A 72,089-nucleotide genomic window follows, 5' to 3' on the forward strand; every position below is an offset into this window, starting at 1 on the left:
CCAAAATACACGTAATCTGTCAGCCGTTCCCCTAACATACACATAATCTGGCAGCTGTTCCCCAAAATACATAACAGCGGTTCCACAAAAATGCAGATAATCTGACAGCAGTTCCCCCAAAATAGGTACCCCCAGCATAGGTAGCCAGGTCTATAGGTGTCCCCAGTATAAGTAGCCATGAGTATAGTAGTCCCCAGTATATGTAGCCAGAGGTATAGTTGCCTAGTATATGTAGCCAGGGGTATATGTGCCCAGTATATGTAGGCAGGGGTATATGTGCCCAGTATATGTAGCCAGGGGTATATATGCCCAGTATATGTAGCCAGGGGTATATGTGCCCAGTATATGTAGCCAGGGGTATATATGCCCAGTATATGTAGGCAGGGGTATATATGCTCAGTATATGTAGGCAGGGGTATATATGCCCAGTATATGTAGGCAGGGGTATATATGCCCAGTATGTGTAGTCAGGGGTATATATGCCCAGTATATGTAGGCAGGGGTATATGTCCCCAGTATATGTAGGCAGGGGTATATATGCCTAGTATATGTAGGCAGGGGTATATATGCCCAGTATATGTAGCCAGGGGTATATATGCCCAGTATATGTAGTCAGGGGTATATATGCCCAGTATATGTAGGCAGGGGTATATGTCCCCAGTATATGTAGGCAGGGGTATATGTCCCCAGTATATGTAGGCAGGGGTATATATGCCCAGTATATGTAGGCAAAGGTATATATGCCCAGTATATGTAGCCAGGGGTATATATGCCCAGTATATGTAGTCAGGGGTAGTGTTGGGCGAACACCTGGATGTTCAGGTTTGCAAACGTTCGCCGAACCTGGCCGCGATGTTCGGGTGTTCGCGCCGAACTCCGAACATAATGGAAGTCAATGGGGACCCGAACTTTCGTGCTTTGTAAAGCCTCCTTACATGCTACATACCCCAAATTTACAGGGTATGTGCACCTTGGGAGTGGGTACAAGAGGAAAAAAAATTAGCAAAAAGAGCTTATAGTTTTTGAGAAAATCGATTTTAAAGTTTCAAAGGGAAAACTGTCTTTAAAATGCGGGAAATGTCTGTTTTCTTTGCACAGGTAGCATGCTTTTTGCCGCCATGCAATCATAAATGTAATAAAGATAAGAGGTTCCATAAACGCCGGAAACGCTAACCCAGCAGCAGCACACGTAATGGAACAGGAGGAGGCGCAGGAGGAGAAGGCCACGCTTTCAGACACAACAACCCAGACCTTGCATGAGGACAAGTAGCGTGCGGATAGCATGCATTTGGCCGCCATGCAGTCATAAATGTAATAAAGATAAGAGGTTCCATAAACAGGGACCGGAAACGCTAACCCAGCAGCAGCACACGTGATGGAACAGGAGGAGGCGCAGGAGGAGAAGGCCACGCTTTGAGACACAACAACCCAGGCCTTGCATGAGGACAAAAAGCGTGCGGATAGCATGGTTTTTGCCGCCATGCAGTCATAAATGTAATAAAGATAAGAGGTTCCATAAACAGGGACCGGCAACGCTAACCCAGCAGCAGCACATGTGATGGAACAGGAGGAGGCGCAGGAGGAGAAGGCCACGCTTTCAGACACAACAACCCAGGCCTTGCATGAGGACAAGAAGCGTGCGGATAGCATGCTTTTTGCCGCCATGCAGTCATAAATGTAATAAAGATAAGAGGTTCCATAAACAGGGCCCGGAAACGCTAACCCAGCAGCAGCACACGAGATGGAACAGTAGGAGGCGCAGGAGGAGAAGGCCACGCTTTCAGACACAACAACCCAGGCCTTGCATGAGGACAAGAAGCGTGCGGATAGCATGCATTTTGCCGCCATGCAGTCATAAATGTAATAAAGATAAGAGGTTCCATAAACAGGGACCGGCAATGCTAACCCAGCAGCAGCACACGTGATGGAACAGGAAGAGGTGCAGGAGGAGAAGGCCACGCTTTCAGACACAACAACCCAGGCCTTGCATGAGGACAAGAAGCATGCGGATAGCATGCATTTTGCCGCCATGCAGTCATAAATGTAATAAAGATAAGAGGTTCCATAAACAGGGACCGGAAACGCTAACCCAGCAGCAGCACACGTGATGGAACAGGAGGAGGCGCAGGAGGAGAAGGCCACGCTTTCAGACACAACAACCCAGGCCTTGCATGAGGACAAGAAGCGTGCGGATAGCATGCATTTTGCCGCCATGCAGTCATAAATGTAATAAAGATAAGAGGTTCCATAAACAGGGACCGGAAACGCTAACCCAGCAGCAGCACACGTGATGGAACAGGAGGAGGCGCAGGAGGAGAAGGCCACGCTTTCAGACACAACAACCCAGGCCTTGCATGAGGACAAGAAGCGTGCGGATAGCATGCATTTTGCCGCCATGCAGTCATAAATGTAATAAAGATAAGAGGTTCCATAAACAGGGACCGGCAACGCTAACCCAGCAGCAGCACACGTGATGGAACAGGAGGAGGCGCAGGAGGAGAAGGCCACGTTTTCAGACACAACAACCCAGGCCTTGCATGAGGACAAAAAGCGTGCGGATAACATGCTTTTTGCCGCCATGCAGTCATAAATGTAATAAAGATAAGAGGTTCCATAAACAGGGACCGGCAACGCTAATCCATCACAGATGGTTATTGTTCATGTTACTTGGTTGGGGTCCAGGAGTGTTGCATAGTCGTTTCCAATCCAGGATTGATTCATTTTAATTTGAGTCAGACGGTCTGCATTTTCTGTGGAGAGGTGGATACGCCGATCTGTGATGATGCCTCCGGCAGCACTGAAACAGCGTTCCGACATAACGCTGGCTGCCGGGCAAGCCAGCACCTCTATTGCGTACATTGCCAGTTCGTGCCAGGTGTCTAGCTTCGATACCCAATAGTTGAAGGGTGCAGATGGATTGCTCAACACAGCTACGCCATCTGACATGTAGTCCTTGACCATCTTCTCCAGGCGATCGGTGTTGGAGGTGGATCTGCACGCTTGCTGTTCTGTGGGCTGCTGCATGGGTGTCAGAAAATTTTCCCACTCCAAGGACACTGCCGATACCATTCCCTTTTGGGCACTAGCTGCGGCTTGTGTTTGCTGCCCTCCTGGTCGTCCTGGGTTTGCGGAAGTCAGTCTGTCGGCGTACAACTGGCTAGAGGAGGGGGAGGATGTCAATCTCCTCTCTAAAGTCTCCACAAGGGCTTGCTGGTATTCTTCCATTTTGACCTGTCTGACTCTTTCTTCAAGCAGTTTTGGAACATTGTGTTTGTACCGTGGATCCAGAAGGGTATAAACCCAGTAATTGGTGTTGTCCAGAATGCGCACAATGCGTGGGTCGTGTTCAATGCAGTCTAGCATGAATTGAGCCATGTGTGCCAGAGTCCTGCCAGAATCCTCATCATCCTCTTGTGAGCGTTGTGATAGTTGTTATGATGCATCATAGTCGTCACCTTCTTCCTGGTCTGCTTCTGCTGACCATTCGCGCTGAATTGTGGAAGTCCAACGTGCACCGCTCTGGCCCTCGTCAGTGGTGGCATGAAATTCCTGCTCCAACTCCAGCTGTTCCTCCTCCTCTTCTTCGTCATAGCTGCTGGGGCCAGCGTTTCCTGAGGCGGATGGCCTGATGTTGGTACCATCACACTGATCGTTTTCTCCTTCCGATTCCCCCAGTTGCATCATGACAGCTGTTTCCTTGATTTTCAACATTGACTTCTTCAGTAAACACAGCAGTGGTATGGTAATGCTGACTGAAGAGTTGTCACTGCTCACAAGCAACGTGGATTGCTCAAAATTTTGGAGGACTTGGCAGAGGTCCAACATGTTGGCCCAATCGGATCCACAGAAGCTTGGCAGCTGTCCGGATGCGCCTCGGTACTGCGCCGTCATGTACTGGACCACTGCACTCTTCTGCTCACAAAAGCGTGCTAGCATGTGCAGCGTAGAATTCCAGCGCGTAGGGACATCACACAGCAAGCGATGGAGGGGGAGATTGAAGCGCTCCTGCATCTTGGCGAGTGCCCCCGAAGCAGTATTGGAATTTCTACAATGTTTGGCCACTCGTCGCACCTTCAACAGAAGATCGGCCACGCCTGGGTATGTCCTCAGGAACCGCTGAATTACTAGGTTCATCACGTGCGCCAGGCAAGGGATGTGTGTCAGCTTAGCCAACCTTAAAGCGCGAATGAGATTACTCCCATTATCACACACAACCATGCCCGGTTTCAGGTCCAGCGGTGCCAGCCACAAATCCGTCTGTTCCTTTACTCCCCTCCAAATTTCCTCCCCTGTGTGCTGCTTATCCCCAAGGCAGATCAGCTTCAGCAACGCTTGCTGACGCATGCCAACAGCTGTGCTGCACTGCTTCCACGATCCTACTGCTGCTGGGTTAGCGTTTCCGAATGAGGTACAGCTTTGAGATGCGTTGGAGGAGAAGGAGTCTCGGTACTGCGCCGTCATGTACTGGACCACTGCACTCTTCTGCTCGCAAAAGCGGGCTAGCATGTGCAGCGTAGAATTCCAGCGCGTAGGGACATCACACAGCAAGTGATGGAGGGGGAGATTGAAGCGCTCCTGCATCTTGGCGAGTGCCCCCGAAGCAGTACTGGAATTTCTACAATGTTTGGCCACTCGTCTCACCTTCAACAGAAGATCGGCCACGCCTGGGTATGTCCTCAGGAACCGCTGAATTACTCGGTTCATCACGTGTGCCAGGCAAGGGATGTGTGTCAGCTTAGCCAACCTTAAAGCGCGAATGAGATTACTCCCATTATCACACACAACCATGCCCGGTTTCAGGTCCAGCGGTGCCAGCCACAAATCCGTCTGTTCCTTTACTCCCCTCAAATTTCCTCCCCTGTGTGCTGCTTATCCCCAAGGCAGATCAGCTTCAGCAACGCTTGCTGACGCATGCCAACAGCTGTGCTGCACTGCTTCCACGATCCTACTGCTGCTGGGTTAGCGTTTCCGGATGAGGTACAGCTTTGAGATGCGTTGGAGGAGAAGGAGTCAGAGAGGTAGGTGCTGCTGTTGTTATCCAGTGGGAGGGACGGCGGTGCAGCTGTTTGCGGCGTGGGCAACACCCGCGCCGTAGCAGGTGAGGAATCGCTGCCAGGCTCCACAAGGTTCACCCAGTGCGCGGTAAGGGAGATGTATCGACCCTGGCCGAACGCACTCGTCCAGGTGTCAGTGGTGAGGTGAACCTTGCAGGCAATGGCATTCTTCAAGCTTCGGGTTATTTTGCTGACCACGTGCTCATGCAACTCAGGCACTGCAGAGCGCGCAAAGTGGTAGCGGCTGGGAACCACGTAACGTGGGATGGCCACTGACATCATGCCCTTGAAGCTGTTTGTCTCCACCACTCGATATGGCAGCATTTCGCAGGCCAGAAGCTTGGCTATGCTGGCTGTTACTGCCACAGACCGGGGGTCATTTGCTGGCAATTTCCTCTTGCGCTCAAACATCTCCGACACAGACAACTGAACCGTAGCGCTGCACACGGAAGGGCTGTTGGTTGTTGTGTTTGATGAAGACTGGGAGACCTCAAGAGCACTACTCCGGAAAGTGACAGTGTCAGCGTCGTCTGATGTTTGTGAATGTTGTGAACCACGCAATGGCTGGGCTACTGCTGCTGCTGAGGCGGGTCTGGTGGTGAGTCTGGTGAACCCAAGGGAGGCAGTGTTGCTGGTACCCTGTCCTGCCGCGTTTGCCCACAGAGTGGGATGTTTGGATAGCATGTGGCGGCTCATGCTGGTGGTGGAGAGGTTGTTAATACTTTTCCCCCTGCTCAGGCGGGTCTTGCACACCTTGCAAATCGCCATGGTAACATCCTCAGTGCAGTCTTCAAAGAAAGCCCAGACTTTGGAGCACCTGCCTTGCTGGCGATTTCTGTTTGCTCCTCTTTTGCCTCTCACTTGAACTTCCACGCTTGTGGTGCCTGAAATTGCGCGCCGCCTACCTTGTGGCACAAGGCGAACTCGTGCAGCAGTGGGTTCTTCAACAGACTCATCTGTGCTGCTGCTACGACGGCGATGTTCTCGTTCACAAACAAAATCTGGGTCTCTGTCCACATTGTCCATACCCTCCTCTTCCATCTCCTGAAACTCGTCATATGTCATTGTGGGGGGCCGCCGCCGTGGAATAAAGCTCCCCAGAACAACCTCTGCGCAGCTCACTCCAACGTCGTCTTCCAGATCTTGTCGGCCGACCTCCTGCAATTGCAACCCCTCCTGCCCAACTTGCTCTGGGATTTGGGTTTCCGAGTCCTCCTCGGACTCGCCTTGTATTTCAGTGCGCGGTGCATTTCCCACAGTTAATGGTTGTGAATCCGGGCACAACATTTCTGGCTGTTCCTCCATTGACCTTTGAAAGGTGGAAGTTTGTTGGGCTGGGAATAGCTCCTGCGAATACCCCATTGTGTCCTGAGGTAATTCATCGGACTGGTTATCTAGCAGTTATGTGCGTGGTGTCGCTGCCGGTTGTGTCAGCTTTGTGCCCACTGGCTCCTTGTAACTGGCTGAGGACTCGGACCTCGTGCGTGATGTGCTGGTGCTGCTTAACCCACTGCTGAACGCTTGAGAGGTCACCCAAGTAATTATCTGGTCCTGTTCTTTTGGATTTGTGAGGGTTGTTGTCCTGGACAACATGGGCGGTATTGAGTGGGTTTTCTTGGGTGATCCCCTGTGGCCTGTACGGGAACCACCTCTTCCCTTGCCCCTCCCTCTTTCACCGGATTTCTTCCTCATTTCACTTATCCTTAAAGTACACGCTGACTGGCAGCAGTACAGTGGCAGTACAGAAATGCTATACAGTGGCGGGTGAGCGGTGTACCACTATTCCCAGCAGCGACACAGAGCACAATGCTATACAGTGGCGGGTGAGCGGTGTACCACTATTCCCAGCAGCGACACAGAGCACAATGCTATACAGTGGCGGGTGAGCGGTGTACCACTATTCCCAGCAGCGACACAGAGCACAATGCTATACAGTGGCGGGTGAGCGGTGTACTACTATTCCCAGCAGACACAGAGTGGCAGTAAACAGAATGCTATATAGTGTGGCTGAGCGAGGTACACAGAGTGGCAGTAAACAGAATGCTATATAGTGTGGCTGAGCGAGCAGTGTACTACTATTCCCAGCAGACACAGAACAGTAAACAGAATGCTATATAGTGTGGCTGAGCGAGGTACACAGAGTGGCAGTAAACAGAATGCTATATAGTGTGGCTGAGCGAGCGGTGTACTACTATTCCCAGCAGACACAGAACAGTAAACAGAATGCTATATAGTGTGGCTGAGCGAGGTACACAGAGTGGCAGTAAACAGAATGCTGAGCGAGCAGTGTACTACTATTCCCAGCAGCGACACAATGACTGGGGGGACCCTGGCTAGCGTGGCTGGAGCGCGAACTACCCTGCCTGCCTACCCAAAGCTAAACCCACAGACAAATGGCGGAAATATGACGTGGTTCGGGTATTTATTTACCCGAACCACGTGACAGTTCGGCCAATCAGAGCGCGTTCGGGTCCGAACCACGTCACCCGTTCAGCCAATCACAGCGCTAGCCGAACGTTCGGGGAACGTTCGGCCATGCGCTCTTAGTTCGGCCATGTGGCCGAACGGTTTGGCCGAACACCATCAGGTGTTCGGCCGAACTCAAACATCACCCGAACAGGGTGATGTTCTGCAGAACCCGAACAGTGGCGAACACTGTTCGCCCAACACTAGTAAGGAGTAATGAATTATAAAATGTGATCAAAATATATGATAAAATGGATAAAAAGTAATCACTTTTTTGTTTGAACTACAATTACTTTTATTTCTATTTTCAAGTGAACTTTGATAAGGACCTTAAAAAAATCATATTCTTATACCTTTTATTTATGTATTAGACATGAAAGAATAGGATAGGATAGGCTTTAAAGAGAGCACTTGTATCTCAGACTGGGGCAATGGTTCATCTTGTAGTAGGAGTACGACCCTGAGCACACAGCCAAGATATCAATGTGGAGTGGCTTTGAGGCAACTCTATGTATGTCCTTGAGTGACCCAGCTAGAGCGTAGGCTTCAATACGATTGAATAGCTCTGGAGAGATCTTAAAAAAATGGCTGTGCACCAGAGCCGGATCACCCACAAGGCAATCCAAGGCACTTGCATAGGGACTGAAGAGGATCTAGAATCTAGATGGACGACAGCACCTATCCAATTATCCCCCCCCCCCCAAAAAAAAATAGGTGATCATCAGTGGTTATCAAAAATCCAATGTTAAGCCTAGGGTCCCATTTTTTTTTAATAATTGCACAAATATCATCACAATGCCTACACAGGAGCATGAAAAAATACATTTTTAAGCCATTTTGGAATAAGCCCATAAAAAATGTGGGAAAAGTGGTGCACTGTGAATACCTTACAGATATATACTTAAACTGTACATACTGTACAACTCTATAGTATTTATAGCCCATGGAATTTTTGGGGGGCTAAATACATACAGCATATAAAACCCAAGATAGACATACATAAATGAATAGTTTGGGGACTTACATCTTAATTCTTCCCCCACCCGCTTCACCAGATCCAGGTCCCTCCTTTTTAGGTCGCTCCAAAGGACCTGGACCTGTTTGGGGGTCATGACCCGCCGATATTCCCTTCGCAGGATCTCCTGCACCTTCTGGACTGTGGCTTTCTTGGCCGCAGGGTTGGATAGGTCATAACGACCTCTCTAGAATTCCTGAAAAATAAATATTACAGTATTAATGACCACTGTATTATTCATGAATTAATTAAGAATCTTCTTACTTAAAGCATACTGTAAAAGATTATAATATTATTCATAATAACAGTGTTCAAAAATTGTGGCAACCAACCAACTATGACTGCGGACAGATACTAGGGATCAACGATGGCTACAAGAGGATATAAGTGCCACCTATAACTGCTGACAGATATTGCTAGCCATAATAACTACATCATTTCATTTCATGTGTGATTTGACTGACAGAGAAGATCCTGTGACAGCAGGCCTCAAATATATAATTGAATGGAAATGTGACGGGTGAGCGGGACCACAAGGATCTGACTGAATTACCACCCCACTAGAATTATCTGGGGAAAAGCTGCACCATTTTGTCTGTGGAAACGTACGTTGACGCATTATATGCATTTTCCGGTGAAAAGCGGCCGCATTACATGTCTTCCTGACTGAAGGGGTTTGCCTGCTGTCCCTGTCCCTTGTTTGTGGGTGGGGGGGGGGGGGGGGCACATTAACAGTACTATCTCTATGTATAAAATACAAGTGTCCCTGCATCCTGTCCCTGTGTCAGAGATTTTGTGCTACTTTGCATGTCCTGCACCGACACAGCCGTTGGGAGTGGGACAGGACGCAGGACGGGGAAGGAGGCAGGGTGGCCGAGAGGGTGCACGCAGGCTCAGACAGCGAGAGCTCGGGAATTTTCCGGGTTGTCCTCCGGGGCCCTGGGGACCCTAGAGCTGAAAAGGAGGGGGGCACAACTCAGGAAGGCCCCCCCTTCCGCGCTCCTCCATCCAGAATTGCAGCCAGCCAGCAGCAGCAGCAGGGAACGGCTTGCCGCAGAGAGAGCGCTAGCTCTGTGTGCCGCTGGTCCGGTCTTCTGCACTGCACTGTCCAATCACGCTCTCACAGTACTTCCTGTGAGAGCGTGATTGGACAGTGCAGTGCAAGAGACCAGACCAGCAGTGACATGCAGAGCTATCTGACTCTAACGGTAAGTGATTCCCGCTTGCTGCCGCTGCTGGCTGGCTGCAATTTTGAAGGGGGAAGCGTGGTGGAAGGGGTGCCCCAAGTGAGGGAGGGGGGCTTCCCCCCCTCCCCGCTGCTTTGTGCCACTTTCCCCGCTTTCTGCATAGAGTTGGGCCGAACCTCCGATTTTAGGTTCGCGAACCGGGTTCGCGAACTTTCGCGAAACGTTCGGTTCGTGTTAAAGTTCGCGAACCGCAATAGACTTCAATGGGGATGCGAACTTTGAAAAAAAAAAAATTATGCTGGCCACAAAAGTGATGGAAAAGATGTTTCAAGAGGTCTAACACCTGGAGGGGGGCATGGCAGAGTGGGATACACGCCAAAAGTCTCCGGGAAAACTCTGGATTTGACGCAAAGCAGCGTTTTAAGGGCAGAAATCACATTGAATGCTAAATGACAGGCCTAAAGTGCTTTAAAACATCTTGCATGTGTATACATCAATCAAGTAGTGTAATTAAGGTACTGCTTCACACTGACACACCAAACTCACCGTGTAACGCACCGCAAACAGCTGTTTGTGTAGTGACGGCCGTGCTGGACTGGTGCGCACCATGGCGAGAGTGCAGGTTTTGGTGGCTTTACAGCCCATATGGTCGCCTGGCTGATGTAGCTGAATGACAGAACAGTGACTGTCCAGCTGATCAAATTTGGTCTGACCACAATGAAGCAACGACCTTATTATCTTTTGTGTGCCCCCCGAGACACTCATCTAGGCGCCGGTCATTGCTTCATTGTGATACGCAAGCCCCTTCACCACGGCAAGGTAATGATCACGAAGGGGAATGGGCGCATGTACATGCCTTTTCTTTTGTTGTTGCAGCTGCCCGCAGTGCAGCCAGAAAAATGAGGCAGTCATGTACACGCACCAGAAAAATTATTACAGTGGCTGCTGCTAGCAGCGGCCTAAAAAATTCAGCAATCCGCCTGGAGTCCCGGACCCTGTTGCTGGTGGCGAAGAAGGTAGTCAAGCGGCCTGCAGGCAGACATGCTGTGTGGAGGGACTGGGAGCGACTTAGTCTTCTTGGGGCAGGCCAGGCAGCCAGTCACACGGCGTGCAGGCAGAGATGCTGTGTGTGCGGGGACTGACTTAGTCTTGGGGCGGGCAGCAGCCCTCCGGGATCCATGCCTCATTCATTTTGATAAAGGTGAGGTACTTAACACTTTTGTGACTTAGGCGACTTCTCTTCTCAGTGACAATGCCTCCAGCTGCGCTGAAGGTCCTTTCTGACAGGACGCTTGCGGCAGGGCAGGAGAGAAGTTGGATGGCAAATTGGGACAGCTCTGGCCACAGGTCAAGCCTGCGCACCCAGTAGTTCACGGGTTCCTCATCGCTGTTCACAGCAGTGTCTACATCCACACTTAAGGCCAGGTAGTCGGCTACCTGCCGTTCCAGGCGTTGGTGGAGGGTGGATCCAGAAGGGCTACGGCGAGGCGTTGGACTAAAGAACGTCCGCATGTCCGACATCACCATGAGATCGCTGGAGCGTCCTGTCTTTGACTGCGTGAACACGGGAGGAGGATTAGTGGCAGTGGTACCTTGCTGGCGTTGTGCTGTCACATCACCCTTGAAGGCATTGTAAAGCATAGTTGACAGCTGGTTCTGCATGTGCTGCATCCTTTCCACCTTCAGGTGAGTTGGTAACAGGTCCGCCACTTTGTGCCTGTACCGAGGGTCTAGTAATGTGGCCACCCAGTACAGCTCATTCCCTTGAGGTTTTTTAAACGGGGGTCCCTCAACAGGCAGGACAGCATAAAAGACGACATCTGCACAAAGTCGGATCCAGTACCCTCCATCTCCTCTAGCTCTTCCTCAGTGACGTCACGTAAGTCAACCTCCTCCCCCCAGCCACGAACAATACCACGGGAAGGTTGAGCAGCACAAGCCCCCTGCGACGCCTGCTGCGGTTGTTCTCCTGCCGCCGTCCCCTCCTCCTCCTCCTCCCCCAAAGAAACACCTTGCTCATCATCCTCTGAGTCTGACTCGTCTTCTGCACACGACTTCTCTTCTTCCTCCTCCTCCCCCCTCTGTGCTGCCGCAGGTGTTGAGGAAACAGCTGGGTCTGATGAAAATTGGTCCCATGCCTGTTCCTGCCGTAACAGTTCCTGGTCACGCTCATTCGCAGCTTCATCCGCCACTCTACGCACAGCACGCTCCAAGAAGTAAGCGTAGGGAATTAAGTCGCTGATGGTGCCCTCACTGCGGCTCACCAGGTTGGTCACCTCCTCAAACGGCCGCATGAGCCTGCATGCATTTTTCATCAGTGTCCAGTTGTCGGGCCAGAACATCCCCATCTTCCCAGACTGTTTCATTCTACTGTAGTTGTAGAGGTAGTGGGTGACGGCTTTCTTCTGTTCTAGCAGGCGGGAGAACATGAGCAGGGTCGAATTCCAGCGAGTCGGGCTATCGCAAATCAGGCGTCTCACCGGCATGTTGTTTTTCCGCTGAATTTCCGCAAAGCGTGCCATGGCTGTGTAAGACCGCCTCAAATGCCCACAGAACTTCCTGGCCTGCTTCAGGACAGCCGCTAAGCCAGGGTACTTTGCCACAAATCTTTGAACAACTAGATTCATGACATGTGCCATGCAGGGTATGTGTGTCAGCTTCCCCATATGCAAAGCGGCAAGCAGATTGCTGCCGTTGTCGCACACCACGTTTCCTATCTCCAGGTGGTGCGGGGTCAGCCACTCATCCACCTGTTTCTTAAGAGCAGTCAGGAGAGCTGCTCCAGTGTGACTCTCCGCTTTGAGACAAGACATGTCTAAGATGGCATGACACCGTCGTACCTGGCATGCAGCATAGGCCCTGCGGAGCTGGGGCTGTGTAGCTGGAGAGGAGAACTGCCACTCAGCCAAGGAGGAGGAGGACAGCGAAGAGCATGTAGCAGGAGGAGAGGAGGTGGCAGGAGGCCTGCCTTCAAGCCGTGGAGGTGTCACAATTTGGTCCGCTGCGCCCTGCTTGCCATCGTTCACCACCAGGTTGACCCAATGGGCTGTGTACGTAATGTAGCGGCCCTGCCCGTGCTTGGCAGACCAGGCATCCGTGGTCAGGTGGACCCTTGACCCAACGCTCTTCGCAAGAGATGACACCACTTGCCTCTCAACTTCACGATGCAGTTGGGGTATGGCCTTTCTCGAAAAATAAGTGCGGCCTGGCATCTTCCACTGCGGTGTTCCGATGGCCACAAATTTCAAAAGGCCTCAGAGTCCACCAGCCGGTATGGTAACAGCTGGCGAGCTAACAGTTCCGCCACGCCAGCTGTCAGACGCCGGGCAAGGGGGTGACTGGCCGAAGTTGGCTTCTTCCGCTCAAACATTTCCTTCACGGACACCTGACTGCTGCTGTGGGCAGAGGAGCAGGAACCGCTCAAGGGCAGAGGCGGAGTGGAGGAGGGTGCCTGTGAAGGTGGAAGGGAGAAAGCGGCAGAAGCAGATGATGCACCTGAAGGAGGAAGAGGAGAAGGAGGGTGACTTTTCTTTTGTGTGCTGCTGCTGCTTTTGCTCAGGTGGCCATCCCATTGCTGTTTGTACCTTTTCTCCAGGTGCCTTCGTAAGGCACTTGTCCCTACGTGAGTGTTGGCCTTTCCACGGCTCAATTTTTGTTGGCAGAGCAAACAGATGGCTTTGCTCCGATCTGAAGCACACACATTAAAAAATTTCCACACCGCTGAGCCACCCTGGGATGTGGGCACTATGGGGACCTCAGCAGCTGATGCTGAAGGGCAAGTTGGCTGGCTGTACATAGGTGGCGATACATGGTGCCGGACACTGCCACCAGCTGTTTCTGACGAAGAGCTGCCCCAGCTTCTTTCAGCAACTTCTCTCCTCCTACTACTCTCTGACTCCCCCTCTGAACTGTCCCCCTCTTCATCTCCTCTATTGGGAACATACAGAGGATCCCTATCATCGTCATCATCGTAATCATCCTGCCCAGCTTCGCTTGCCTCAGACAAATCCAAACATGCACCATCAGTAGGTCCTTCATCCTCCTTACACGTTACATCCATAGTGTTGCCGCGTAACTCAGACATATGAGCTGGTGAAAATTCATCTGGCTGTAACAACAATGGCTGTGCATCAGTGATTTCAACACTAAATAATTCTTGCGAAATGTCAAATGCAGCGGAAGTGGTGCTAGTAGTAGCGCTGGTGGCTGAGCAAGATGAGGTGTTCACACGCTAAATACTCAACCACGTCCTGACAATCTTGGGAGGTGATGGGACGTGCCTTCTTCCGAGCACTGTACTGTGGGCCAGGTCCACACGAAATTACATTTACACGACCTCGCGCAGACCTGCCGGGTGGCCTTCCTCTGGCTCTGGCACTACCTCTTCCTCTACCTGTTTTGTCCATATCGGGTATGCACGGAGTGGTATATCACACTGCGTGCACTCACGTAGGTGGGTTCACTGAACAGAACAGGTATACAGTGGCGGGTTCACTGAACAGAACAGGTATGCAGTGGCGGGTTCACTGAACAGAACAGGTATTCAGTGGCAGGTTCACTGAACACAACAGGTATGCAGTGGCGGGTTCACAGAACAGGTATGCAGTGGCGGGTTCACTGAACAGAACCGGTATACAGTAGCGGCTCCACTGAACAGAACCGGTATACAGTGGCGGGTTCACTGAACAGAACAGGTATACAGTGGCGGGTTCACTGAACACAACAGGTATGCAGTGGCGGGTTCACTGAACAGGTATACAGTAGCGGGTCCACTGAACAGAACAGGTATGCAGTGGCAGGTTCACTGAACACAACAGGTATGCAGTGGTGGGTTCACAGAACAGGTATGCAGTGGTGGGTTCACAGAACAGGTATGCAGTGGCAGGTTCACTGAACACAACAGGTATGCAGTGGCGGGTTCACTGAACAGGTATACAGTGGCGGGTCCACTGAACAGAACAGGTATGCAGTGGCAGGTTCACTGAACACAACAGGTATGCAGTGGTGGGTTCACAGAACAGGTATGCAGTGGTGGGTTCACAGAACAGGTATGCAGTGGTGGGTTCACAGAGCAGGTATGCAGTGGCAGGTTCACTGAACAGGTATGCAGTGGTGGGTTCACTGAACAGGTATGCAGTGGTGGGTTCACAGTACAGGTATGCAGTGGTGGGTTCACTGAACAGGTATGCAGTGGTGGGTTCACAGTACAGGTATGCAGTGGTGGGTTCACAGAACAGGTATGCAGCCAGGAACAAGCTAAGCCTAACTAATCTTTCCCTATGAGAGACAGTCTGCTGCAGCAGCTCGCCCTACTCTCACTAATGCAGGCACACGAGTGACCGTAATGGCCGCCGCTGCCTGCCTTATATAAGGGGGGTGGGGCTCCAGGGGCTAGTGTAGCCTAATTGGCTACACTGAGCCTGCTGACACTGTGATGTAGAGGGTCAAAGTTGACCCTCCATGTGCATTATGGGGCGAACCGAACTTCCGCAAAGGTTCGCCTGCGGGACGCGAACGCGAACCACGGAAGTTCGCATGGAACCGTTCGCAGGCGAACCATTCGGCCCAACTCTATTTCTGCACTGTACCCCCCTACCTTTCAGAACAGGGGCCCCCAGGGATTGCATATTGTGTGTAAATCGGCCGACAATCTGATTACATTTTGTGTGGAAATTGGCCGACAATCTGATTGCATTTTGTGTGTAAATCCGCCGACATTCTAATTACATTTCATGTGGAAATTGGCCGACAATCTGATTGCATTTTGTGTGTAAATCGGCCGACAATCTGATTACATTTTGTGTGGAAATCGGCCGACAATCTGATTGCATTTTGTGTGGAAATCGGCCGACAATCTGATTGCATTTTGTGTGGAAATCGGCCGACAATCTGATTACATTTTGTGTGGAAATCGGCCGACAATCTGATTGCATTTTGTGTGGAAATCGGCCGACAATCTGATTACATTTTGTGAGGAAATCGTCCGACAATCTGATTGCATTTTGTGTGAAAATCGGCCGACAATCTGATTACATTTTGTGCGGAAATCGGCCGACAATCTGATTACATTTGTGTGGAAATCGACCGACAATCTGATTGCATTTTGTGTGGAAATCGGCCGACAATCTGATTACATTACAATCTGATTACATTTTGTGTGGAAATCGGCCGACAATCTGATTACATTTTGTGTGGAAATCGGCCGACAATCTGATTGCATTTTGTGTGAAAATCGGCCGACAATCTGATTACATTTTGTGTGGAAATCGGCCGACAATCTGATTACATTTTGTGTGGAAATTGACCGACAATCTGATTGCATTTTGTGTGGAAATCGGCCGACAATCTGATTACATTTTGTGTGGAAATCGGCCGACAATCTGATTACATTTTGTGTGGAAATTGGCCGACAATCTGATTGCATTTTGTGGGGGCTTAGGTCAGCTAGTTACAACAACAATATAATTGCATCATATCACTAACACTTTGCAAAAAACAGTGTGAATGTGTCTCACTCTCTACTATTAACAGTACTGGTACAAGCAAAGTTGCAAAGTTACAGAGATAAACTAAAAACAATTATGTACAACACCTATGATATCCTTTTAGATGGGACAAATAAAAATTAAAGAAATGCAGTCAGAAAAAGTACCCCCAAAAATATGCATTTTGTTTAACCACTTGCCGACCGCGCACTCATACCGCGCGTCGGCAAAGTGGCAGCTGCAGTCGCCGGCTGCAGGCTAATTAATCAGGAAGCAGCCGCTCGCGTGAGTGGCTGCTTCCTGTCAATTCACGACGGGGGGCTCCGTGAATAGCCTGCGGGCCGCCGATCGCAGCTCGCAGGCTAAATGTAAACACAAGCGGAAATAATCCGCTTTGTTTACATTCGTACAACGCTGCTAACAGTAGCAGCGTTGTACCAGATCAGCGATCCCCGGCCAATCAGCGGCCGGGGATCGCTGTCACATGACAGGCAGGAGCCTGTTAGAGGCTGCACAGGACAGATCCGTTCCTGTGCAGCCTCTGATCTCCGGGTAAGGGAGGGAGGAGAGGGAGGGGGGGAATTTCGCCGCGGAGGGGGCTTTGAGGTGCCCCCCCCGCAACACCCAGGCAGGCAGGAGCGATCAGACCCCCCCAGCACATCATCCCCCTAGTGGGGAAAAAAGGGGGCGATCTGGTCGCTCTGCCTGCACCCTGATCTGTGCTGGGGGCTGCACAGCCCACCCAGCACAGATCAGCTAAAACAGCGCTGGTCCTTAAGGGGGGGTAAAGGGTGGGTCCTCAAGTGGTTAAATAGAAGAAAATTGCTTACCTCAATGACCATATTTTTCATCCCTGGGGGCATCTTTGGAGGCATTTTTTTCTTTATTTGTGCAGGCAGTCAGACTCTGCAGTGCTGTCCACGCGTAGTCTCGTACACTCTGCACGCGTTAGCCGGGTTTGGACAACTTCCTGTTGTTGTGTACGCACCAGCCAATCAGAAACGTGTTACTAAAGTTCGCGTGGTTTTACGTGTGCGGACGGAAAATTCGCATACACATGCGCATTGGCCCACTTTGGGAAGATAGGATGATTAGAAATTAGTTCCGCATGAATGCTAAACCATACGCCTAGATATTTAGTCACGCGTGCGCAATACGGCTTTGGTCGAGGCGTACATTTTTCCGCATGTGAACATGACAGTATGCATACGGCTACGGTAACTACGCAACATTGCGTAGTTTAATGCATACTGTCGTATGCACTTTCGTAACGTAGAGCATGCAACGTATGCGAAGTTGTACTACGCGTACTTGCGAACAACTACGCGTATTTCTAGCGTAGCGAAGTTTGCTGACTACGACCATCCCTACTGGGCATGGTAGCTTCTTGGATTGGTGGTTGCGTATTGTGTGGCATAACGGTTGGTCTCAGCCACAATTAAGTCGTAGAGACCAGCAGTGATCAGAAAAAAAAAATTCTGTCACTGCGGTGGGGCGGGCTAGGGTTTGGCCGGGTGATCAGAAGCCTGCAGGGGGCAGATTAGGGCCTGATCTGATGAATAGGAGTGCTAGGGAGTGACAGGAGGTGATTGATGGGTGTCACAGGGGGTGATTAGAGGGGAGAATAGATGCAATCAATGCCCTGGAGAGGTGATCAGAAGAGGGTTTGAGGGGGATCTGAGGGTTTGGCCGAGTGATCAGGAGCCCTAGATGTGGTAGGGGTGACAGGTGGTGACAGGAGGTGATTGATGGGTGTCTCAGGGTGTGATTAGAGGGGGGAATACATGCAAGCAATGCATTGGGGAGGTGATCGGGTGGGGGGGTCTGAGGGTGTGGGCGGGTAATTGGGTACCTGCATGGGGCAGATTAGGGTCTGATCTGATGGGTATCAGTGACAGGGGGTGATTGATGGGTAATCAGTGGGTGATTAGAGGGGAGAACAGTGTTAGAATGTAAGGCCTCAGTTATTTGGACTGAGTTTAGTTGAAAGGCTTGATTCGCAGAGTCTTCCTTTAAGCAGAGTTTCTCACTGAAGAGATGATGCAGGCAGTTACCAGGAACATGTTTCTTGTGGAAGGCCACAGGTCTAAACTGCCCTGACTGTTAGACGACAGAAAGGTAAACAAAGCAGATATTTACAAAACATTGCATTCTTTGTAACTAGGGTATAAAACAATGGAATATTAATTAATAAGGTGGGTCACATGCCCATGCCTGCCAATTGTAGGCTTGGGGGTATGGCTCAGATGTCACATTTAACTCTTTCCTGGTCAGTATTTAAACAGCCGCCGGCCTACGGAGAGGCACTCTTTGCTTCCTGTGACGGCTGGCTTCAACCTTTTACTTTTATTTATTTATGCCTTATCTTATCTAACTGTATGCTGTATATACGTAGTATAGATGTAACTTAGTATAGCTAGACAGAAGACCAAGACTTGTTATCCTTCACCAGGAAGGTAGCCAAGGGCTGTAACACAAAGGACGTACTACAGAACAATCTGCTTCGCTAAGATGTAACAAAATGTACTGTCTTATCTGTTGACTGAATAAACTCCTAAACTTTGAGGACGCCTAAGAAGTTCTATCTCCTATGCTGTTGCTGTGATGAGAGTCGTGTTTGCAGCTCTTATTAATGAGTTTCTGGTGCCGGAAAAAAGGTGTAGTGTTGTTGCCAATAGCAACCAACTTTTAGTTTCTAACAATTGGTGCAGTGAAACCCAGTGCTGTAAATAATGCACTGGGGAGGTGATCGGGGGGGGGGAGGTGATAGGGGGGGGGGGAGGGTGTTGTCTGAGAGCAATCAGAGGGTGTGGGCGGGTGTTTGGGTGCCCTCAAGGGGCAGATTAGGGTCTGATCTGATGGGTAGCAGTGACAGGTGGTGACAGGGGATGACAGGGTGATTGATGGGTGATCAGGGTGTGATTAGAGGGGAGAATAGATGCAAGCAATGCACTGGCGAGGTGATCAGGGGGGGTCTGATGGCGATCTGAGGGTGTGGGTGGGTGATTGGGTGCCCGCAAGGGGCAGATGAGGGTCTAATCTGATGGGTATGATGGGTAGCAGTGACAGGTGGTGACAGGGGGTGATTGACGGGTGATCAGTGGGTGATTAGAGATGGAGAACAGATGTAAATAATGCACTGGGGAGGTGATCAGGGGGGGGGTGTCTGAGGGCGATCTGAGGGTGTGGGCGGTTATGTGGGTGCCCGCAAGGGGCAGATAAGGGTCTGATCTTATAGGTAGCAGTGACAGGTGGTAACAGGGGGTGATTGATAGGTGATCAGGGTGTCATTAGAGGGGAGAATAGATGCAAGCAATGCGCTGGCGAGGTGATAGGGGACGGGGGGGGGGGGGTCTGAGGGCAATCCGAGGGTGACCAGGTGCCTGCAAGGGGCAGGTTAGGGTCTGATCTGATTGGTGGCAGTGACAGGGGGTGATTGATGGGCGATTGACAGGTGATTGTCAGGGGATCAGTGGGTGATTACAGGGGAGAATAGATGTATACAGTACACAGGGGGGGGGGGGGGTCTGGGGAGGATCTCAGGGTGTGTGTGTGTGTGGGGGGGTGATCAGGAGCCCCCAGGGGGCAGTTTAGGACCTAATCTAAATTATAGCATTGCCAGATAGTGACAGGGGGTGATTGATGGGTGATTAGGGGGGTGATTGTGTGCAAACAGTGGTCTGAGGGGGTGATCGGGGGGTTTGAGGGGTGCTGTGATCAGGGGGCAGGGGGGGTGCAGGATCAGTGTGTGTGTGTTACTACATACACAGCTGCCTCCTGCCCTGGTGGTCCTTCGATCACTGGGACCACCAGGGCAGGAGGCAGCCTTCATAATACGCTTTGTATACATTAGAAACCGTATTATACGCTTTGTATGTAGCAGATCGGGGGTTAACAACCCGCCGGTGCTGTTAATTGGCCAGCGGGTTGACGTCACGGGTGGGCGGAGCCTAATGCCAGCAGATGCGCGCACATCTATGCGTGCGATCCCCAGCTATTCAGTCCCCCAGGTGCCGCCGCCGATTGGCGTTAGGGGGTTCTGGGGGTGCCACTTTGCTGACACCCATAGGTAGTGGGCGGTCGGCAAGTGGTTAAAGGACCTCTGTCGCAAAAATCTTTAAAATTTTAAATATATGTAAACATGAACAAATAAAAAGCATGTTTCTTCCAGAGTAAAATGAGCCATAAATTATTTTTCTCCTATGTTGCTGTCACTTACAGTAAGTAGTATAAATCTGACAGAACCGACAGGTTTTGAACTAGCCCATCTCCTCATGGGGGATTCTCAGGGTTTTCTTTATTTTAAAAAGCACTCAATGAATGGCAATTGCTCCGTCCATCTGTCAAAAAAAGTGTACGGTGAGCAGGGAGGCTGGCCAGCATCTTTGTATAAATCTTTTTCAGGGAGCGTCATTATAAAGAATAAAGGCCATGCCGAGAATCCCCTATGGAGAGTTGGACTAGCCCAAAACCTGTTGATAATGTCAGATTTCTACTACTTACTGTAAGTGACAGCAACATGGGAGAAAAGTAATGTATGGCTCTTTTTACTTTGGAAGAAACGTGTAAGGATCTGCACATGCAGATTTTTATCAAGACAATGCAAGAGCAACAAATCACATATATGAAAATACTGAGGTCTGCAGGGGTTGGATTTGAAGGTGAAAACATGTTTTATTTACAAAGGTGCAGCAATTCAAATATACATCCACCATACACATACAATCGTACAATCCAAGAAACAATGAATCACAATTCCAGAACCTCTCTAACTAACGAAGACGTGTATCCAGGAGCACCCACACTAACGCTCAGTGGTAAATAAGTGTGTGCCTGGATCCTCACCCTTGTACCACAGGGTCAATGCAATCAAGTAGTCCACAAAGGATTGGCACCACACAATGTGTGTATCAAGTAGCTCTTAAACTTTTATTGCATCTTTAAAAGTTGACAGGCAGCGACAGCCCGCTGTTTCGGCCTGAGAGGCCTTTATCAAGTTGCCAAGAAATGTCAAATACATACAAACAACACATATCACCACTAATATATTGCTAACCCCGCCCATAAGGCGGATCACCTGAGTATGTGCAGGTGGGGAGATCAAACCATCTGCGGACCTGATGGGAGACAGTATGAGTACAAGTATAACCACCCATTGGGAGTGCACAGAGTTTAAATTTAAATTCAAATCTCACCTATCAGGGATCGGATACCTGGCAGAAACCACCAGCTCAAACCACCCAAAGCGGCCTGTATATGCGCATCACGGACAGCGCGCCGCCGCTATGCAATCAGCGGCGGCGCCCGCTGTGAGCTTTGCCGGTCATGTGACTAGACACATGGCCGGCTAGCAACCAATCACTTGCGCCCAAGCCTTAGCCAATGGGGGACAGCCGGCCTCGGACCAGTAGAGGCAGGGGGCGTGTCAGTAATGCGGAGATCCAGCCAGCGCAACTCAGTGGTAGCTGGATTGTCTCCTAGTAACCAAAAATTGTAAACACAACACTCACCCAGCCAGCCTCACCGAGTCAAAGGTATTCTGCACAGGATACGAACCTTTAATGCAAGATCTCCCCATCTGCACCTAAAATACAAAAATAAAAACATATCAACAAAAGATAAGTATCCCAATACACACATAGATCAATATTAACAAGCGGTTACCTCACAAATTATAACATAATAGCTTAAATAAATTTCAAATACAAAAGCTTAGGTCACATTCCCTATTGAGTCCTGCTGGACCCATGGCCCCCAGTCTCTTAATCCAGCCAGCCTCCTTCCTTAGTAATTCCTTCTGGCGGTTACCCCCTCGCCACTCATGGGGGACCCCGTCAATGGCCATGACCCTTAATTGTGAAACATTATGTTTACAACTTGTAAAGTGTGCAGAAACCGACTGCTCAGTATTTTTACCCCTAATAGCAGTTTTATGAGATGAGATACGGTCCTTAAGGCGCTGAGTTGTCATCCCTATGTAAATAAACCCACAGGGACACTTTAAAAGATAAACAACATATCGAGAGTCGCATGTATATCGTCTCCTGATCTCATATTTGTTCCCTGTGGTGGGATGACAAAAATCTTTGCCGCGGATCACACTATTGCACATGTGGCATGTAAGACACGGATACATGCCTCTATTGACTGGGAGATCACCAGACACATCTTTCTTTTTTGCACGCAATTTGTCACGCAGGGTTGGTGCCCTACGGAACGACATAAGGGGCGGATATCTGAACTCTGGTACCCTGGGGAAGCCATCCCTCAGAATGTACCAATGTCGACGTATAATACGACTCACACTGTCACTACAGGTATTATAAGTAGAAATAAATGGCAGTCTAGGTGCAATATTTCTCCTTGGAGTACGACGCTGTCTACATTCCTGAACATCAGTATACCCCCGTGCTTTAAATTTGTTACTCAACTCACGTTTACGCAAAGTAGATGTGTCTGGATCACTAAAAATTCTATCAATCCTTGCAAACTGGCTCTGTGGTATACTCCTTTTTGTATTTAGTGGATGAAAGCTCTGAAAATGTAATACAGAATTACGATCCGTGGGTTTAACATATAGATCAGTAACAAATCTTTCCCCTTCACGGATCACCTTAACATCAAGAAAAGGAACACTATATGAATCTACATGAGCAGTAAGGCGTATGAAAGGGCATTGCTCATGGACACCAGAGATAAAAGCATCTAGGCTCTCACGCGGCCCCCTCCACATGCAAAACACATCGTCTATAAAACGCCACCAGCATAAAGAATGCCGGCGAAATATGGGATTTAAGTACACAAAAGTTTCCTCGAATAGACCCATATATAGATTTGCGTAGGAGGGGGCCACGTTCGAGCCCATAGCTGTGCCCTGTCGCTGTCCATAGAATCTGTTCCTAAAAGAGAAATAATTAAATTTCAAGACGATTTCCAAAAGTCTCACTAAAAACCTCCGCTGATCAACCGAACAGTCAGTCTGCATCATTAGATACCAATCCACGGCCTCTATACCTCCATCATGAGGGATGGAGGTATAGAGGCTCTCCACATCCAAAGTAACCAGGAGGACATCATCACCAACAGGTGGCATAGACCTAAGTCTACACAGAAAAGCATCAGTATCTTTGATATATGAATCTAAGGATTGTACTATAGGTTGTAACATTCTATCAAGGAAGGTTGCTATTGGAACAAAGACAGAACCCACTCCTGCCACAATTGGACGCCCAGGTGGGCGTACCAAAGTTTTGTGAATTTTTGGCAATATATACAAATGCGGAGTCGTGGGACTGTCCTGTTGCAAAAACTTAAACAAACCTTCATCAATCAAACCTTTGACCAATGCATTCTGTAATACACTCAAGATTAATCGTTGTATCTCAGGTAAAGGATCACCATCTAAGGGAGCATACACATTAGTATCAGATAATTGACGAGCTATCTCCTGATCATAGTCACATTTGTCGACTATCACCACCGCCCCACCCTTATCAGCTGGGCAGATTACTATATCAGAGTTGTCCTGTAAGGACTTTAAAGCTTCATTCTCTGCTCGAGTAAGATTGTGTGCTACTCTAAACTGTCCTTCCCTGAAATCCTCTTCCATTTTCTTAATGTCCTCCGAGATTTTCGATGTTTAGGTATCAATAAGGGCATGGCTAGAAGGTAAAAAGTTACTTTTATTGCGTAAGCCAGAGTCTCTGAGGTAGAAACAATCTTCATTATCAGATCTCCCATTGTCAGTAATAGTACTAGCTGGTATGTTACTGAAAAAAACTTTTAGTTTAATAGATCTGAAGAACCGAAATAAGTCCTGTTCAAGACTAAAAAAGTCTGGTGAATATGTAGGACTAAATGATAACCCATAGTTCAATACCCTCTCCTCAATATTAGTTAATGAGTATGAAGATATATTTACCACCAGTGATGGATGTATTAAGTCCGTTTCCTCGGTCTCAAATTCATCGTGTTGCGTGGAGGTTTTCGGTAGGCACCTGCGCCTGAACCTCCAGCCCCCTCTCCACTTCCGCCTCCTTGGGGGTGCTGGTTTGGGGAACCATCTCTTGAGGTTGGAGCGACATCAGATGAAGATGAGCCAGCTCCAGAAGCACTGCCTCCTCGGGGTCTCCCACGGGGTCCCTTCTTAGGTCTGCGTGGTACTTTACCCTGTGGTTGTGGCTGTGTTACAGGTTTTTGCCAAGAATAGACATATCCGGTAGTATAGTCCGCTTTATCACGGTTAAATTTAATTCTTTTCCTCTCCTCCAGGGTTTTCACGAAATCATCCATCTTCTTATCCAGATTCTCCATATAGGTCTTAAACTCTGCGGCAGATAATAGATCTCTCATCTGTTCCACCAACGGATTCATTTTCGCATCAAGTGTTGGAAGCTCTTCCTGAATGCGAACTATGGTATGTAGCATCGCATCAAACGATGCTTTGTTCCATATTTTCTCCCATACCGTACAAAAGGCAGTATCATTAGGGAACAATAGAGGTGCCACATGTGCTCTTTTACCTCTTGGAATCCGTCGAGCTCTACAGTATTCCGCAAGTGTTTTTGCATGCAGGTCTAGATTGATTCTAGTGCGTCTCAAATTCTCCAGCTCCATTTGGATAGGTCTCACATCAGGCTTGAGTAGAAACTGAGTGCCACTCACCACCTTGGACAAAATAGAAGCTGCTTGTTCTTTAGAGTAATAGAAGGTATCAACCGCTTGTTCCTCATCATCAGCCATGTTGCTCACTGGTTCTGGTACCAAATGAATGAAGACGTGTATCCAGGAGCACCCACACTAACGCTCAGTGGTAAATAAGTGTGTGCCTGGATCCTCACCCTTGTACCACAGGGTCAATGCAATCAAGTAGTCCACAAAGGATCGGCACCACACAATGTGTGTATCAAGTAGCTCTTAAACTTTTATTGCATCTTTAAAATTTGACAGGCAGCGAGAGAGGCCTGAGAGAGGCCTTTATCAAGTTGCCAAGAAATGTCAAATACGGGAACAGTAAATTCGGGCGCCTGAGGCTAGTGGACAAATCGGGCGCCGCCATTCACTACTATAATAAATATCGTTTAATGGGCGCCCGATAGGAAAAAAGGGCGCCGGAGAAAACTAACGTTTTAAAAGCGGCGCCCGGAGACTTAATGTTTTATTACTGTTTCTTATGATTACACATTATTTAATGATTTATACATTTTTAAATATTATTTTTAAACGAAAAACAGTACAATATTTTTTTCCAAACATTATTTTTAAACGAAAAACAGTACTTTTTTTTTTTTTTTTACATTATTTTTAAACGAAAAAACCAACAGGGGGGTCTTAGGTTTAGGCACCAACAGGGGGGTCTTAGGTTTAGGCACCAACAGGGGGTCTTAGGTTTAGGCACCAAAAGGGGGGTCTTAGGTTTAGGCACCAACAGGGGGTCTTAGGTTTAGGCACCAACAGGGGGGTCTTAGGTTTAGGCACCAACAGGGGGGTCTTAGGTTTAGGCACTAACAGGGGGGTCTTAGGTTTAGGCACCAACAGGGGGGTCTTAGGTTTAGGCACTAACAGGGGGGTCTAGGGGTTAGGGGTAGGTACAGGGAGGGTTACTTAGGCACCAACAGGGGGGGTCTTAGGTTTAGGCATCAACAGGGGGGTCTAGGGGTTAGGGGTAGGTACAGGGAGGGTTACTTAGTAATTTTTTTTTTAAATGTTATTATACGTTTCACTATTTAACCACATAACGACCGCCCCCAGCCGATGGGCGGCGGCAAAGTCTGGGCCCAAACGACCGCAATACGCCCATCGGCGGGGGCGGCTGCGGGAGTGGCTATGCGGCGATCGCGTCATTCGTGACGCGATCAGCCGCCGGGGACTGGCTCCGCCCCCCGTTCGCCGTAACCCGCCGGCCGTTCGGAAGCGCCGGCGGGTTACTGGCATCCGGATCGCCGCTGCAACAGTGTATAATAGGCTTTGTAATGTATACAAAGCCTATTATACTGGCTGCCTCCTGCCCTGGTGGTCCCAGTGTCCGAGGGACCACCAGGGCAGGCTGCAGCCACCCTAGTCTGCACCCAAGCACACTGATTTCCCCCCCCCCTGCCCCCTGATCGCCCACAGCACCCCTCAGACCCCCCCCTGCCCACCCCCCAGACCACTGTTTGCACCCAGTCACCCTCCTAATCACCCATCAATCACTCCCTGTCACTATCTGTCAACGCTATTTTTTTTTTAAGTCCCTAATCTGCCCCCTACTCCCTCCTGATCACCCCCCACCCCTCAGATTCTCCCCAGACCCCCCCCAGACCCCCCCCCCCCCGTGTACTGTATGCATCTATCCCCCCTGATCACCTGTCAATCACCTGTCAATCACCTGTCAATCACCTGTCAATCACCCGTCAATCACCCCCTGTCACTGCCACCCATCAATCAGCCCCTGATCTGCCCCTTGCGGGCAATCTGATCACCCCCCCACACCAATAGATCGCCCGCAGATCCGACATCAGATCACCTCCCAAATCCATTGTTTACATCTATTCTCTCCTCTAAACACCCACTAATTACCCATCAATCACCCCCTATCACCACCTGTCACTGTTACCCATCAGATTAGACCCTAATCTGCCCCTTGCGGGCACCCAATCACCTGCCCACACGCTCAGATTGCCCTCAGACCCCCCCCTTATCAATTCGCCCGTGCAATATTTACATCTGTTCTCCCCTGTAATAACCCACTGATTACCTGTCAATCACCCATCAATCACCCCCTGTCACTGCCACCCATCAATCACCCCCTGTCACTGCCACCCATCAATCAGCCCCTAACCTGCCCCTTGCGGGCAATCTGATCACCCACCCACACCAATAGATCGCCCGCAGATCCGACATCAGATCACCTCCCAAATCCATTGTTTACATCTATTCTCTCCTCTAAACACCCACTAATTACCCATCAATCACCCCCTATCACCACCTGTCACTGTTACCCATCAGATTAGACCCTAATCTGCCCCTTGCGGGCACCCAATCACCTGCCCACACGCTCAGATTGCCCTCAGACCCCCCCCTTATCAATTCGCCCGTGCAATATTTACATCTGTTCTCCCCTGTAATAACCCACTGATTACCTGTCAATCACCCATCAATCACCCCCTGTCACTGCCACCCATCAATCACCCCCTGTCACTGCCACCCATCAATCAGCCCCTAACCTGCCCCTTGCGGGCAATCTGATCACCCACCCACACCAATAGATCGCCCGCAGATCCGACATCAGATCACCTCCCAAATCCATTGTTTACATCTATTCTCTCCTCTAAACACCCACTAATTACCCATCAATCACCCCCTATCACCACCTGTCACTGTTACCCATCAGATTAGACCCTAATCTGCCCCTTGCGGGCACCCAATCACCCGCCCACACCTCAGAACGCCCTCAGACCCCAGCCCTGATCACCTCGCCAGTGCATTGCTTGCATCTATTTCCCCCCTCTAATCACACCTTGAGACACCCATCAATCACCTCCTGTCACCCCCTAGCACACCTACCCATCAGATCAGGCCCTAATTTGCCCCGTGTGGGCTCCTGATCACTCGGCCAAACCCTCAGATCCCCCTCAGACCCCCTTCCGATCACCTCCCCAGTGCATTGATTGCATCTATTTTCCCCTCTAACCGCCCCCTGAGACACCCATCAATCACCTCCTGTCACCCCCCTAGCACTCCTATCCATCAGATCAGGCCCAATACATCCTGTCATCTAAGAGGCCACCCTGCTTATGACCGATTCCACAAAATTTGCCCCCTCATAGACCACCTGTCATCAAAATTTGCAGATGCTTATACCCCTGAACAGTCATTTTGAGAAATTTGGTTTCCAGACTACTCACAGTTTTGGGCCCGTAAAATGCCAGGGCAGTATAGGAACCCCACAAGTGACCCCATTTTAGAAAGAAGACACCCCAAGGTATTCTGTTAGGTGTATGATGAGTTCATAGAATATTTTATTTTTTGTCAAAAGTTAGCGGAAATTGGATTGTTATTGTTTTTTTTCACAAAGTGTCATTTTTCACTAACTTGTGAGAAAAAATAAAATCTTCTATGAACTCACCATACCCCTAACGGAATACCTTGGGGTGTCTTCTTTCTAAAATGGGGTCACTTGTGGGGTTCCTATACTGCCCTGGCATTTTAGGGGCCCTAAACCGTGAGGAGTAGTCTAGAAAACAAATGCCTCAAAATGACCTGTGAATAGGACGTTGGGCCCCTTAGCGCACCTAGGCTGCAAAAAAGTGTCACACATGTGGTATCGCCATACTCAGGAGAAGTAGTATAATGTGTTTTGTGGTGTATTTTTACACATACCCATGCTGGGTGGGAGAAATCTCTCTGTAAATGGACAATTGTGTGTAAAAAAAAATCAAAAATGTGTCATTTACAGAGATATTTCTCCCACCCAGCATGGTTATATGTAAAAATACACCACAAAACACATTATACTACTTCTTCTGAGTACGGCGATACCACATGTGTGACACTTTTTTGCAGCCTAACTGTGCTAAGGGGCCCAAAGTCCAATGAGTACCTTTAGGATTTCACAGGTCATTTTGAGACATTTGGGTTCAAGACTACTCCTCACGGTTTAGGGCCCCTAAAATGCCAGGGCAGTATAGGAACCCCACAAGTGACCCCATTTTAGAAAGAAGACACCCCAAGGTATTCTTTTAGGTGTATGATGAGTTCATAGAAGATTTTATTTTTTGTCACAAGTTAGCGGAAATTGATATGTATTGTTTTTTTTTTCACAAAGTGTCATTTTCCGCTAACTTGTGACAAAAAAAAAATCTTCTATGAACTCACCATACTCCTAACAGAATACCTTGGGGTGTCTTCTTTCTAAAATGGGGTCACTTGTGGGGTTCCTATACTGCCCTGGCATTTTAGGGGCCCTAAACCGTGAGGAGTAGTCTAGAATCCAAATGCCTCAAAATGACCTGTGAATAGGACGTTAGGCCCCTTAGCGCACCTAGGTTGCAAAAAAGTGTCACACATGTGGTATCGCCGTACTCAGAAGAAGTAGTATAATGTGTTTTGGGGTGTATTTTTATACATACCCATGCTGGGTGGGAGAAATCTCTCTGTAAATGGACAATTGTGTGTAAAAAAAATCAAATAATTGTCATTTACAGAGATATTTCTCCCACCCAGCATGGGTATGTGTAAAAATACACCCCAAAACACATTATACTACTTCTCCTGAGTACGGCGGTACCACATGTGTGGCACTTTTTTGCACCCTAAGTGCGCTAAGGGGCCCAAAGTCCAATGAGTACCTTTAGGATTTCACAGGTCATTTTGCCACATTTGGTTTCAAGACTACTCCTCACGGTTTAGGGCCCCTAAAATGCCAGGGCAGTATAGGAACCCCACAAATGACTCCATTTTAGAAAGAAGACACCCCAAGGTATTCCGTTAGGAGAATGGCGAGTTCATAGAAGATTTTATTTTTTGTCACAAGTTAGCGGAAAATGACACTTTGTGAAAAAAAACAATTACAATCAATTTCCGCTAACTTGTGACAAAAAAAAAAAATCTTCTATGAACTCACCATACATCTAACGGAATACCTTGGGGTGTCTTCTTTCTAAAATGGGGTAATTTGTGGGGTTCCTATACTGTCCTGGCATTTTAGGGGCCCTAAACCGTGAGGAGTAGTCTTGAAACGAAATTTCTCAAAATGACCTGTGAAATCCTAAAGGTACTCATTGGACTTTGGGCCCCTTAGCGCAGTTAGGGTGCAAAAAAGTGCCACACATGTGGTATCGCCGTACTCAGGAGAAGTAGTATAATGTGTTTTGGGGTGTATTTTTCCACATACCCATGCTGAGTGGGAGAAATATCTCTATAAATAGACAATTGTGTGTAAAAAAAATAAAAAAATTGTCATTTACGGAGATATTTCTCCCACCCAGCATGTGTATGTGTAAAAATACACCCCAAAACACATTATACTACTTTTCCTGAGTACGGCAATACCACATGTGTGGCACTTTTTTGCGGCCTAACTGCGCTAAGGGGCCCAAAGTCCAATGAGCATCTTTAGGCTTTACAGGGGTGCTTACAATTAGGCACCCCCCAAATGCCAGGACAGTAAACACACCCCACAAATGACCCCATTCTGGAAAGTAGACACTTCAAGGTATTCAGAGAGGAGCATAGTGAGTCCGTGGCAGATTTCATTTTTTTTTGTCGCAAGTTAGAAGAAATGGAAACTTTTTTTTTTTTTTTTTTTTTGTCACAAACTGTCATTTTCCGCTAACTTGTGACAAAAAATAAAATCTTCTATGAACTCACCATGCCTCTCACTGAATACTTTGGGATGTCTTCTTTCCAAAATGGGGTCATTTGGGGGGTATTTGTACTATCCTGGAATTTTAGCCCCTCATGAAACATGACAGGTGCGCAGAAAAGTCAGAGATGCTTGAAAATGGGAAAATTCACTTTTGGCACCATAGTTTGTAAACGCTATAACTTTTACCCAATCCAATAAATATACACTGAATGTTTTTTTTTTTATCAAAGACATGTAGCAGAATAACTTTCGCGCTCAAATGTATAGGAAATTTTACTTTATTTGAAAAATGTCAGCACAGAAAGTTAAAAAAGTCATTTTTTTGACAAAATTCATGTCTTTTTTGATGAATATAATAAAAAGTAAAACTCGCAGCAGCAATCAAATAGCATCAAAAGAAAGCTGTATTAGTGACAAGAAAAGGAGGTAAAATTCATTTAGGTGGTAGGTTGTATGACCGAGCAATAAACCGTGAAAGCTGCAGTGGTCTGAATGGAGAAAAAGGCTCTGGTCCTTAAGGGGCGAAAAGACTGTGGTCCCGAAGTGGTTAAACGAAAGATTAACGTTTTTACAATTGCCGATTTAATGCACATTATTTAATGATTTATAACTTTAAAAAACATTAATTTTAAACGAAATACAGTACAATACATTTTTAAACGTTATCCATGCTTATCGTTAAAAACCCGGCGCCCTTTTTTCCCAGCGCCCTTTTTTAACGTACGCGTCAAATACATACAAACAACACATATCACCACTAATATATTGCTAACCTCGCCCATAAGGCGGATCACCTGAGTATGTGCAGGTGGGGAGATCAAACCATCTGCGGACCTGATGGGAGACAGTATGAGTCTCTAACTAACTACCTAACTATACAAGTATATACAACAAATATGCAATAACATAGATCACACAATATTTACAATGACATACACAGGAACACAGATCTCACAATGGGCCTGATGCAATTGTCAGACTCGCCAGCGTTAAACGCTCGTGAGTTCGACAATCAGGCGACAATAAAGTCACCTGATCCAATTGCATTTAGCTCTAGGCAGGGTGGTAAAAAACTCTCTTGGGCGATATTATCGCCCAGCAAGTTCCTTACACCCTATCCTATTGGACTTTGCATGCCTCCGGGAAGCGATGCTTCCCTGGCATACATGAGTGTTAGCTTAGAGCTGCAGAAAGCAGGTCTAATCATGCTAACGCATGTCATCGCCGCTGCATCTGGGGGTCTCCTTTAATAAGGAGACCCCCAGAGCTCCCCCCTCCGGCCGCCACTAGTCTGTACAACCCCCCCACATAGCTGCAAAGATAATTGTAAGCAATTTTCCTCCTGCCGCTTTACACCCGCCGGCCGCCGCATCTTGCCGCAATTCCTTGCTGTGTAATTACAGTGTATGAGTTACTGTAATTACACTCGCTAATAACAGAGTTCCGGCAAAGCATCTTTGAATCAGCTGCCGGGGCTCCCCATTGGTTCACAGTCTGGACCAATGAAAATGGCTCAGCCTGTGAACCAATGGGGAGCCCCGGCGGCTGATTCAAGGATGCTTTGCCGGAACTCTGTTATTAGCGAGTGTAATTACAGTAACTCATACACTGTAATTACACAGCGGGGACTTGCGGCGAGATGTGGCGGCTGGCGGGTGTAAATCGGCGAGAGGGAAATTGCTTACAAGTATCTTTGCAGCTACGTGGGGGGTTGTACAGCCTAGCGGCGGTCGGCGGGGAGCACTGGGGGTCCAGATGCAGCGGCGGAAGATGGCGGCGGATGTTCGGTGGGTTGTGTGCATGTGTGGGGAGCGAGGCCGTGGTGCTGATGGATAGCACCACAGGGTAAACCTCGCTCCCCATCGCCCAGTAATAGGGAGCATCGCTCAGGCTTTTGCCTGAGTAATGCTCCCTAACGATCAGCCATCGAAGAAGTGAAACTGGCAATAGGATTTGCCAGTAATCCTCGTGCGATGGCTAGGTGATAAGTAGCTAGAATCTGCAAGCTACTTATCACCTGCAATAGCATCAGGCCCAATATATACAGGAGTGGATACCAAATCGGCATACAAGAGAATAGTCAGACAGGCAGTAATCAAACCAGGTAATCAGAAATATCAGGAATACAGACAGTAGGCAAGAGAATAGTCGGACTAGCAAGGGTCAATATCAGGAATTCAGAGTACAGGAACAAGGTTCAGGGAACACAGGAGTAATGGTTAGAGCAGAGCCAGATTAAGACCAAATGGGGCCCTAAGCAAAGTAGTAGATTTGGGCCCCCCTCCCTCAACCCATTGCTGAAAGACGGCGAGGGACCAGGAAAACTACAGGGGGCTGAAGAACCTCCAGGTAAGTTAAACTGGCAGCTATTATTTCACTTTACTGTAGGTTTATGGACAGCCACAGTGCAGAACCTCAGTAAGAAACCACCTGAATACAGCCTTCAGTACACAGCATAGTGGAAGTAGCAGTTCCCTTGTGTAGCATAATTTATACATAGATATACAGTATATTACAGTATACTATATATATAAACCTATATTATATATAATCAAACCTTTGACCAATGCATTCTGTAATACACTCAAGATTAATCGTTGTATCTCAGGTAAAGGATCACCATCTAAGGGAGCATACACATTAGTATCAGATAATTGACGAGCTATCTCCTGATCATAGTCACATTTGTCGACTATCACCACCGCCCCACCCTTATCAGCTGGGCAGATTACTATATCAGAGTTGTCCTGTAAGGACTTTAAAGCTTCATTCTCTGCTCGAGTAAGATTGTGTGCTACTCTAAACTGTCCTTCCCTGAAATCCTCTTCCATTTTCTTAATGTCCTCCGAGATTTTCGATGTTTAGGTATCAATAAGGGCATGGCTAGAAGGTAAAAAGTTACTTTTATTGCGTAAGCCAGAGTCTCTGAGGTAGAAACAATCTTCATTATCAGATCTCCCATTGTCAGTAATAGTACTAGCTGGTATGTTACTGAAAAAAACTTTTAGTTTAATAGATCTGAAGAACCGAAATAAGTCCTGTTCAAGACTAAAAAAGTCTGGTGAATATGTAGGACTAAATGATAACCCATAGTTCAATACCCTCTCCTCAATATTAGTTAATGAGTATGAAGATATATTTACCACCAGTGATGGATGTATTAAGTCCGTTTCCTCGGTCTCAAATTCATCGTGTTGCGTGGAGGTTTTCGGTAGGCACCTGCGCCTGAACCTCCAGCCCCCTCTCCACTTCCGCCTCCTTGGGGGTGCTGGTTTGGGGAACCATCTCTTGAGGTTGGAGCGACATCAGATGAAGATGAGCCAGCTCCAGAAGCACTGCCTCCTCGGGGTCTCCCACGGGGTCCCTTCTTAGGTCTGCGTGGTACTTTACCCTGTGGTTGTGGCTGTGTTACAGGTTTTTGCCAAGAATAGACATATCCGGTAGTATAGTCCGCTTTATCACGGTTAAATTTAATTCTTTTCCTCTCCTCCAGGGTTTTCACGAAATCATCCATCTTCTTATCCAGATTCTCCATATAGGTCTTAAACTCTGCGGCAGATAATAGATCTCTCATCTGTTCCACCAACGGATTCATTTTCGCATCAAGTGTTGGCAGCTCTTCCTGAATGCGAACTATGGTATGTAGCATCGCATCAAACGATGCTTTGTTCCATATTTTCTCCCATACCGTACAAAAGGCAGTATCATTAGGGAACAATAGAGGTGCCACATGTGCTCTTTTACCTCTTGGAATCCGTCGAGCTCTACAGTATTCCGCAAGTGTTTTTGCATGCAGGTCTAGATTGATTCTAGTGCGTCTCAAATTCTCCAGCTCCATTTGGATAGGTCTCACATCAGGCTTGAGTAGAAACTGAGTGCCACTCACCACCTTGGACAAAATAGAAGCTGCTTGTTCTTTAGAGTAATAGAAGGTATCAACCGCTTGTTCCTCATCATCAGCCATGTTGCTCACTGGTTCTGGTACCAAATGAATGAAGACGTGTATCCAGGAGCACCCACACTAACGCTCAGTGGTAAATAAGTGTGTGCCTGGATCCTCACCCTTGTACCACAGGGTCAATGCAATCAAGTAGTCCACAAAGGATCGGCACCACACAATGTGTGTATCAAGTAGCTCTTAAACTTTTATTGCATCTTTAAAATTTGACAGGCAGCGAGAGAGGCCTGAGAGAGGCCTTTATCAAGTTGCCAAGAAATGTCAAATACGGGAACAGTAAATTCGGGCGCCTGAGGCTAGTGGACAAATCGGGCGCCGCCATTCACTACTATAATAAATATCGTTTAATGGGCGCCCGATAGGAAAAAAGGGCGCCGGAGAAAACTAACGTTTTAAAAGCGGCGCCCGGAGACTTAATGTTTTATTACTGTTTCTCATGATTACACATTATTTAATGATTTATACATTTTTAAATATTATTTTTAAACGAAAAACAGTACAATATTTTTTTCCAAACATTATTTTTAAACGAAAAACAGTACTTTTTTTTTTTTTTTTTACATTATTTTTAAACGAAAAAACCAACAGGGGGGTCTTAGGTTTAGGCACCAACAGGGGGGTCTTAGGTTTAGGCACCAACAGGGGGTCTTAGGTTTAGGCACCAAAAGGGGGGTCTTAGGTTTAGGCACCAACAGGGGGTCTTAGGTTTAGGCACCAACAGGGGGGTCTTAGGTTTAGGCACCAACAGGGGGGTCTTAGGTTTAGGCACTAACAGGGGGGTCTTAGGTTTAGGCACCAACAGGGGGGTCTTAGGTTTAGGCACTAACAGGGGGGTCTAGGGGTTAGGGGTAGGTACAGGGAGGGTTACTTAGGCACCAACAGGGGGGGTCTTAGGTTTAGGCATCAACAGGGGGGTCTAGGGGTTAGGGGTAGGTACAGGGAGGGTTACTTAGTAATTTTTTTTTAAAATGTTATTATACGTTTCACTATTTAAACGAAAGATTAACGTTTTTACAATTGCCGATTTAATGCACATTATTTAATGATTTATAACTTTAAAAAACATTAATTTTAAACGAAATACAGTACAATACATTTTTAAACGTTATCCATGCTTATCGTTAAAAACCCGGCGCCCTTTTTTCCCAGCGCCCTTTTTTAACGTACGCGTCAAATACATACAAACAACACATATCACCACTAATATATTGCTAACCTCGCCCATAAGGCGGATCACCTGAGTATGTGCAGGTGGGGAGATCAAACCATCTGCGGACCTGATGGGAGACAGTATGAGTCTCTAACTAACTACCTAACTATACAAGTATATACAACAAATATGCAATAACATAGATCACACAATATTTACAATGACATACACAGGAACACAGATCTCACAATGGGCCTGATGCAATTGTCAGACTCGCCAGCGTTAAACGCTCGTGAGTTCGACAATCAGGCGACAATAAAGTCACCTGATCCAATTGCATTTAGCTCTAGGCAGGGTGGTAAAAAACTCTCTTGGGCGATATTATCGCCCAGCAAGTTCCTTACACCCTATCCTATTGGACTTTGCATGCCTCCGGGAAGCGATGCTTCCCTGGCATACATGAGTGTTAGCTTAGAGCTGCAGAAAGCAGGTCTAATCATGCTAACGCATGTCATCGCCGCTGCATCTGGGGGTCTCCTTTAATAAGGAGACCCCCAGAGCTCCCCCCTCCGGCCGCCACTAGTCTGTACAACCCCCCCACATAGCTGCAAAGATAATTGTAAGCAATTTTCCTCCTGCCGCTTTACACCCGCCGGCCGCCGCATCTTGCCGCAATTCCTTGCTGTGTAATTACAGTGTATGAGTTACTGTAATTACACTCGCTAATAACAGAGTTCCGGCAAAGCATCTTTGAATCAGCTGCCGGGGCTCCCCATTGGTTCACAGTCTGGACCAATGAAAATGGCTCAGCCTGTGAACCAATGGGGAGCCCCGGCGGCTGATTCAAGGATGCTTTGCCGGAACTCTGTTATTAGCGAGTGTAATTACAGTAACTCATACACTGTAATTACACAGCGGGGACTTGCGGCGAGATGTGGCGGCTGGCGGGTGTAAATCGGCGAGAGGGAAATTGCTTACAAGTATCTTTGCAGCTACGTGGGGGGTTGTACAGCCTAGCGGCGGTCGGCGGGGAGCACTGGGGGTCCAGATGCAGCGGCGGAAGATGGCGGCGGATGTTCGGTGGGTTGTGTGCATGTGTGGGGAGCGAGGCCGTGGTGCTGATGGATAGCACCACAGGGTAAACCTCGCTCCCCATCGCCCAGTAATAGGGAGCATCGCTCAGGCTTTTGCCTGAGTAATGCTCCCTAACGATCAGCCATCGAAGAAGTGAAACTGGCAATAGGATTTGCCAGTAATCCTCGTGCGATGGCTAGGTGATAAGTAGCTAGAATCTGCAAGCTACTTATCACCTGCAATAGCATCAGGCCCAATATATACAGGAGTGGATACCAAATCGGCATACAAGAGAATAGTCAGACAGGCAGTAATCAAACCAGGTAATCAGAAATATCAGGAATACAGACAGTAGGCAAGAGAATAGTCGGACTAGCAAGGGTCAATATCAGGAATTCAGAGTACAGGAACAAGGTTCAGGGAACACAGGAGTAATGGTTAGAGCAGAGCCAGATTAAGACCAAATGGGGCCCTAAGCAAAGTAGTAGATTTGGGCCCCCCTCCCTCAACCCATTGCTGAAAGACGGCGAGGGACCAGGAAAACTACAGGGGGCTGAAGAACCTCCAGGTAAGTTAAACTGGCAGCTATTATTTCACTTTACTGTAGGTTTATGGACAGCCACAGTGCAGAACCTCAGTAAGAAACCACCTGAATACAGCCTTCAGTACACAGCATAGTGGAAGTAGCAGTTCCCTTGTGTAGCATAATTTATACATAGATATACAGTATATTACAGTATACTATATATATAATATGACAGTCATAATTATGATGAAAATTATAAAATGTGGTGATTAACCTGTCCTGAAGAGAGGCTTCGATAGACTAGAGACCTATTTCAGGACAGGTTTATGACCACATTTTATTATTTTTATCATAATTATGACTGACTGACCTACTGTATGTATAGTATACTAGTCACAAAGCCTGCGCCCGTTATATAACGGGCTCTAGAGAAAAGTGCCCACCTCTGTGATGCACGCCCAATGACACCCATGGTCCTGCACATGCACTAGTCGAGGGTCACAGCTCTACATGCCGTACACCAGAGGCCACCTGCAGCATATTAGAACAACGCACCTGACCTCCCTTCTGCTAATGTTTTCACCAGCCCCGGGCACCAAGCCAGCCTACTCATGAGAGTCATGATAGCCGCGTGCCTGACAAGCAGGGGGCAGGACATAGAAGGGACGCAGGGGAGATGATGTCAGCAGCCAGCCACAAGTACTGAGCTGACTGCAGCTTTCGGAGCGGTGTTCTGGCCGGGATCGGGAGAGCGGTGCTGGCTCGTCATCATGGCAATGCCAGCCACTGCCACGTAAATGGACACAGCGGCAGTACACTGTAGGATAAAATTCACCCCGGCCCGCCGATCATGACGTGCCTGTGCAGGGCCAGATTACTGTCGGGAGGTTCATTATATGGTGTGTGTTGCTTGGCATAGCATCATTACTTACCTACGGGTCCATACAACATGCGTCATTTTCTCCACCTGACCAGCAGGTTCTGCCAGCTTTTTTATGTCACAATACATGCTGGCAGATGTAAACCCTGGATGCGAGTATAGCTCTGTACTTGCATCCATGGACTACATATCCCGGCATGCATTGCGGCACACATGTACATCACCCCGCCAAGAATTACAAAGCTAGTAGAAGCTGCCAGTTGGATGGAGAAGATGGCGCATGTCTTATGGGCCTGCGTAAAAAGTGTTAGGTAAGATCTACATTAGGACTAGTGTTCCCTGAAAATATAGAATGTAGACTTGGTAAATAGTTGTTAAATTCCATTAGCAGCAAGAAACTAATAAAAAAGGTGCTTAGTTCTGTCTATCAGTGAAAAGACTAAACTGTGGACAGCACAGTAGCGTAGTGGTTAGCACTCTCGCCTATTGCTGGGAATACACAGTTCGTTTCTGCCGCAGATAGATGGTTTGATAATTTTCGACATGTCCGATCTCCCGTTCGATTGTTTTGCTGCTCGATTTCTCATAGAAGTGAATGGGAAAAGATAAGATAAACAAGCGGAAGAAAAGAGAATCGAGTGGCAAAATCGATCGAGCAGAAAAAAAATTCATTGTGTATTCCCAGCATTACACCGCTGGATCCCTGGTTTGCATCCCAGTCAGGGCACTATCTGCACAGAGTTTGTATGTTCTCCCCGTGTCTCTGTGGGTTTCCTCCGGGCACTCCGGTTTCCTCCAACATCCCAAAAACATACAGATAAGGTAATTGGCTTCCCCATAAAAATTGGCCCTAAACTACAATATATACACGACTACCAGATTCATAGATATATACATAAGTATGGTAGGGATTAGATTGTGAGCTTCTTTGAGGGACAGTTATGTGACAAGACAATGTACTCTGTAAAGTGCTGCAGAAGATGTCGGCACTATATAAATACTAAATGATAATAATCGCTGACGGATTATGCAAAACTGAAAAAGGCCTATTAGAAAAAATAAGTAAACAGACATGTGGCCATATAGGAAAATAAAGAGCTGGCCTGCAGCTCATAAAACCAGCAGAGAAAGGGTGAAAACTAACAGTGAGATCAGAGAGGGAGAGAGGGGGAGGTGAATAGGCAGAGGGGTAAACAGAAGATCAAAGGAAGTCAGGAGGGAGAGGAATGTGAGAGCCATCAGCTTACCATGCTGGATGCAGACAGGACACAGTGACAGCCTCCCTCCTCGGCTGGCTCTGCATTCACTTTTGCATTTACAGAGTCCTTCCTCAGCGCAAGCTGCTCTGAGCTCCCTCTTGTTACAGGGCAGGCTCCCTCATACTCAGCGTCAGTGACGTCTTGCAGCACATGGGACACGCTGGGGGCTGTCAACAACTCAAGCAGCACATGGGTGGCCTTTACCCTCCATAGCCGAACTAGCGAGTGATCTGAGGGTCAGCTCAGCAGGCAGGTAAATCAATTTTGCAGCTTGGCCATGATCTCTGCAGCTGCTGCTTATCCACAGCCCTGGCCCTGGCTATATGATCGGCTTCACTGCCGATGCGCTCCCTCTGATGCTGTGAGGGGGGGGGGCAGATGTATCCCCTTGCTGACCTCCCTAGGCCTCTCGGAAGGGGGTGTGCCGACGAAATAACGTTGCACTTGGCAGAGGTGGGTCACACAAGGCACATGCTGACTGACTGTGAGGACTGGAGAGCTAAGCGTCTCTTTACCATAGCAACAGAAGACGCTCAGCCCCAGCTCACAGCTCAGTTCCGGAAACCAGTGCCGCTGCGGGAGGCAGACTCCGGCTAGAGACAGGTGAAAGAGCCGGATGAGAGAGTGTGACTACACACTGATGGGGCCCTTAGCAGCAGCGGCAGCAGCACTGAAGCAGGCTTGTAGATGGGGCCCTTTCCAACTTGAATGGGGCCCCAAGCTGGTGCTTGACGTGCCTGGTTGATGATCCGGCCCTGGGTTAGAGTCACAACACTGCAGGAAAACCAGAATGATCTAGCAATGTGCTGCTAGGAAGTCCACCCTTAAATATGCAACACATTGATCAGATGATCGTCCATAATCTCCTCATAGCTCCATCTGCTGGTGAGCAGGGGAGTTGCACAACTCCTCGCAAAACAAGAGCCATCTGCTAGTGGACAGAAGAAGTCTGCACCAAAGTTCACCAGTGCTGCCACCAGCAGGATAACAAAGGCATAGCGCCTGACAAAATGTACTTCTTATTTGTATATGTTTACATATACAGTATTTGAAATTTTTAAGAATTTCGTGAGAGAGGTCCTTCATTAAACATTGCACTGGAACCAGGGCCGTTTCTAGCCTCTTTGTCACTCTAGGCAACAAGTTCCGCGTCACCCCCCAAAAAACGAAAAAAAAAAAAAACACACCAACACACTAAAATATATGAACCATGTGGCATATAAGGTGTAAACTTACCCCTTTTTAGATCTTTTCTAAACATGGTCTTACCCCCTTTTTTGGCTTCTCCATGATATATGGGGTTTGTGGTCAGCATGACTTACTTTGAATGGCTAAGATGTGTATCAACCACGCAGGGACAGTTGCTACTTTCACAACAGGACAGGATTGATGTTTTTTTTAAGGTCTGTGCTGCACCTAGGCTATCCTTGAAAATGTATGCAAACTGTATTATTGTATTCCATGGTTATACCATCTGATGCTTTGTTTGTCTATGTTGTTTGGTTTTCTATGCTATGTTGGTAAAAAAAAAAACAGTTAAAAATTGTTTAAAAAAAGATATTTTTGAAGTCCATAAAGTTCTATATTTGTTGTGTTTTTCAGTGTTTGTGAACTGCTTTCCCATTCTTTCCCTCTTGGGTCTCTTTCCTCAAGTTAATACATTCTGTGAGTATTTCCTGGAGCAAATAGATGTCCTGATGTTTGGTGGCTCAGGTAAGTACATTATCTGAGCACAAAAAAAATAACTTCTGAATAATACCTTTGCAGCTTCAGTCATACAATTATTTTAAAAATAAAGTTCACATACATTGACCACTTCAACACAAAGGAGTTTTTGCCCCATGGACCAGAGCAATTTTCACATATCAGTGCTTCTCCCATTCATTCGGCAGTAACGCTAGCACCCCTTATTACACTGAAATTATATATATATATATATATATATATATATATATATATATATATATATATATATATATATATATTGTAAGTACTTTATTTTCTATGCGTTTTAAATGGAAATATAAGGAAAGAAAATTAAAAATACACTTTCTCCATTTTCATCCATTATAGAATAAAGTTAACAGTACTATTGTAGATAAAACCCACACATTTCATTTGCCTGTTTGTCCTATTCAGGAAATGCCATAAATGTCCCCATTCTGAAAACTAGAGACTCAGAGGTACTCAAATATACATATTTTGTAACATTTGGACCTATGCAGTTTTGCTGAAATTAAGTTTGAATTCTTTTTTTTTTTTTTTTTACAGTTTTTTTCACTTTGTTACTAAAAATAAAATCACATGACATAGGCCTCAGCTTCTATTCTCTTGCTTTCACTGTTAGAATAATACTCTGTATACATAATCAGATAGCTTTTTAGGCACACTGCAGACTGTTAACCACAAGTAGCACCGATGGCTTTTCGAGGCCATTTTTTGCACTAAAAGTAAGAGAGTAATTCTTTCCTAGCAAAGCCCCTGGATCATCTGAAAATTTAAGAAAAGCCATAAATAGCGCCATTCTGTAAACTAGAGATGCAAACTTACTCAGATGTACATATTTTGAAACATTTGCACTTTTGCGGTTTTGTTGAAATTGGACCATAACTTGAAAAATGTTATTTTTTTCAGTTTTCTTCACTTTGTTAAAAAAAAATAAAAATCACATGACATAGGCCACAGCCATAAAACACCCCAAATTCCAGGACAACCAAAATAACATGTGACATGATGTGTATGTACATTTCCAACCACAAAATAACTAGGCTGTGCTCCTTCTTTTCTTTCTCTGCCTAAAAAAGTTAAACATCAGGTATGCAAGTGACAGTTTCTGTCCAGGTCGAGGACCAGGTCGGACAGGGTCAAACTAGAACATAACCCTCACTGATAAGTAAGTATAGCCATAAAACACTTTCCTGTTAAATGGCTTCTGAGAGCAACAAAGAGATAAAAAGGATCAATAATTCATAGATTTGAGCTCTGACATACTTCAATGAAAAAGTGTCATTGAGTAGAGACAGTGAAACAGTAAAAACTTAAAAACTAGACTTAGATATAAAATAAAACTGTGGGATACCTTGGATGTCCTTTAAAATGATAACCATTTACATAATCACATAGCTTTTTGAGCACACAGCAGACTGTTACCCGCAAGTAAAGATGTCGGGAACATAGAATTTTCCGTTCGTGAACCGCGAATGTGAACTTCCGCAAATGTTAGCGAACATGCAAACTGCCATAGACTTCAATGGGCAGGCAAATTTTAAAACCTACAAAGACTGTTTCTGGCCATAAAAGTGATGGAAAGGTTGTTTAAAGGGGACTAACACCTGGACTGTGGCATGCCAGAGGGGGATCCATGTCAAAAGTCCCACCAAAAATTACGGAGTTGATGCAAAACTGGGTTTTAATACCTAAAGGGCAGAAATCACATTATGCACAGCTCTGGGTGTCAGTGGGCTGTGGAGTGTCACACACAGAGAAATGCAATAGTACTCAGAATGCAGTGAAATAATAATGCACTAGAGTGCCTCTGTGCGTGCAACTTAAAGCGGAATATAACCCTGCATTTCAACTTTGCTCTAAAACATTATTTACAGCATATTATATGCAAAAAGCATTTTTTTTTTACTAGACCAGCATTGGAAGGGTGAAACACAGAGGTTTTAACCACTTTACCCCCGGCGGTACGAATTTCTCCGTCCCTTTTTTCCCTCCTAAAAAACCAGGGACGGAGAAATCCGTACCTTCCGCGCTCCCGCCGCTGTCTGCGCTACCGCCGCTCGTGCGCGCGCACCTGCCGCTCGTGCACGTCGCTGCCCGCTTGCCCGGAGATCAATGAACGGGAAAATCCATTCCCGTTCGTTGATCTAAGCCCCCGCAATGATCTGCTGCTTCTTTCAGAAACAGCGCGATCATTGTGAGTCTCCCAGCCTCCTACTGCTTCCTGTAAGCGTCCTTCCGGTCGCTTACAGGTCGCATGTAAACATACTCACTGTGGCCATCTTGTGTCCAAATAGTAAACTGCACCCTAATGCATTTTACACATACAAATAAATTGTTTTACATAATAAATTAACTCATTACCTCCCACACTCCCCAATTTTTTTTTTTTTTTTGTAATTTAAAAAAAAAAAAAAATATACAATAAAAAAAAAAACATAAATAGTTACCTTAGGGACTGAACTTTTTAAATATTTATGTCAAGAGGGTATAACACTGTTACTTTATAAACTACGGGCTTGTAATTAGGGATGGATGCAAAACTGAAAAAAATGCACCTTTATTTCCAAATAAAATATTGGGGCCAAACATTGTGATAGGGACATAATTTAAACGGTTTTATAATCGGGAATAATGGGCAAATAAATTTCATGGGTTTTAATTACAGTAGCATGCATTATTTAAAAACTATAATGGCCGAAAACTGAAAATAATAATTTTTTCCCACATTTTTTCCTATTTTCCCCATTAAAACACATTTAGAATAAAATAATTCTTGGCATAATGTCCCACCTAAAGAAAGCCTAATTGGTGGTGGAAAAAACAAGATATAGTTCATTTCATTGCGATAAGTAATAATAAAGTTATAGACGAATGAATGGACGGAGTGCTGAAAGGTGAAAATTGCTCTGGTGGTCAGGGGGTAAAACCCCTCAGTGGTGAAGTGGTTAAGTTCCGTGCAGACGTTCAGATTAGGGATGCTCGGATGTGCCTCATCCACGAATTCGGAAATCCGCGTGGTTGCAAAAAAAAATCCGCATTCGGCCCCGCCGCATGCGGATTTTCGTTCGCGTCCACGCAACCGCGCGGATTTTCTGCCGTGAATGGCGTAATCACGCGTGGATTCCCGCCCGGAGGCGGATTTTCTTTTAACGTTAATAACAAAGCCCCCATACATGCTACAATCCCCCAAATTGCATGGATTATCGAGGTGATAAGGGGCAACATAACTTCAACATAAAAAATTCCCAAACATTTTTTTTTCTAGAGAAAATGGATTTTAAAGTGAAATCAACACTTTAAATGGGGCTATTAATTGGTAATAAGTGGTTTTAAAAAGGGATATACGCGTTAAGCAGTCAAAGAGGTGAAGGCGAGTTCCAATGGCACTTGGCGGCGAAGGTACCGCTGGAGGAGGATGAGTGGCTGACGCCAAAAAGGTCCCTGAGAGGTTTTTGTAATTTTTTTTGGTTTTTTTTTGCAGCAATTAGCAATGACATCGCAGCAGAGTTGTCAGTGGACACGGGCAGTGTGAACACAGAGTGCAGTGGTGGTAGCGACTGAGTCAGGAGAAGGACTATGCGAGCGGTCAGTTCAGCAGCACAGAAGGACCACGGCAACATACTGGTAGTAGTAGTAGCAGCACAGCGTCATAGTGCTGGCCAAAAAATTAAATGCACCCGGTGACCCGGGCAGTGTGAACGCAGACAGAGTACATTGGTAGTACCGTGGTAGCGACTGAGTCAGGAGGAGGAGGACAAAGCGGGCGTTCAGTTCAGCAGCAGCAGCAGCAGCACAGAAGGACCATGGCAACATACTGGTGCTAGTAGTAGCGGCACAGCGTCATAGTGCTGGCCAAAAAATTAAATGCACCCGGTGACCCGGGCAGTGTGAACGCAGAGTGCAGCAGCGGGAAGCGACTGAGTCAGGAGGAGGAGGACAATGCGGGCGGTCAGTTCAGCAGCAGCAGCACAGAAGGACCATGCCAAAATACTGGTGGTAGTAGTAGCAGTAGCAGCACAGCGTCATAGTGCTGGCCAGAAAATTAAATGCACCCGGTGACCCAGGCAGTGATAACGCAGACAGAGTACATTGGTAGTACCGTGGTAGCGACTGAGTCAGGAGGAGGAGGAGGACAAAGCGGGCGTTCAGTTCAGCAGCAGCAGCAGCAGCACAGAAGGACCATGGCAACATACTGGTGCTAGTAGTAGCAGCACAGCGTCATAGTGCTGGCCAAAAAATTAAATGCACCCAGTGACCCGGGCAGTGTGAACGCAGAGTGTAGTAGCGACTGAGTCAGGAGGACAAAGCGGGCGGTCAGTTCAGCAGCTCAGAAGGAGGACCATGGCAACTTACTGGTAGTAGTACCATAACACCAAAAAATTAACCTAGGTAGGCACTAGGCAGGTAGTAACTGTCTTTATAAAGGCAGGCATAGTTAACAACAGCACATGCAGCAGCCACTTCATGTCCCCCTGTGTCCGACAATAGGGGCCAGGAACTCACCTTCCACCCAAGCCTGGTTGATTTTCAGGAAGGTGAGTTTGTCCACAGAGGCGTGGGAGAGCCGAGAGCGCTTCTCTGTGACCACGCCACCGGCCGCACTAAAGCATCTCTCTGAGAGGACACTGGAAGGAGGGCAGGATAGGAGTTCCAGGGCGTACTGGGAAAGCTCGCTCCAGATGTCCAGTCTCTTGACCCAGTACTCCAAGGGGTCCACGGGGCTGTCGGTGTCATTGAGCCCGCTGGATGACCCCATATAGTCAGACACCATGGTGGTCAGTCGTTGCTTGTGCTGGTTGGTGGTGGATGCTGTGGCGGGCACCTCTGTTCTGGGCTGCTGCACTGCATACAGGCCCTTGCTTACGCTCTTCAGGTCTCCGGGGCGCCAGTTGCTGCTGCTGCTGCTGGTGGTTGTTGTTGTGCTGCTAGTGGCAATGGCAGGCACCTCTTGCTGGCTTGGCAGAGCAGTTACAGTGGGGGTGGAAGGCTGGGGGAATGCTTCCAGTAGTCTGCGCACAAGGGCCTCCTTCAACTCCCTTGTGTGTTGCTCGGTGGTGGATGGCATCATTAAGTCTCCCAGCTTCCCCTTCAGACGGGGATCAAGCATCAAGGTAATCCAGATGTCCTCCCTTGAACGCATCTGGATCACCCGGGGGTCCCTGCGAAGGCAGCGCAACATGTGCACAGCCATGGGAAACAAGTGGGCCCTGCCAGCAAGATCTTCCTCGTCCTCGCCACTGTCCCATAACGCATGCCTGTCCTCTTCCTGTGCCATGTCGTTGTCCTCCTCAAACCGCCATCCACGTACAATGCCTGCTGCACTCTGCTCCTCCTCCTCCTCCTCATTCAGGTTAGGGACCTCCAACTCTTCCACTACCTGCTGTGAGCCCTCCTCTGAGCTGGACTGTGCTGCCATCTGCTCCTGTTCTTCCAACTGCCTCAGGGCTTCATCCCCACGCTCAATTAAATTGTCCATTGCCTGCTCCAGTAGACAAACCAAGGGCACCCACTGGCACACAGAGGCCCGCTCCTCACTGACCATCTTGGTTGCCTCCAGGAAGGGACTCAGCACAAGGCATACTTGCTGCATCAGTGTCCACTGAGTGGCAGTAATCATGGGGACTTGCTGGTTGCTGGGGACACTTGGGTCTAGCATGTAGGCCCTAAGAGCCAGCCTGTGCTGACACAGCCGCTCCAACATGGCCAGAGTCGAATTCCAGCGAACTGGCATGTCGATGATCATCCGGTGTTGTGGCCTTCCATACTGCTGCTGTAAGGTGGACAAGAGTGCAGAGGCAGTGGCTGACAGGCGGAAAAAGCGTACCACCGCCCAGGCATCCTGCAGCAGCTCGCTCATCCCCTGGTAGGTGCGCAAGAAGCGCTGCACCACAAGATTGAGCACGTGGGCCAAGCAGGGGATGTGCTGGAGGTTTCCCTGCTGCACTGCTGCCACCAGGTTGGCCCAGTTATCGGCTGCCACATACCCCACTTCCAGGCCTCTGGGGGTCAGCCACCTCCGCTCCTGCTTCCTGAGGGCGGCCAGGACGTTGGTGGCCGTAAGCCTCTCCTTCCCCAGGGTCACCAATTTTAAAAGGGCTTGGCAGTGCCGAGGCTTGGCGCTGCTGCTGCCGAGGCGGGCTTGCTTTCCGGGTGCAGAGGGAGTGTCGTGACAGGACCCTTCTGCATCCCCCCTGATCCCGCGTGGTGGCACCACTAGCTGGGCTGATGCGCTCTTGTCCTCCCTCCCTTCCATCAGTGTCACCCAGTGGGCCGTAAAGGACAGGTAGTGACCTGTCCCAAATCTGCTACTCCACGAGTCCATGGTCACGTGGACCCGCTTGCCCACAGAGTAGTCCAGGGAACGGGCCACGTTTTCCACTGCAAACTTGTGGAGTGCTGGGATCGCGCTCCTGCTGAAATAGTGGCGACTGGGGACTTGCCACTCGGGGATGCCAAATTGGAGCAGCGTCCGCATGGCGCTCCCCTCCTGCACCAGGGAGTAGGGAAGCAGCTGTGATGCCATGGCCCGGGCCAGCAAGCCATTTAGTTTGCGGATCCGCATGTGGCTTGGTCAGACCCTGAAAGGTGTCGCTCAGCAGGGTCTGACGACGCTGGGATGCAGGGGAGACAGAGGAGAGAGACGAACACTGGCTGCCAGCCTCAATGTCTGTGTCCTGAGTAGCCGAGGTGGAAGAGCGCTTGCGTGCTACTACTGCTGCTGCTGTGGGGGATTCACGACCCTGAGGGAGGGATGATGCTGCTGCGCTGGTGGGCCTTCTGCTCTCAGGAACCCCTACCAGCAGTGCCTGCTTCCTCTTAAACTCCGCATACTCGCGGCAGTGGCGGCTTCTCAGGTGGCCCTGGAGGGATGAGGTACCCATCTTGCTCAGACTTTTCCCACAGCTCAATCTTTTGCTGCATAACCTGCACACCGCATACCTTTTGTCATCAGTACATTCCTCAAAGCAATCCCACACTGGTGACTTTAATTTACTGCGGCCCCCACTAGCAGAGGGTGCAGTGGAACAATGTGTGGTAGTAGTTGCCGGGGGTTGCATGGTGGTGGTGCCGGCTGAAGCAGTGTCCTGTCTACTTCCTCCACGCCCACTGCTGCCGATGCCCCTGCCCCTGCCTGACATATGGCGATATCCTTGCCTAGGCCGAGGTGACTCGTCATCCTGCTCTGCCTCTGACCATTCTTCCACGGACTCAGCAGGCTGCACATAGTTGGGGTCCACAACGTCGTCATCATCAGCAGCATCTTCATAATCCAGCTCTTCCTCTGACTCCACCGCCTCCTCTTCTGTCCCTACATCCCCAGACACAGACCCCTCTTCTTCATCACCAGAACTCAACAACGCTTGTGATTGTGGCCCGATCTCAATCTCTGCCACATCAGTCCCCAGTAAGTCCTGAGCTTCTTGCATCAGCAGGTTCCCAGAAGCCGGACTGAGGGACAGAACGCTGTCATCCTGGGAGGGCTGCTGACCAGTGGGTGCTGGGGTGGATGTCGCAACAAGCGTGGGACGTTGGCTGCTGCTGCTTGGAGTGGTGCTCACAGTAGAGGTCTGGGAGGAAGTCATGATGTCCATGAGTACGTCAGGTTCCATTTGCTCAACCACCACGCGGGGACCAGAAACTTTAAAATATTTGGACAATGGCATCCGCTGACTCGGCCCAGACTTTGCTGCCCCCCTTTCTGCTGCATCACGACCACGTACAGCTGGGCGTCCTCTCCCTGGACGTGGAGCAGTCCCAGAAGTGGCTGAGGCAATTGAACTCCCTTTCCTCTCACCCCGCGAAACCCTGCCAGACATGTTGCTAGTAATGAATCACTGGATGCAGTGGGCACAGTACAAAGTCACTGAAGGATGCAGTGGGCACAGTACAAGGTCACTGAAGGATGCAGTGGGCACAGTACAAGGTCACTGAAGGATGCAGTGGGCACAGCAGTGGGCACTGGATATATAACTAGGTCACTGAAGGATGCAGTGGGCACAGCACAAGGTCACGAAGGATGCAGTGGGCACAGCAGTGGGCACTGGATATACAACTAGGTCACTGAAGGATGCAGTGGGCACAGCACAAGGTCACTGAAGGATGCAGTGGGCACAGCAGTGGGCACTGGATATACAACTAGGTCACTGAAGGATGCAGTGGGCACAGTACAAGGTCACTGAAGGATGCAGTGGGCACAGTACAAGGTCACTGAAGGATGCAGTGGGCACAGCAGTGGGCACTGGATATACAACTAGGTCACTGAAGGATGCAGTGGGCACAGCACAAGGTCACTGAAGGATGCAGTGGGCACAGCATTGGGCACTGGATATACAACTAGGTCACTGAAGGATGCAGTGGGCACAGTACAAGGTCACTGAAGGATGCAGTGGGCACAGCAGTGGGCACTGGATATACAACTAGGTCACTGAAGGATGCAGTGGGCACAGCACAAGGTCACTGAAGGATGCAGTGGGCACAGCAGTGGGCACTGGATATACAACTAGGTCACTGAAGGATGCAGTGGGCACAGTACAAGGTCACTGAAGGATGCAGCGGGCACAGCAGTGGGCACTGGATATACAACTAGGTCACTGAAGGATGCAGTGGGCACACAAGGATGTCACACTGTGTAATGAGATGCTCATATGCCAGCGAGCGAGCAGTGGGCACTGGGCACAGCACAAGGTCACTGACAGAATGAATGAACAGCGCTGGCAGAGAGTGGCGGCGCCGGCGGTGTGACTGGCTGCCTGCAAATAGTACAAGTGTATAACTGTCACTGGAATATACAAGTGAACACTGCAGTTGCACTAACCTGCCTGCCTGCACTACACACAGATAATCCCCACTCCCACTACACTGACTACACTGCAGCACTGAACCTGCCTGCACTACACACAGTTAAATAATCACTAGACTCCCACACTCCCACTACACTACACTGACTACAACTAACTACAGCAATCACTCACTGACTAGCTAACTGTGTACAGTATAAGAGCAGTGTTAGCAAAAAAAACGCTTTGTTTTTAACACAATAAATGCACTTGCTCAAACAACAATGGCCTGGAGATAATCCTCTCAGCACCACAGTCTAGCAAGGAATGAGCTTTTCCATCATGGCCGCCGCTTTATATTCAGGAGGGGAGGGCATAGCTCCCCTCCTGTGATTGGTTGCTAGGGCCTGGCTGGGGCACTCTGATTGGCCTGCAATGTGTCACTTCCGCATAGTTTGACGCATTTCCGCAAACCATGACTTCAGCGCCGGGTTTCACGAGCGTGAATGCGGATTTCTGTTCGCATTCACGCGAAGCCGAAGTAGATTTTCGTGGTTGAAAATCTATTCACGGATTTTCGTGTCCGAGGCGGAATGCGTCAAAATGGTCGTGAATCCACGCGCAAGCGTGATCACGACCTGGCGGTGAGCACCACTGGTTCAGATAGTTATATTCTATTTAGTTATATGTATATATTTAGAAATGTTACACACTCTTTGGCTGTCCTCCAACTCCTTCTCAGTGAGAGAGATGAGTCACAATAAACACTTAGATACATTTGTGTAAACAAAAAGTATCTAACTCAAGTTCGGATGCGTCTGCAAAAATCTCCAGGGACTTTAAAGCCCTGTGTAACCCTTCCAATGCTGGTCTAGTAAAAAAAAAAATGCTGGTTGCATATAATATACTGTAAATAATGTTTTAGAGCAAAGTTGAAATGCAGGGTTATATTCCGCTTTAATGAGGCAACAACAATAGCAGTAGTGTGCACACAGCTCTGGGTCTCAGTGGGCTGTGGAGTGTCACACAAACAAAAAAAAAACACAAGAGACCGATGTGGTACCCTCAAAAGGGCTGTTTGGGGTGCTTTCACAGCAAGTGAGGAACAAGAACACAGGCCTAGCTAGCTAAGAACACATGCTTTCCCTACCTATCTGAGCAAGTCTGACCCTGCTCTCACTAACAGTCAGCAGCCAACAGAGAATGAATCCAGTATGGCCGCTGCAACTGCTTTTTTGATAGGGGGTGGGGGTCCAATAGGGGGTGCTAGCTGATTGGCTGCCACGTGTCTGATGACTGTGAAGTAAGGGGTCAAAGTTTGGCTACATGATGATACAGTGGGATGCGGAAGTTTGGGCAACCTTGTTAATCTTTCCTGTATAAATCATTGGTTGTTACGATAAAAAATGTCAGTGAAGTATATTCATTAGGAGACACACACAATGATAATTGAGAAGTGAAATGAAGTTTATTGGATTTACAGAAAGTGTGCAATAATTGTTTAAATAAAATTAGGCAGGAGCATAAATTTGGGCACTTTATTTTATTGATTACAAAACCTTTAGAACTAATTATTGGAACTCAAATTGGCTTGGTAAGCTCAGTTACCCTTAAGCCACATACATAGGTGAATCAAATTATGAGAAAGAGTATTTACGGGGGTCAATTGTAAGTTTCTCTCCTCTTTTAATTTTCTCTGAAGAGTAGCAACATGGGGATCTCAAAACAACTCTTAAATGCCCTGAAGACAAAGATTGTTCACCATCATGGTTTAGGGGAAGGATACAGAAAGCTGACTTAGAGATTTCAGCTGTCTGTTTCCACAGTTAGGAACATATTGAGGAAATGAAAGACCACAGGCTCAGTTCAAGTTGAAAGGAATACTGTAGGGGGGGTCGGGGGAAAATGAGTTGAACTTACCCGGGGCTTCTAATGGTCCCCCGCAGACATCCTGTGCCCGCACAGCCACTCATCGATACTCTGGCTCCGCCTCCGGTTCACTTCTGGAATTTAAGACTTTAAAGTCTGAAAACCACTGCGCCTGCATTGCCGTGTCCTCCTCCCGCTAACGGCACCAGGAGTGTACTGCACAGGCACAAGACCATACTGGGCCTGCATAAGTATGCTCCTGGTGACATCAGTGGGAGCGAGGACATGGCAACACAGGCGCAGTGGTTTTCAGACTTTAAAGTCTGAAATTCCAGAAGTGAACCGGAGGCGGGGCCAGAGCATAAGTGAGTGGCTGCACAGGCACAGGATGTCTGTGGGGGACCATTAGAAGCCCCGGGTAAGTTCAACTCATTTTTCCCTGACCCCCCTACAGTATTCCTTTAAGGGTCGAAGTGGCAGACCAAGAAAAATCTCGGATTAACAGAAGCAACGAATGGTGAGAACAGTCAGAGTCAACTCACAGACCAGCACCAAAGACCTACAACATCATCTTGCTGCAGATGGAGTCACTGTACATCGTTCAACCATTCGGCGCAATTTACACAAGGAGATGCTCTATGCGAGAGTGATGAAGAGGAAGCTGTAACGATTTGTGTCAGCAAGAAACAGATTTCTGATTAATAGGTAATCTGCAGTATCACCAATAATACAGATACTATATCTGATTATGGATGATCTGCAGAATCATCAACAATATAGATATAGCCAGGGCCGGATTTACCATAAGACACACTAGGCACGTGCCTACAGGCGTCTGATTGGGCAAGGGCGGGGTTTTAATTGCCCCTTTCAAGTTTAAAAACCTTAAAGTGCGATCCTCCATGACCGCGCCGCTCGTCCCGCCCACTTTCATCATAATAATGCAGCCGCCTCACTCTCCGAGTCTCCACACACAGTGACCGAAAGACAGGCTGAGGGCGGCTCTTGCAAGCACAGCTCTCTCCGCCCACCACCGTATTCCTGCCTGGCCTGCACGCAGCGCTGCAATTACAACAAGCCTAGAGCAGCTGCGTGCATAGGCATCGCTCTGCTGCCGCTAGGATGGGAAAAACCATGTGGGCGCCTGGCAGGCATCGCTTACCTGCCAGTGAATTAAGCCTGCCTGTGCCCGGAGTGAACAAGAGGGAGAGAGAGAAGTACAGCGAAGGTAGGGAAAAAGCTCCGCCCCCCTCTCTCGTCCTGTTCAGCAGCCACCAGCCAGCATGTGTGTGTGACAGGCTAAGGCGAGGAGTTTAGTGTCAATAATGTGCAACGTGGTTTGTAGGTTTTCACTCTCCTGACTGATGTCACCGTTGTCTGTCCGCTCCCATCCCTCTTCTCCCTCTTCATCCATCCATCTCCTGTGACTGTCAGGGAGAAGGGGTCAGACCGGGGCACACTCAGTTTAGGGGTCGAGAGGTTGCTGAGAGAGCAGAGCAGCTTTAGCTCCTGCTGCCTTCTCCCGAGATGGATTCCTCCTGCTTCGCTCTAGCCTGACAAAAAGTGTCACATGGTAAGGGAACTTCAAAGCTGCAGAGAAAGTTAGCTAGCTGTTTTAATGGGGGAGGGGAAGTGAGGGTTTTGTTTTGTGTGGGGATGGGGGGAGTGTGTGTGTGTGTGTGTGTGTCTGTGACCTATGTGTGAGGTGTCTGTGTCATCCGTGCGTCTGTGTCATCCGTGCATCTGTGTCATCCGTGCGTCTGTGTGTGTGATCAGTGCGTCTGTGTGTGTTATCAGTGCGTCTGTGTGTGTGATCAGTGCGTCTGTGTGTGTGATCAGTGCATCTGTGTGTGCGTGATCAGTGCGTCTGTCTGTGTGATCAGTAGAGATGTAGCGAATGGTTCCCGAACCGTTCGCCGGCGAACATCTCTGAATACATGGGGCATTTACTACTTCCGGGTCGCTCTGACCCGGAGTAGTACGCCTGCGCTGCCCGGCGAAGCGCGTCCTAGATCGCGCTCCTGTTGCCGGGCACTCTCTGCGCATGTGCGTGACGTCATGAACGACGTCACGCACATGCGCAGAGAGTGCCCGGCAACAGGAGCGCGATCTAGGACGCGCTTCGCCGGGCAGCGCAGGCGTACTACTCCGGGTCAGAGCGACCCGGAAGTAGTAAAAGCCCCAGAGATGTTCGCCGAGCGAACAGTTCGCAACATCTCTAGTGATCAGTGCGTCTGTCTGTGTGATCAGTGCGTCTGTCTGTGTGATCAGTGCGTCTGTCTGTGTGATCAGTGTGTCTGTGTGATCCGTTTGCCTGTGTGATCAGTGTGTTTGCCTGTGTGATCAGTGTGTTTGCCTGTGTAATCAGTGTGCCTGTCTGTGTGATCCGTGTGCCTGTCTGTGTGATCCGTTTGCCTGTGTGATCCGTGAGATCTGTGTGTGTGTGTGTGTGTGTGTGTGTGTGTGTGTGTGAGATCAGTGTCCGTGTGATCAGTGTGTGTGTGTGTGTGTGTGTCTGCGATCTGTGCGTTTGTGAGAACGAGAGAGATCTGTGGGTGCGACCTTTGTGTATGTGTAAGTGGCATAAGTAATAAAAGGGTGTCATCCATGCGTCTGTGTCATCCGTGCGTCTGTGTGTGTGATCAGTGCGTCTGTGTGTGTGTGTGTGTGTGTGTGTGTGTGTGCGTGATCAGTGCGTCTGTCTGTGGGATCAGTGCGTCTGTGTGATCAGTGCGTCTGTGTGATCAGTGTGTCTGTGTGATCCGTGTGTCTGTGTGATCCGTGTGCCTGTCTGTGTGATCCGTTTGCCTGTGTGATCCGTGTGCCTGTCTCTGTGATCCGTGTGCCTGTCTGTGTGATCCGTGTGCCTGTGTGATCCGTGTGATCTGTGTGTGTGTGTGTGATCAGTGTCCGTGTGATCAGTGTGTGTGTGTGTCTGCGATCTGTGTGTTTGTGAGAACGAGAGAGATCTGTGGGTGCGACCTTTGTGTATGTGTGAGTGGCATAAGTAATAAAAGGGTGTCTGGAAATTTGGGCACCCAGGAAAGCTAATAGTAGAATATTGGTAAATTTACCAATAGTTTACTCTTAAAATGTAAAGAAGGAGGGTAAATATTGGTTAAATACCATTATTTTACTATAGCTCAACCTAACTCTACTCTGAACACAACCCCCCCACCCCCTCCAGAGATTTAACCTTAACAGCCCCCTTCCCCCAAACAACCTATTTGATGCTAACCCTAACAGTCTTCCTTCACACAACCTACCAGCCACCAACCCCCCTCCCCCCACTATTTATCCCCCCCCCCCCCCCCGCCACTATTTATCGGGCTCCACAGGCTCTCAAATTTCCCGATAATACCGCCATTTCAATGGGCACTTATGCATTACCTTGCATTTTTTCCCCATAGCTAAAAGGGGGGTGCCTTGGAGGTGTGGCCTGTGCTGAGGGGCGGAGCTTAGGGCGCAAGAACTTATGTGTCTATAGGCTCCTAAGCTCTAAATCCGACCCTGGATATAGCAATATATGACGTGATATCAGAGACAACTGTATTGCACAGTGAGAGTGTTTGGTGCAAACAGTAATTTCCTGCTAGGTCCTCAGTGATAATCTCACAAGGCACGAGAGATTGGCTGAAGGGACGCAGCGAGGAACCTTACCAGTGGAGAGGGCCCACTGGTGAGTAGAGTGGTCAGACAGATCGAGTTGGCAACAGACAGACAGATACGGTACAAAATCCGAAGGCAGAAGGCAAGAAGGTAAAACAGGCAGAGTCGGCAACAAGGATCAGATGGACAGAGGTACAGAATCACTGAACAGAAGAGTAGTCAGGACGAGCCAGAGTCATACACCGATATATACAGTATAATGATATGATTAAAGCTATCAAAACAAATCCTATCACAGTGTGAAATCCCCGGTTTCCTCCCAGATCAAAGCACACCGGATCTATCTAAGGTCTGAGCGCTAACACGAAGTGATCGCAACAGCAGATAAGTTGCAAATGATCCTTCCGGCCTTAAGAGCCCGAGGAGACCCCGAGGCACGCCCCCCTGCGCCCGGCCAATCAGCAGTGGCGGGCACATAGCGTGGCGTCAGCTGAACCGCAGGTCAGCTGATACGCCTCCGCGCACGCATCAATGTGACACCGTGTGCGGAAGAGACGTGCAAGACGCCCGAGGTGTGGGAGCACCGTCAGGCAGGGAGGCAGAGGCAGCTGCAACGGCAGCGTGGTCCGCCGCAGCTGCCTCATTATTTATTACAGTACCCTACCCCCCTTGAGTCGTGGACTCCGGACATGACCCGCATGGTTTTTCAGGGTGTAAATTATGAAACTCCTGTTTCAGCTCCTCAGTGTGCATGCGACGATCCGGCACCCAAGACCTCTCCCAAGGCCCATACCCCTTCCAATGAACCAAATACTGAAGCGAATTGCGCACCCAGCGTGAATCCAAAATTAGTTCAATCTCGTACTCAGGTTCACCATCAATCACCACTTCGGGAGGAATCCACATGCACAGCCGGTTTCAATAAAGACACATGAAAAGATTTTATACCTCTCATACAAGATGGCAGCGCAATGCCATAAGTGACATCATTGATCTTTTTGGACACGGGGTATGGGCCTATAAATCTGGGGCCCACCTTAGCCGAAGGTTGCTTCAGGGCCAAATGCCGGGTTGAAACCCACACCATGTCCCCAGGTACAAATTCCCATTCTGCAGATCATTTTTTATCTGCCTGCCTCTTCTGGGTGAAAAAGGCCTTTTCCAGATTTCTTTTACCATAGTCCAGATCTCCCTAAGTGATTAGTGCAAATCTTCCATCTCAGGAAGAGGAGAGGACGGGTCTACATGAAAAGGGCGCCGGTAAAAAAGGGCGCCTGGTGGAGCCCATATATATACCAACTTCGGCTACAAAAAAGGCGCCTGGTGTAGCCCATATAAACTTCGGCTACAAAAAAGGCGCCTGGTGTAGCCCATATAAACTTCGGCTACAAAAAAGACGCTTGGTGTAGCCCATATAAACACTTCGGCTACAAAAAAAAAGGCGCCTGGTGTAGCCCATATAAAAACTTCGGCTACAAAAAAACTCAGGGATGTGTTAATTACTATTCCCCCTCCAGGCCGCCATGGATAGTGGGGGAATGAAATAATTCGGCTTCCAGCGCTTGTAGCCCATATACAAACTTCGGCTACAAAAAAACTCCGGGATGTGTTAATTACTATTCCCCCTCCAGGCCGCCATGGATAGTGGGGGAATGAAATAATTCGGCTTACAGTGCTTGTAGCCCATATAAAAACTTTGGCTACAAAAAAAAGTCAATAATATGGGCTACAGAGGGGCACCTTACTGTAGCCGAAAAAAATATGGGCTACAAAGGGGAGCCCGCTTGTAGCCGAAAACCTTGTAGCCGAAAAAATATGGGCTACAAAGGGGAGCCTGCTTGTAGCCTATATCAAAACTCGGGCGCCCTTTTCTACACCTTGTAGCCCATATTTCCAGAAATAACATTGATGTCTATGGCGGCGCCCTTTTCATACAGGCAGCTCGGGCGCCCTTTTCAACCGATCCCGAGAGGACACCACTGGTAACGGGGAGAATTTAGGAGATCTCCCTGAGACCACCTGAAAAGTAGAGAAGCCAGATGAGGTACTCTTAAGATTGTTATGTGCGAATTCTGCATACGGCAGGAATTTCGCCCATTCCAACTGAGCATCAGCTACATAGCACCTAAGGAATTGTTCTAGTGATTGATTGACCCTTTCGGTTTGTCCATTGGTCTGTGGATGATAGCTGGACGAGAATGACAGGTTCATTCCCAGATGATGACAAAAAGCTCTCCAGAATTTGGACACGAATTGGACTCCCCTATCTGACACCACATTTTCTGGTATCCCATACAACCGAAAAATATGTTGGATGAAGAGATCTGTCAGTTCTTGGGCTGAGGGGAGTCCGTCCAGTGGAATAAAATGAGCCATTTTGCTGAACCTGTCAACTACCACCCAGATGACAGTTTTACCCTCAGACCTAGGAAGTTCGCCCACAAAGTCCATGGACAGATGGGTCCATGGTTGCTCAGGCACCAACAATGACTGGAGCGTGCCCACCAGAGCCTGTCTGGATGGTTTATTTCTGGCACAGACTGAACAATCTCTGACGAACTCCTTACAATCCGAGACCAGGGACGGCCACCAGACGCATCTAGCAAGCAAATCCTGCCCTGTATTTTTATGTGCATGGAACAATTATAAAAGTTGCAAGCGATAATGAAGAGGCACAAATAGAACCCCATCCGGTTTCCCCTGGGGAATGTCCTGTTGGTAGGGACCCAAAGTAGACAACCAATCCTCCCATGTCTCGGTGACTGCTAAGACAACTTTCTCGGGCAGGATGTTCTCAGGGGTTGATGGCTGTACTGTCTCAGGCTCAAAACATCTAGACAGGGCATCTGCCTTGATGTTTTTACTTCCTGGCTTGTAGGTAATAATGAATCTGAATCTCGAGAAAAATAAAGACCAGTGAGCCTGTCGGGGGCTAAGTCTCTTGGCCCCCTCAATATATTCCAAATTCTTGTGGTTAGTATAGACCGTAATCGTATGTTCTGCCCCTTCAAGCCAATGACGCCATTCCTCAAACGCAAGTTTGATAGCTAACAACTCTCGGTTTCCAATATCATAATTTCTCTCGGTGGGAGAGAAAAATACACAGGGATGCAGTCTGCCCTGAAGACCGGAGTGTTGAGACAGTACAGCCCCAACCCCAATCTCTGATGCATCCACCTCTACTATAAAGGGTAAGTGACATCAACATGCCGCAAAATGGGAGCGGAGCAGAACAATTTTTTCAATGATAAAAAGGCAGAATGTGCTTCAGCTGTTTGCCCCCTTCTTGTTAAGTTCCGTGAGAGGTGACACCACGGAAGAAAATCCCTTGATAAATTTTCTATAGTAATTGGCAAAGCCAAGGAACCTCTGGAGTGCCTTCAGCCTGAAAGGCTGTGGCCACTCCAGCACAGCTGATACTTGTTTTGGGTCCATGGAGAGTCCGGCGGCAGAAATGATATATCCCAAAAAGGGAACCTCAGACACTTCAAAGAGGCATTTCTCTAGTTTTGCATATAAAGAGTTCTGCCTAAGTTTTCTTAAAACAAACTTTACATGCTCCCTGTGTTCAGCCAAGTTAGGTGAGAAAATAAGTATGTTGTCCAGGTATACTAGGACGAACCGCCCAAGGACTTCTCTGAAGACCTCATTGATCAACTCCTGGAAGACGGCGGGAGCGTTACACAACCCAAAGGGCATAACTAGATACTCGTAGTGCCCATCGGGCGTATTGAGCGCCATCTTCCATTCGTCACCCTCCCTTATGCGTACCAGGTTTATGCCCCTCTTAGGTCAAGTTTAGAGAAGATACATGCATCAGTAACCTGGGAAAACAAGTCATCGATTAAAGGGAGTGGGTAACTATTTTTTATGGTAATCTTGTTTAATTCTCTGTAATCAATACATGGCCGAAGCCCACCATCCTTTTTTTGTACAAAAAAGAATCCTGCTCCGGCCGGAGACTTTGAAGGACAGATGAACCCCTTGGCCAAGTTTTCCTTAATGTAATCCTGCATATCAAGTTTTTCAGGACCAGAAAGGTTATATAAATGACCTCTAGGGGGCATACAACCTGGTCTTAAGTCAATGGGACAGTCAAAACTTCTATGCGAGGAAGTTTGTCTGCCGCTTTAGGACAAAAGACATCAGTGAATTTAGTATATAGTGCGGGCAATCCTTCCACTTGAACCTTAGTAATGCAAACAGTAACTTTCTCCATGCAATGATGATGGCAAAAGGAGGACCAGCTTAATAACTGCCCGGAACTCCAATCAATCTGAGGGGAGTGCTTATGCAGCCTTGGCATACCAAGGATCACTGTGGAAGTGGCCATTTTGAGTATAAAAAATTGTATTTGCTCCTTATGAAGTACCCCCACCTGACATAACAAAACAGGAGTCTGGGACAGAGGTTGTTTCCCCTGAAGTGGAGAGTCGTCCACTGCAGTAACAAAAATCTGTCTGTTCAAAGAAACAAGCTCATAGCGAAATTATAATCTATAAAATTGGCTGCTGAGCCCGAGTCTATAAATGCCTGGGTAGACAAAACTCGATCTTCCCAGGTAATAGAACACGGGAGACGTAAACGATTCTTATTTAGAGGTAACACAGGCTCGCCTAGGGTAGTACCTCTAGCTACACCTAGGCGGCAGAGTTTTCCGCCTTCTTGGGGCAATTCTATACCAAATGACCCTTCTCCGCACAGTATAAGCAGAGCCTCTCTGTTCGTCTCCGATTTTTCTCTACCTCTGACAATTTGGAATGTCCAATTTGCATCGGCTCATCCTGAGGAAGAGAAGGAGACGGAGAAGGAGAGATGATAGGGACAAATCTGCCCGAGACTCTACCTCGAGTTTGCCTTTGATAACGAACCCGGCGATCTATTTTTACTGTCAGTGAGATTGCATCGTCAACAGTCTTAGGTTCTGTAGAGAAGAGAATGTAGGCAGCGCTTCCAAATACAGAAGGCTGCACCTGAATTGATTTAGCTGCAAAGAAGTGCAGAGCTCCAATAAACTATATTACACAACATGCATTCAAACAGGTACAGCGATGGAGGGCGTTAGCTTCAGCAATAATGTGTGCACAAATCATTCCTACTAGACTTCCCCACGGCAGTGACGTGCCCCCTCCGGGAAGGCCTAACCACTAACCTAACATTAAAAGCATAACTCACCTGGTGCAACTTATACAATGAATACACATTTCTTCAAGACAGACAAACAAAAATGACAGCGCTCACAGGCTGCAACTGACTTATAAACCATCAGGGACGTGTACAGACCCCCAGGGGCTAAATACACGCCTTGAATCCAAATCAGATGCAAAATTATGCAAATTAAGTGCACATTTATGTGCTAGTCCCTAATCTAAAATTTGAATGCAGATTGGATGCAGGCTACCAGAGGGCACGTCACCGCCGTGGGGAAGTCTAGTAGGAATGATTTGTGCACACATTATTGCTGAAGTGAACGCCCTCCATTGCTGTACCTGTTTGAATGCATGTTGTGTAATATAGTCCATTGGAGCTCTGCACTTCTTTGCAGCTAAATCAATTCAGGTGCAGCCTTCTGTGTTTGGAAGCACTGCCTACACTCTCTTCTCTATGTAAAATGTTCTAAGTATACTTGTGGTAGCCTGCATCCAATCTGCATTCAAATTTTAGATTAGGGACTAGCACATACATTTGCACTTACTTTGCATAATTTTTGTAACGATTTGTGTCAGCAAGAGGCAGAATTCTAATTATTAGGTGATCTGCAGTATCACCTATAATGCTGGTATATCAGAAGCTGCCGTGACAACAAATACAAAAGGTGTAACAGGAGTAGTGCTTGGTGCAACAGTAATACTGATTTAGTTTGGCAGAACCTCGCCAGAGGAGCTGGTGGGTACTATCAGTAATGAACCTCACCAGTGACTAGGGCTCACTGGTGAGTGGAGTAGTCCAACAGATCGGATCGGCAACAGACAGAAAGATACAGTACAAAATCGGCAGGCAAGAGGATAGAGATATATCAGGCAGAGTTAGCAACAGGATCAGATGGGCTAAAGAACAGAATCGTAAAGCAAAAGCAAAGTCAGAAGAGAGCCAGAGTCAAACACAGGATGTCAAGCAATATATATATATATCAATAACAATAATAAATCCTAGTCTTGTGTGAAATCCCTGGTTTCCTCCCGGATCAAAGCACACCGGATCTATCTAAGGTCTGAGTGCTAACACGTAGCATTCGCAACAACAGCCAGTTTGCAAGTGACTCTAAGCGGCTTAACCACTTGAGGACCTAGGGCTTTCTACCCCTTAAGGACCGGCCACTTTTTTTCCATTCAGACCACTGCAGCTTTCACGGTTTATTGCTCGCTCATACAACCTACCACCTAAATGAATTTTGGCTCCTTTTCTTGTCACTAATAAAGCTTTCTTTTGGTGCTATTTGATTGCTCCTGCGATTTTTACTTTTTATTATATTCATCTAAAAAGACGTGAATTTTGGCAAAAAAATGATTTTTTTAACTTTCTGTGCTGACATTTTTCAAATAAAGTAAAATTTCTGTATACATGCAGCGCGAAAAATGTGGACAAACATGTTTTGGATAAAAAAAAACCCATTCAGTGTATATTTATTGGTTTGGGTAAAAGTTATAGCGTTTACAAACTATGGTGCAAAAAGTGAATTTTCCCATTTTCAAGCATCTATGACTTTTCTGACCCCCTGTCATGTTTCATGAGGGGCTAGAATTCCAGGATAGTATAAATACCCCCCAAATGACCCCATTTTGGAAAGAAGACATCCCAAAGTATTCACTGAGAGGCATAGTGAGTTCATAGAAGATATTATTTTTTTGTCACAAGTAAGTGGAAAATGACACTTTGTGACAAAAAAAAAAAAAAAGTTTCCATTTCTTCTAACTTGCGACAAAAAAAAAAAATGAAATCTGCCACGGACTCACCATGCCCCTCTCTGAATACCTTGACGTGTCTACTTTCCAAAATGGGGTCATTTGTGGGGTGTGTTTACTGTCCTCGCATTTTGGGGGGGTGCTAATTTGTAAGCACCCATGTAAAGCCTAAAGGTGCTCATTGGACTTTGGGCCCCTTAGCGCAGTTAGGCTGCAAAAAAGTGCCACACATGTGGTATTGCCATACTCAGGAGAAGTAGTATAATGTGTTTTAGGGTGTATTTTTACACATACCCATGCTGGGTGGGAGAAATATCTCTGTAAATGACAATTTTTAAATTTTTTTTACACACAATTGTCCATTTACAGAGATCTTTCTCCCACTCAGCATGGGTATGTGTAAAAATACACCCCAAAACACATTATACTACTTCTCCTGAGTACCGCGATACCACATGTGTGGCACTTTTTTGCACCCTAACTGCGCTAAGGGGCCCAAAGTCCAATGAGTACCTTTAGGATTTCACAGGTCATTTTGAGAAATTTAGTTTCAAGACTACTCCTCACGGTTTAGGGCCCCTAAAATGCCAGGACAGTATAGGAACCCCACAAATGACCCCATTTTAGAAAGAAGACACCCCAAGGTATTCCGTTAGTAGTACGGTGAGTTCATAGAAGATTTTATTTTTTGTCACAAGTTAGCGGAAATTGATTTTAATTGTTTTTTTTCACAAAGTGTCATTTTCCGCTAACTTGTGACAAAAAATAAAATCTTCTATGAACTCACCATACTCCTAACAGAATACGTTTGGGTATCTTCTTTCTAGAATGGGGTCATTTGTGGGGTTCCTATACTGCCCTGGCATTTTAGGGGCCCTAAACCGTGAGGAGTAGTCTTGAAACAAAAATGACCTGTGAAATCCTAAAGGTACTCATTGGACTTTGGGCCCCTTAGCGCAGTTAGGTTGCAAAAAAGTGCCAATCATGTGGTATCGCCGTACTCGGGAGATGTAGTATAATGTGTTTTGGGGTGTATTTTTACACATACCCATGCTGGGTGGGAGAAATACCTCTGTAAATGACAATTGTTTGATTTTTTTTACACACAAAATTGTCCATTTACAGAGAGATTTCTCCCACCCAGCATGGGTATGTGTAAAAATACACCCCAAAACACATTATACTACTTCTCCTGAGTACGGCGATACCACATGTGTGACACTTTTTTGCAGCCTAGGTGCGCTAAGGGGCCCAACGTCCTAATCACAGGTCATTTTGAGGCATTTGTTTTCTAGACTACTCCTCACGGTTTAGGGCCCCTAAAATGCCAGGGCAGTATAGGAACCCCACAAGTGACCCCATTTTAGAAATAAGACACCCCAAGGTATTCCGTTAGGTGTATGGCGAGTTCATAGAAGATTTTATTTTTTGTCACAAGTTAGTGAAAAATGACACTTTGTGAAAAAAAAAAATCAATGTCCGCTAACTTTTGACAAAAAATAAAATCTTCTATGAACTCGTCATACACCTAACAGAATACATTGGGGTGTCTTTTTTCTAAAATGGAGGTCAGTTTCTGGGGTTCCTATACCGCCCTGGCATTTTACGGGCCCAAAACCGTGAGTAGTCTGGTAACCAAATGTCTCAAAATGACTGTTCAGGGGTATAAGCATCTGCAAATTTTGATGACAGGTGGTCTATGAGGGGGCGAATTTTGTGGAACCGGTCATATGCAGGGTGGCCTTTTAGATGACAGGTTGTATTGGGCCTGATCTGATGGATAGGAGTGCTAGGGGGGTGACAGGAGGTGATTGATGGGTGTCTCAGGGGGTGGTTAGAGGGGAAAATAGATGCAATCAATGCACTGGGGAGGTGATCGGAAGGGGGTCTGAGGGGGATCTGAGGGTTTGGCCGAGTGATCAGGAGCCCACACGGGGCAAATTAGGGCCTGATCTGATGGGTAGGTGTGCAAGGGGGTGACAGGAGGTGATTGATGGGTGTCTCAAGGTGTGATTAGAGGGGGGAATAGATGCAAGCAATGCACTGGCGAGGTGATCAGGGCTGGGGCCTGAGGGCATTCTGAGGGTGTGGGCAGGTGATTGAGTGCCCTAGGGGCAGATAGGGGTCTAATCTGATAGGCAGCAGTGACAGGGGGTGATTGATGGGTAATTAGTGGGTGTTTAGGGTAGAGAACAGATATAAACACTGCCCTTGGGAGGTGATCTGACGTCGGATCTGCGGGCGAACTATTGGTGTGGGTGGGTGATCAGATTGCCCGCAAGGGGCAGGTTAGGGGTTGATTGATGAGTGGCAGTGACAGGGGGTGATTGATGGCTGGCAGTGCCAGGGGGTGATTGATGGGTGATTGACAGGTGATTGACAGGTGATCAGTGGGTTATTACAGGGAAGAACAGATGTAACTAATGCACTGGCGAATTGATAAGGGGGGGTCTGAGGGCAATCTGAGCGTGTAGGCGGGTGATTGGGTGCCCGCAAGGGGCAGATTAGGGTCTGATCTAATGGGTAACAGTGACAGGTGGTGATAGGGGGTGATTGATGGGTAATTAGTGGGTGTTTAGAGGAGACAATAGATGTAAACACTGCGCTTGGGTGGTGATCTGATGTCCGATCTGCGGGCGATCTATTGGTGTGGGTGGGTGATCAGATTGCCCGCAAGGGGCAGGTTAGGGGCTGATTGATGGGTGGCAGTGACAGGGGGTGATTGATGGGTGGCAGTGACAGGGGGTGATTGACAGGTGATCAGTGGGTTATTACAGGGAAGGACAGATGTAAATAATGCCCTGGCGAATTGATAAGGGGGGGGGGTCTGAGGGCAATCTGAGCGTGTAGGCGGGTGATTGGGTGCCCGCAAGGGGCAGATTAGGGTCTGATCTGATGGGTAACAGTGACAGGTGGTGATAGGGGGTGATTGATGGGTAATTAGTGGGTGTTTAGAGGAGACAATAGATGTAAACACTGCGTTTGGGTGGTGATCTGATGTCGGATCTGCGGGCGATCTATTGGTGTGGGTGGGTGATCAGATTGCCCGCAAGGGGCAGGTTAGGGGCTGATTGATGGGTGGCAGTGACAGGGGGTGATTGATGGGTGATTGACAGCTGATCGACAGGTGATTGACAGGTAATCAGGGGGGATAGATGCATACAGTACACAGGGGGGGGGGGGGTCTGGGGGGGGGGTCTGGGGAGAATCTGAGGGGTGGGGGGGTGATCAGGAGGGGGCAGGGGGCAGGGGGGGAGATTAAAAAAAAATAGCGTTGACAGATAGTGACAGGGAGTGATTGATGGGTGATTAGGGGGGTGATTGGGTGCAAACAGGGGTCTGGGGGGTGGGCAGGCGGGGGGTCTGAGGGGTGCTGTGGGCGATCTGGGGCAGGGGGGGAGAAATCATTGTGCTTGGGTGCAGACTAGGGTGGCTGCAGCCTGCCCTGGTGGTCCCTCGGACACTGGGACCACTAGGGCAGGAGGCAGCCTGTATAATACACTTTGTAAACATTACAAAGTGTATTATACACTTTGTATGCGGCGATCGCGGGGTTAACATCCCGCCGGCGCTTCCGTATAGCCGGCGGGATGTTGCGGCGGGCGAGCGGTGACAGGCGCCGGCGGAGGATCGCGTCACGGATGACGCGATCACTCCGCCCATGTCCTTACAAGGTCCGCCGCCTCTGTGGGTGAGCCGGTCCTTAAGGGCTCCACTTCCCGGCCGCCCCTGTGCATTAGGCGGTCGGGAAGTGGTTAAGAAGTGGAGGAGACCCCTCGGCCACGCCCACACTCATCAGCCAATCGGAAACGCCGAAAGTCTCCCCTGACGTCAGCCGACCGGCTGGTCAGCTGACGCGCCTCCTGCATAGTTTAGGAATTTTCCCCATAGCAGGATCATAGATGGAAGATCTTGAAGAATTACTGGGAGAAAAAGATCTGTTCTTAAATGACAAGGGATCCCACATATCTTTGACAAAACTGACACATTTATGTTGATCATAATCTGCAGGAACACCTGAAAAACAGGCATTAGATTCAAATTCCACAGAAACAGAAGAGAATCTTTCAGAATTCATACAGGTGTCAACAACAGTAGTACACCCATTAATTTCAGATCGCACAGTGTCTGAACTCACTTGTTTTACCCCAGAAAGGCAGGAACAATCATCCGATAATGGTGTCTCTTTATTGGAGTCAATTGGTTGGTGTGTGTGCAAGTGATCCAAAATCGTCTGCCACACACAAAATCACCGGATCCACAAAACATTCGTCACACTCATCCGAATCAATCAAAGTGTACACAGAATTAACACAAGCATTAAGAATCCCTTCACTTTCTGCTATGTAAAAATCGCAAAACACCTTCCAATCAATCTCGAACTCCTCAATCAAAGCCCCAATCTCCCATGAAGCAAATGGAGGCTCAAACAACCCTGTATCAAGGTAACACTCATATTGGTTGGGATCAGGAACATGCATAGATTTTCTTACACCTTTAATATACAGAATAATTCTGCCTTTCATAGGATCCACATATGCTTTTGCTTGGGGCAACAAAACCTGAGACTACGAAGTCTCTCTGGATTCATCACATTCAAGTGTGTTCCACATTTCAGACTTTACAGAAATAATTTCTTTATTAGTAGTTGCTATGGGCAACTGATTTTTCCGCTTGGAAGCCTTCCTGGATTTTCTCCTTTTAGTTTTAGCCGCTACAAGTGGCTGCTGTCTAGATGCAAGGGAGCTGTTACTGCATTCATTATCACACTGAATGGTTTTGCATGGAATGGATAGAACAGCTGACTGATTAGCAGGTACACACTCGCCAAGAATAGATGGTAAGCAAGGCAGTTTAAACCAGTGGGAAAAAAAATCAATGTAAGAAACTGATAAGGATTATCATTTCAGGAATGACTTTTCAAAATCTCATAAGCCCACACAAACAGATCTCCTTGCAATAGAATATAAGCTAATTGGAGAGCCGATGTGGACAAATCAGTAATTTGAAAGGTAGGATTCAGAAAAAATCTTACACATTCAGACAGGAAGTCCTCCTTGGTTTCAGAGTCAAGTTTTTTAAACCTCTTAAAGGTACAAGAGCCATATTCGATAAAATCATACAAATCGGAAATTCCCTCTACACTGGGAATTTCGGTTTGGCTGGTCATACTGTAACGATTGTGGAACTATCTCTGTTGTCAGCGCACAGGATGTGCGCTGACATTGCGGAAATCCTCCACAAGCGTTTTTAAATAGCAGAACACAGCTTTGGGGCAATACACCTGTAGAGAGAAAAGTGAGCACAGAGACAGAATGTATGTGTGTCCACCAATCTAGTCGCCACCCGGCGACGGTGAACACACAACAGCAGAAACAAAGCAGGAATGCAATCGCAAGAATGGTGATTGCCAATAGTGACACAAGACCGAGTAAGACAGAGCACAAGGGTAGCAAGAAAGACACAGCAAATAACAATGATCAGAACGCCAAGGAAAATAACAAACGCTAGCTAAACGCGAACTCCGCACTCATTCGCAACAGAGAACGCGTTTAAGACACGATCACCGCGCGTTAGGTGCCCAGTGATAAGCGTGCCACCCCAACTAACCAATGAAACACAAACACGAATTATGGAACGCGAACGCTTGCTAAACGGTTACCTCACTGAGCCTACAGCAATCGTTCGTACCAGACAAGACAGACAGAAGGAGTAGCCAGTAGCAACCGCAGCTCTGGCCTACACTCCCAGACAGAGTACAGAAGGAACCACCACCACTACCGCTAGAGTGGATGCGATCCAGACAGACAGAACGATTTCCTGTCGACCGCCGCTGGCGACAAGACAATCGCAACAGACAAGACAGAATAGGCAGTACAAATAAAACACAAACCTGACTTCACTAAATAGGAGTGCAAGGAGCACTCCCCAAGAATTAACTACACTAAGATAGCAATGGCTGACACTCCAGGTGAGTTAGCAGGAACAAACCTCTATGACCAGCAGGGAATTCTGGGAGCAAAAGGTATTTATACTGCAAGCCATCAAAGGAAGCAGCTAAGCAATTTGCATGACAAGTGAATGCAAATTTCTCACCAGCAAAGCAACTCTGAAACTTGCAGTGTGAAGACAGGTCTCTTTTCCAGAGACCTGCAGCACTCAGACCTAAAAAATGATCAAACAGCTGCCTGCCTGTGCAGACAGCAGCGCAGATCATTACAAACTGCCTTACGAAGGCACATGATGAAAAAACACAAACGGCAATGGGATGACCACCTGAGGAAAAGTAGCACACAAAAGCAAAGCCACCCTCCGCCTCCTCCTTCAGGTGCAGCATCTTCAGCCACTTTATCCCTTGCACCTTCACAGCCACTCTTGCCTCTCACCTTGAGCGGTCCCTGCTCCTCTGCCCACAGCAGTCAGGTGTCCGTGAAGGAAATCTTTGAGAGGAAGAAGCCAATGTCTGCCAGTCACCCCCTTGCCCGGCGTCTGACAGCTGCCTTGGTGGAACTGTTAGCTTGCTAGCTGTTACCATACCAGCTGGTGGACTCTGATGCCTTCCGAAAATATGTGGCATTTGGGACACCACAGTGGAAGATACCAGGCCGCAATTATTTCTCAAAAAAGGTGATCCCCAAACTGTACCGTGATGTTGAAAGGCAAGTGGTGTCATCTCTGGCACACGGCGTTGGGTCAAGGGTCCATCTGACCACGGATGCCTGGTCTGCAAAGCAAAGTCAGGTCAGGTCAGGTACATTACTTATAGGGCACATTGGGTCAACCTGGCGACCGCTGGCAAGCAGGGAGTACGTGGCTGTGCAGCGGACCTGGTTGTGATACTTCCACGGCTTGCAGGCAGGCCTGCTGCCACCTCCTCTCCTTCTCCTCCTGCTACATCCTCATCGCTGTCATTTATCTCCTCCTCAGCTGAGTGGCAGTGCCACTCTACTGGTGCTGCGATCTCCTCTCCAACTACACACCCCCAGCTCCCCAGGGCCTGTGCTGTATGCCAGGTACGACGGTGTCATGACATCTTGGACATGTCTTGCCTCAAAGCCGAGAGACACACTGGAGCAGCTCTCCTGGCCGCTCTGAACAAACAGGTGGATCAGTATCTGGCCTGCACCAACTCCAGATCGGCAACGTGGTGTGTGACAATGGCAGCAATCTCATTTCAGCTTTGAGTTTGGGAAGGTTGACACATGTACCCTGCATGGCACATGTGCTGAATCTAATAATCCAAAGATTTGTGTGTAAGTACCCAGGCTTACAGGAGGCCCTGAAGCAGTCCAGGAAGGTGTGTGGGCATTCCTACACGACCATGGCGCTTGGTCAATATTCAGCAGAGAAACAACTTGCCGGTGAGGCGCTTGATTAGCGATAGCCCGACTCGCTGGAATTCAACGCTCCTCATGTTTGACCGCCTGCAACAACAGGAGAAAAACATCAACGCCTATCTGTACAGCTACGGTCAAAGGTCAGGCTCTGGGGAGCTGGGGATTTTCTTGCCAAGGTTCTGGACACTCATACGTAATGCCTGCAGGCTCATGCAGAGATTTTACCAAATTTCCAGAAGGCAGACTGGATGCAGCACTTGCACAACAAGCTAGCAAGGATGCTTTACAGTGCGTTTAAGGGTGTTGTCTGTAACAAACGCTGGAGAGGCAGCCGCGGTGAACAGCGCTACCACCGCAGCTGCCTCCAGCTCCCTGTCTAGCAGTGTATCCGTGCCTCAGGCGTCTAGCACACCAAGGACTGGTCTGTCAGTTGCACATAGGGTTGCCTTGTCGCGTGCGCGCGCACAGACAGGACCTTTATGCGGGGGGGAGGCGCGTCAGCTGACCGGTTGGTCGGCTGACGTCAGAGGAGACGCTCGCCGCTCCTCATTGGTTGATGGCAGGGGGCGTGCCAGAGGGGTCTCCTCTGCTTCATAAGCCTTGCTGTATCACTCGCAACTTGTCTGCTGTTGCGAATACTTGATGTTAGCGCTCAGACCCTTAGATAGTTCCGGTGTGCTTTGATCCGGGAGGAAACCGGGGATTTCACACAAGATAGGAATTGTTTGATAGCCTTAAAGATTATACATTACTGTGTTATTATTTGTGCATGACTCTGGCTCGTTCTGACTACTCTTCTGCTCAGTGATTCTGTACCTCTGCCCATCTGACCTTGCTGCCTGTTCATCTCTTCCTGTGTCTCCCTTCCGATTTTGTACTGCATCTGTCTGTTGCCAAACCCGATCTGTCTGACCACTCTACTCTCACCAGAGGGCCCTTGACTGAGGGGCGCTGTACTGTTAGTACCCACCAGCTCCTCTTGTGAGGTATTGCTAAACCTATCAGTACTACTGTTGCACCAATCACTTATTGCTATTTGTTGTCACATCAGCTTCTGATATACCGGTATTATAGGTGATTCTGCAGATCACCATATAATCAGGTATATATCTGCATTATAGGTGATACTGCAGATCACCTAATAATCAGAATTCTGTTCTTTGCTGACACAAATTGTTACATTGTCACAGCATAATGGAATAAAGGTGCCCCTGCCAGTAATCTTCCTCCTCCTCCTCCCATGTCCACAATCTCATGGTGATGTCAGACATGCAGACATTAGAGATGGCCCGAACCTCCGATTTTAGGTTCGCGAAAACTTTAACGTACCGCAATAGACTTCAATGGCGAGGTGAACTTGGAAAATTAGAAAAAATTATGCTGGCCAGAAAAGTGATGGAAAAGATGTTTCAAGGGGTCTAACACCTGGAGGGAGACATGGTTGAGTGGGATAGACATTAAAAGTCCCGGAAATAAATTTGGTTTTGACGCAAAGCAGTGTTTTTAAGGGCAGAAATCACATTCAATGTTAAATTGCAGGCCTAAACTTTCTCCCTCCTCCTCCTCCCTCCTCCACCTCTCATCTTGTCTTGTCTTTCAGGGATTTGTAGGATGTCAAAAGCCAGCTTACATACATTGGCCGGGAATCGAACCCAGGTCAACTGCTTTGAAGGCAGCTATGCTCACCACTATACCACCAACACTACATGCTGAAGCCAGCCTAGCTTGTACTATTGTGATATACCCAAGAGAAAAAGGAAGTTGCTTAGAGATTTGTAGGATGTCAAAAGCAACCTCACATACATTGGCCAGGAATCAAACCCAGGTCAACTGCTTGGAAGGCAGCTATGCTCACCAGTATACCACCAACGCTACATGCTGAAACTTCTTGGAACAGACTTACTTCCTTCCTCCAAAAGACACACATACATTCCCATAAAATAATTCAACAGCAACTGCATGCACAGGCTCTGTGGCACAATCGGTCAGCGCATTCAGCTGTTAACCGAAAGGTTGGTGGTTCAAGCCCACCCAAAAACAGCCTTGCCTTTAACAGTTGTCCAAAGAGAACCCCAGATAGCCATGTAGAATCATCTCTTTCTCTCTCTGGGCTTGAACCACCAACCTTTCGGTTAACAGCCGAACACGCTAACTGATTGCACCACAGAGTCTGTGCACACAGTTGTTGCTAAACAATTTTATGTGGATGCATGTGTGTCTTGTTGAGGGAGGAAAAAAGTCTGCTCCAAGAAGTTTAACGCCACTTTAACCAAAACCTGTATATATCAAATTTCTACATATATTTCTATGATCCTTTCATAATGACAAAGGCCAGAAAGAAGTAGGCAAAGGAGTGCCCATTTTTCCGTACGGCTAAGCGGTCTCACTCACTTTTTCCTACAACAAAGCATCTGCTGTACAGCAGCAGAGTGGCACAGTGGAAACGTGCTGAGCCCATAACCCAGA

The sequence above is a fragment of the Hyperolius riggenbachi genome, chromosome 4, assembly GCF_040937935.1.
Source record: "Hyperolius riggenbachi isolate aHypRig1 chromosome 4, aHypRig1.pri, whole genome shotgun sequence".
Classification (NCBI taxonomy): domain Eukaryota; kingdom Metazoa; phylum Chordata; class Amphibia; order Anura; family Hyperoliidae; genus Hyperolius; species Hyperolius riggenbachi.